We start from the raw sequence: 72089 nt of genomic DNA on the forward strand, positions 1-72089 counted from the left end.
GGCTGGGCCGCGCGCACGTCGGCCGCTGCCCAGAAGGGAAATTGAAATACGCGATTCTACAAATATCGAAACATTTATTGTTTACCACTTCGCTGTGAGGCAATAACGAGTCTGAACAACGCGATGTTAACATCATAGCGTCCAGTCGCATCAATGACAGCTCATAAAGTCCGTGTGCTTCAATTTTGCTCCCTTTCAACACTAATAAAGATTATATTTCATACGAACACATTATAATCCGTATACTGAGCAAGCAGTAAAGGAAACAAAAGAAAAATTCGGAGTAGGTATTAAAATCCATGGGGAAGAAATAAAAACTTTGAGGTTCGCCGATGACATCGTAATTCTGTCAGAGACAGCAAAGGACTTGGAAGAGCAGTTGAACGGAATTGGCAGTGTCTTGAAAGGAGGGTATAAGATGAACATCAACAAAAGCAAAACGAGGATAATGGAATGTAGTCGAATTAAGTCGGGTGATGCTGAGGGAATTAGATTAGGAAATGAGACACTTAAAGTAGTAAAGGAGTTTTGCTACTTGGGTAGCAAAATAACTGATGATGGTCGAAGTAGAGAGGATATAAAATGTAGACTGGCAATGGCTAGGAAAGCGTTTCTGAAGAAGAAAAATTTGTTAACATCGAGTATAGATTTAAGTGTCAGGAAGTCGTTTCTGAAAGTATTAGTGTCGAGTGTAGCGTTGTATGGAAGTGAAACATGGACAATAAATAATATGGACAAGAAGAGAATAGAAGCTTTCGAAATGTGGTGCTACAGAAGAATGTTGAAGATTAGGTGGGTAGATCACGTAACTAATGAGGAGGTATTGAATAGGATTGGAGAGAAGTTTGTGACACAACTTGACTAGAAGAAGGGATCGGCTGGTAGGACATGTCTTGAGGCATCAAGGGATCACAAATTTAGCATTGGAGGGAAGCTTGGAGGGTAAAAATCGTAAAGGGAGACCAAGAGATGAATACACTACGCAGATTCAGAGGAATGTAGGTTGCAGTAGGTACTGGGAGATGAAGGAGCTTGCACAGGATAGATTAGCATGGAGAGCTGCATCAAAGCAGTCTTAGGACTGAAGACCACGGGAATCGAACCCGGGAACCCGGGCGCGGGAAGCGAGAACGCTACCGCACGACCACGAGCTGTGAACTACACTCCTGGAAATGGAAAAAAGAACACATTGACACCGGTGTGTCACACCCAGCATACTTGCTCCGGACACTGCGAGAGGGCTGTACAAGCAATGATCACACGTACGGCACAGCGGACACACCAGGAACCGCGGTGTTGGCCGTCGAATGGCGCTAGCTGCGCAGCATTTGTGCACCGCCGCCGTCAGTGTCAGCCAGTTTGCCGTGGCATACGGAGCTCCATCGCAGTCTTTAACACTGGTAGCATGCCGCGACAGCGTGGACGTGAACCGTATGTGCAGTTGACGGACTTTGAGCGAGAGCGTATAGTGGGCATGCGGGAGGCCGGGTGGACGTACCGCCGAATTGCTCAACACGTGGGGCGTGAGGTCTCCACAGTACATCGATGTTGTCGCCAGTGGTCGGCGGAAGGTGCACGTGCCCGTCGACCTGGGACAGGACCGCAGAGACGCACGGATGCACGCCAAGACCGTAGGATCCTACGCAGTGCCGTAGGGGACCGCACCGCCACTTCCCAGCAAATTAGGGACACTGTTGCTCCTGGGGTATAGGCGAGGACCATTCGCAACCGTCTCCATGAAGCTGGGCTACGGTCCCGCACACCGTTAGGCCGTCTTCCACTCACGCCCCAACATCGTGCAGCCCGCCTCCAGTGGTGTCGCGACAGGCGTGAATGGAGGGACGAATGGAGACGTGTCGTCTTCAGCGATGAGAGTCGCTTCTGCCTTGGTGCCAATGATGGTCGTATGCGTGTTTGGCGCCGTGCAGGTGAGCGCCACAATCAGGACTGCATACGAGCGAGGCACACAGGGCCAACACCCGGCATCATGGTGTGGGGAGCGATCTCCTACACTGGCCGTACACCTCTGGTGATCGTCGAGGGGACACTGAATAGTGCACGGTACATCCGAACCGTCGTCGAACCCATCGTTCTACCATTCCTAGACCGGCAAGGGAACTTGCTGTTCCAACAGGACAATGCACGTCCGCATGTATCCCGTGCCACCCAACGTGCTCTAGAAGGTGTAAGTCAACTACCCTGGCCAGCAAGATCTCCGGATCTGTCCCCCATTGAGCATGTTTGGGACTGGATGAAGCGTCGTCTCACGCGGTGTGCACGTCCAGCATGAACGCTGGTCCAACTGAGGCGCCAGGTGAAAATGGCATGGCAAGCCGTTCCACAGGACTACATCCAGCATCTCTACGATCGTCTGCATGGGAGAATAGCAGCCTGCATTGCTGCGAAAGGTGGATATACACTGTACTAGTGCCGACATTGTGCATGCTGTGTTGCCTGTGTCTATGTGACTGTGGTTCTGTCAGTGTGATCATGTGATGTATCTGACCCCAGGAATGTGTCAATAAAGTTTCCCCTTCCTGGGACAATGAATTCACGGTGTTCTTATTTCAATTTGCAGGAGTGTATATGTCTTCATATGACGTTTTTCTTGTGATTGGCGTCTGAAGCACACGCGCTTTTTGTCGGGATTCTCTAGTTAGAGGGAATTCTCGCGATCAGGAAGCAGTGCTTCTTAACTTTGTAATTGGCGACTAGCGCTGTTGTGACGGGAAGGAACTGTTAGGGGCGTAAGAGAGTGTCATTATACAAGGCCTTAGGCATTTGGTTGCGGAAGAATTCGCATCGTGGTGAGGGATCTGGAGGATGTACTGGCCAGGGCAGCAGTCGAACATTTTCTGTATCCAGAAAGGCCCGTACAGGACCTGCAACAGGCGGTCGTGCATTATCCTGCTGAAATGTAGGCTTTCGCAGGGATCGAATGAAGGGTAGAGCCACGGGTCGTAACACATCTGAAATGTAACGTGCACTGTTCAAAGTGCCGTCAATGCGAACAAGAGGTGACCGAGACGTGTAACCAATGGCTCCCCATACCATCACGCCGGGTGATACGCCAGTATGGCGATGACGAATACACGCTTCCAATGCACGTTCGTCGCGATGTCGCCAAACACGTATATGACCATCATGATGCTGTAAACAGAATCTGGATTCATCCGAAAAAATGACGTTTTGCCATTCGTACACCCAGCTTCGTTGTCGAGTACACCATCGCAGGCGCTCCTGTCTGTGATGCAGCGTCAAGGGTAACCGCAGCCATGGTCTCCGAGCTGATAGTCCATGCTGCTGCAAACGTCGTCGAACTGTTCGTGCAGATGGTTGTTGTCTTGCAAACGTCCCCATCTGTTGACTCAGGGATCGACACGTGGCTGCACGATCCGTTACAGCCATGCGGATAAGATGCCTGTCATCTCGACTGCTAGTGATACGAGGCCGTTGGGATCCAGCACGGCGTTCCGTATTACCCTCCTGAACCTATCGATTCCATATTCTGCTAACAGTCATTGGATCTAGGCCAACGCGAGCAGCAGTGTCGCGATACGATAAACCGCAATTGCGATAGGCTACAATCCGACCTTTATCGAAGTCGGAAACGTGGTGGTACGCATTTCTCCTCCTTACACGAGGCATCACAAGAACGTTTCACCAGGCAACGCCGGTCATGTGCTGTTTGTGTATGAGAAATCGGTTGGAGAATTTCCTTATGCCATCACGTTGTTGGTTTCACCACCGGCGCCAACCTCGTGTGAATGCTCTGAAAAGCTAATCATTTGGATATCACAGCATCTTCTTCCTGTCGATTAAATTTCGCGTCTGTAGCACGTCATCTATGTAGTGTAGAGATTTTAATGGCCAGTAGTGTATTCCAATTACCTTTCTAATATGAGAAGAATATGGTGTGGACCCATAAACTGATATTGGACCACTAGTGAAACTCTGTGATTATTTCAGTAGCCAAAATTCAATTCAATTAAATTTAATTCTTATCTTTAGTTAGAATACTTTGTGTTTTTACGCATTTCAAGGCAAATTATTCAGCACTGAGCTCAATAAACTTCAAAAATGCATTCATGATAGTAATCAAAGCGAAACTAAGTTTCAAACGAATGTAACTTATTTGCCTCCTTTCATCATCTGTGAAGCAGGCATTTTATACAGTAACATTTACACAGTCTAGCACTGAATTTTTGCAAAACGATATTTTGCAATAATTTGAGAGCATTTTAGTGAAATGCTAACTAGCTTTACTTTTAATAATCCTTGCACATCTGACAAACATAAAGAAACAATAATAGTGCATTTGAAGCGTGACTGCTACGGTCGCAGGTTCTAATCCTGCGTCGGGCATGGATGTGTGTGATGTCTTTAGGTTAGTTAGGTTTAAGTAGTTATAAGTTCTAGGGGACTGATGACCTGAGATATTAAGTCCCTTAGTGCTCAGAGCCATTTTTTTTTTGCATTTGAAACACGATACTCAGTTTTATCAACACTTAGGATGGGATCCTGCATAGGTTCATTATTAGGATAAAAGTTATGGTTCTAAACACAGGTTTATAGCACTTGGATCATTCTTAAAATCGCTCACACAGATTAACTGGCGCATGCTGTGATACATATCTGTATGCAAGAAGTTGGTGGAGGAGTGGCGACGTGTCGGATAAGTGTACTCACGGCTCTTCATGTCTGAGTGCTCTGTACAGTTCCTTCTGGGCGACGGATTTTTAACGCGTTAGAGCCATTCCTCACTGCCGAGAGTACCACGCAACAGCCAAATCCACATCCGAGGCACAATTCCACGCAAAACGCCCTCCAAATGCCTCCCTCGGCACCGCCGATGTGCTCCGTGCAACGACTAACCACTGACTGCCTACCGTCCCCATCAAGGAGCCGCCAGAACCACCTTTTACATCGCACTGAGCCACTTCCGTTGCGGAGGGACTTCCCTACATCTTTTACATTTTACAGTACAAGTGGCCTAAGCATGAGCCAGCTTCCAATATACAAAGTTTACACATATTATACACATATTATGAAATGTCATTATTTTAAACATCGTTTAGCTTTTTCCATATATATATCACAATACTTAACATTTCTTGTCAGAAATCAACGACCTAAACTAACAAAGAACACACACACACACAGCATAATCGTAGATACACAGTTACGTAATATAAATCTGCCATTAAGCGATATAAGTATTACATGCCGAATTATCGTTGTACTTTATTTGAGTGTAAATTCTCAAACTGGGCAAGTAGTAAATTCATAGATGGATGAGCAATACCGTTATCCACTTAAACTTACACCTGGATATGGAAACCGAATTGTCCCGACTTTCGTAGTTGAATTTATATGTTCTGAATAAATTTGAGTACTTCACTAATCAGTGTTTCTGTTTAGTACCTTCACTATATCAAGATAGATGCAAGTGAGCAGTGTTCAGGGAGATACTCTCAATCAGAGTAAATCATATGCAAATAAATTATTCCAATCAGACAACGTGAATCACATTCAGATTTATGTAGCTTCCCCATTTTAAGGTCTATGTCGAGGGCCGTAATTTTGCGTTATTCACTGAACTTTGTGCACTATTTAAATTTAGAGGGTAGGTCTTAAGGAAGTGTCCTGGTAGCAGTTACTTTTGAGGGGTTGGGAATATAACCACCATCGTGGTTGATAGGTTGTATAGGTTTTATTTTCCAAGCAATGTTGGCTGGAATGTTGGCTGTACGTTAACAAGCATACACGGTAGTGTGGATGGCGCTGGTTGATATGCGGGTCGTTTATGGGTACACAGAGTGCAAAGAAGAAGCAGCGCAACGACTTTATGCTATGCTGTCCCCACAGAGAGAGAAACCGCATCACAGTACTTCTGTATTTGTGCATAAGCGTCTAAGAGGAAACTGATACATCTGTCACTGATGGTTACAATGTCTGTGTTTATACTGTATTTGTACCTCCACATTAAATGCATTTCAAACAGGCGTGAGAATCAGCTTCGTGATACATCTGGCATATGTTGATTCAATATTACATAGTTTTTTTCGGTATTGTGAAGGCATTTTCACAGAAACAATGCCAACGTTTATATAGTGTTTTACCACCAAAGAAGGGTCTTACTCATTGATCTGAAGATGACGACAGTTGTGGTCGAAACCAGTCACCAGAATAAATAATTTGTGATCAAGATTGTTTTTGATAGTAAATATTTGTAATAACATTGATCACAGCATACTCTCATAATCAAAATTAATTAAATCATAATTACATTACACTATGTGATCAAATGTATTCGTACATCTATTGGGGGGCATTACTATGGGTTGTGTCCAATCTTATGACGGGTTGAATTTGCTCGTGACACTCAGTAAGATGTCTGAATGCCCGTCGGTGAATGACAGCGCATTCTGTCTAAAGAGCTGAAACCAGAAGAGACAGTGGAGTTGGATGTTGGGGTGTGAAGCGAAGTCTACTTTGTAACTGATCCGAAATGTCTTCCATAGTTTTCGGGTCGGGACTCTGGGCATGCCTGTCCATTTGAGGAATGTTATTGTCCAAAAACCATTGCCTCACAGATGCTGCTTTATGACTGGGCGCGATGTCATGGTGATACAATCAATCGTCATCTCCGAAATGTTCCTCTACTGTACGAGGTACACAATGCTGTGAAACGTGCGACGCGGGGTAGCCTTGCGGTCCAAGGCGCCTTGACACGGTTCGCGCAGCTCCCCCCCCCCCCCCCCCCCCTCCTCCCGCCGGAGGTTCCAGTCCTCTCTCGGACATGTCTGTGTTGTCCTTTGCGTAAGTTAGTTTAAGTTAGATGAAGTAGTGTGTAAGCCTAGGGACTGATGACGTCAGCGGTTTGGTCCCGTAGGAACTTACCACAAATTTCCAACATTTCCTCTAAAACGTGTTCATATCCTTCCGCATCTAGCGCAGTAAGGGGACCGCACCCTAATCACAAAGAACGCTCTCACACCGGAACACCACCACCTCCGTACTACATTGTCGGCACTGCGCATGACGGCAGGTAACATTCTCCAGGCATTCGTCAGACCCAAACACATCCATCAGGTTGCCCCAAAGCATAGGGTGATTTACCACTTAAAATCATCCACTATGCAATGGCGTATCTCTTTACACGACCTCAAGTGTCTGTCAACACTGAGTACAGAAATGTGTGCCTTGTGACAATTAACACTGAGTACAGATATGCATGTATTATTGGCAGCTGCTCGACCAGGGGGTACAATTCTTCTTAACTCCCTCCGCACAGTTTTTGTGTTAGCTGGGCTGCTCGTAGCACTTTGGAATTCAGGAGCGATTACTCCTGCTCATATTTTTTACAGCTACCCTCTGCAATGCTCGACATCCTCCCGTCAGTTCTGTCTAGTCTTGATTTAGCTGCGATTGTTCATTCACGTCTCTACTTCACAAGCACATCACTGACCATCGTCTGGGCCGATTTAGAAGGCGATTTATCTGGTAATAAATATCTAACCAGTCGCTTTTTTAAATTGTTTGACGCTATTTATTCAACCATAAACATGTTTTCCAGGCACTGCAGGCACATCATCTGATGAAGGCGCTACAACAACATAATGCTGTGGACGTCCGCCCCCGGTAGCTGAGTGGCATCCACCGATCAATGGGGCACCTATTTCTCCATTATTGTACCACATCGCCAATTGCTTCCTAGAACTCAGCTACGTTCGAGCCAACCTTCCAGTCACCCGTCCTCCCCGTACAAAAGACAACTGTCGTTTCTTTATGCTGTCCAACCCTTGCGACCCCATGGTGCTACAGTACCCTGACATTAACTGGCGAACGGTTTGGGGGTGTGTGCATGTACCCCTTTTACCGTCGTCTGTGTCTGCACTCTGTTACGTTTTAGTCTATCGCAAATTCCCGACTAATAGTCGACTTTATCGTATAGGACTGGCCACCTCCCCACTGTGCCCTGACTGTCAGCTCGAAGACACCGGCGAGCACCGTCTTACGTGCCCCCTGAAACAAAACGTATGGCTCCTCATCCAACGAATCGTGGGCTTTTACCTCCGTGCCCCGCCAACGACGGTAACCCCAGATTTCTTGCTGTTGCTGTCCCAGACATTTCACTACCCTCTTGCTAAGCACCATACCCTCATCTGGTTTCGAGGACAGCCTTTACAATACCTCTTTCAGAGTGGTCCGCATACAGTCCTTGACTTCTGGTACAAAGTTGTGACCGCGCATAGCACCCTCACCCGGAAACCATCTTACCGACAAACTTTTGCCGGTTACCTCCGCAGCGTCTTCGTGGATCCCCCTCAAAGCTGGAGTGTGCCATGCCTACCCGTCACATGGCGCAATAACCTTACCCACTTTCTCATGCATCGACCAAAAAACAGATAAGAAAAAGGAAGAAGACAGAATATGTTATATTTTGTTGTATTTAATGTTTTTCTAATGTGTCTGTTAAACTAACAATCATTTGTATTTGTTCAAATTGTATGGCTCAAAAGGCTCTGAGCACTATGGGACTTAACATCTATGGTCATCAGTCCCCTAGAACTTAGAACTAATTAAACCTAACTCACCTAAGGACAGCGCACAACACCCAGTCATCACGAGGCAGGGAAAATCCCTGACCCCACAGGGAATCGAACCCGGGTACCCGGGTGCGGGAAGCGAGAACGCTACCGCACGACCACGAGCTGCGGACTCAAATTGTATCTTGAATAATTGTTGCATTGTATATACTGTTAGTTTTTTCAATACAGATTATTGCATCTTAAAAAAAAGTGATTAACGTTCAAGCCCCATAATCGCTGGACCCCTGGATCGAGTCCTGTTCGTCAGTTTCTTTTTTTTTTTTACCCATTCATATTCTTTACTATTTACACTACTGACCATTAAAATTGCCACATCACGGAGAAATGCAGATAATAAACGGGTGTTCATTGGACAAACATATTATACTAGAACTGACATGCGATTACATTTTCATGCAATATGGGTGCATAGGTCCAGAGTAATCAGTACCCAGAACAACCACCTCAGGCCGTAATAACGGCCTTGATACGCCTGGGCATTGAGTCAGAGCTTGGATGGCGTGTACAGGTACAGGTGCCCATGCAGCTTCAACACAATACCACAGTTCATCAAGACGTGCAACCAATGGCACCCCATACCATCACCCCAGGCGATACGACAGTATGGCGATGACGAATACACGCTTCCAATGCACGTTCACCGCGATGTCGCCAAACACGAAAGTGACCATCATGATGCTGTAAATAGAACCTGGATTCAACCGAAAAAATGACGTTCTGCCATTCGTGCACCCAGGTTCGTCGTCGAGTACATCATCGCAGGCGCTCCTGTGTGTGATGCAGCGTCAAGGGTAACCGCAGCTATGGTCTCCGAACTGATAGTCCATGCTGCTGCAAACGTCGTCGAACTGTTCGTGCAGATGGTTGTTGTCTTGCAAACGTCCCCATCTGATGACTCATGGATCAGGACGTGGCTGCACGATCCGTTACAGCCATGCGGATAAGATCACTGTTAGTGATTCGAGGCCGTTGGGATGCAGCTCGGCGTTCTGTATTACTGCTGAACCGACCGATTCCATATTCTGCTACTTGTCATTGGATCTCGACCAACGCGATCAGCAATGTCGCGAAACGATAAACCGCAATCGCGTTAGGCTACAATCCGACCTTTATAAAAGTCTGAAACGTGACGGTACGCATTTCTCCTCCTTACACGAGGCATCACATCAACGTTTCACCAGGCAACGCCGGCAACTGCTGTTTGTGTGTGAGAAATCGGCTGGAAATGTTCCTCATCGCAGCACGTTGTTGGTGTCGCCTCCGTCGCCAACCTTGTATGAATGTTCTGAAAAGCTAATCATTTGCATATCACATCATCTTCTTCCTGTCGATTAAATTTCGCGTCTGTAGCACGTCATCTTCATGGTGTAGCAATTTTAATCGCCAGTAGTGTATATTAGAATTGATATAACGGGGAAAAAAGTGGTCAGCGCGACGGAATGTCAGTCCTAAGGGCCCGGGGTCGATTCTCGGCTGGGTCGGATATTTTCTCCGCCCAGGGAGTGGGTCTCGTGTTCTCCTAATCATCATCATTTCATCCGCATCGATGCAGAAGTCGCCGAAGTGGCGTCAAATCGAAAGACTTGCACCAGGCGAACGGTCTACCCGACGAGTGGCCCCAGTCCCACGACATTTATTTTGTGCTGTGGACCAGGTGTAGCAGCTTGATGCAGTGCCGATGCTGGTGGCAGAAACGTCGGAGATTTTGTAATCGGTGACGAAACGCTTACGAAAGAAACGTTGCTTATGTTTCAGGTACTTACAGCGCACTGCCTTTTACGTTTCGTCACCGGTTGCTAAATTTCCGTCATTTCTGCCAGCAGCATCAGCAATGCATCTACCTACTACACCTGGTCCACAGCATAATATTCTTGTAACACCTCCATCTGATGATGAACCTGCAGTGTCTCGAAAACATGTTTATCGTTGACTAAGTAGTATCAAACAACTAAAAAAAGCGACTGGTTGAATATTTACTACCAGATAAATCGCAAATTTAAATCACAGTCGCAGATCGTCGTCCACAATAGATAAACTGACTTAGAAGTGTTGAAATACATCGTAATCTATTTCTTGCTCAGGTGACATCCAATCATTATTCCACGTTCCCAATCTGCTGTTGCTGCTTTTCTGCAGACAGCATAATACTCCCTCCCTCCTTTTTTATTGGCGGATCTGCCGCTCGTATCGTCTAGTGGCCAGTTCCGCATTACGAAGGGGCGGATGGACACTTCTCGACGGATAGTGTCTCTTTAACGAGTCACCAGAGAGCATTGCTGTCTCGTGCAAAAATATTCAGATTTATTTTATTATTTACTTAGCGTCTGGCAAAAGTTATGTGCTTCTCTTATAGCCAGGAGATCTAGAAAGATTGTCTGGCTGCCAATTTTCTTGCCTTCATAGCACCACCCAGGGGTCACGTGTGGGGCAAATTTCAGGTTTACACCCACGGACGTGAAGCAACATCGACCCCCAAATATTCAGAAAATATCTCTTATAGAACTCCGATATTGTGTCAGTTGCCTTTGGGTTGAACCTGCATACTCTCCAAGCTACTGTACAGCGTGCGGCGGAGGGTATTTTGTAGTGATATCGATTTGCCTTTCTATCCGATTCACTTCCTGAGAGAGGGAAAAATTAAGTGAGTTATATGGTGATGGCAGGGGAATAGTCGCACAGTGTTTTTTGTATTACCACTAAATACTGAAATGGCAGCCGCTTTGTAGCGAGCTCCTTACAAAAATCTCCGACTCTGCTAGAGACGAAAAACGTCAAGCCGTTTTCGACTTGACGTTTCTTATTATTCTGATATGCAAATATAATCAACTAACGACTAAAGTCACATAAGTCGTTCAAATTGATTTTTAATTCGAGTTGTAATTTAGTAACAGTCGTCGTAGAGGTCAAATAATGTTTTTCTTGTTTATATTTTAATTGGGTCTCTGTGCATGAGAGCCAACTTTTGACAGACCAGGGGCGTCTAAATAGGCAGCTTACAGCTAGGCCCTTGTGGAGAGATGTTGTCTCCTGGAAGCATTGCATCTTACCCAGGAATTTCTAAAAATTAAGGTGGAAAGGAGTCCTCGTTTGAATAGATCATCATATCCCTGCCTCTCACGAAAACAGCAAAACATTTTAAGAATATTTTTTTCGCCCCTTAGTGCAAGCGTGCAAAAAGTTTGATAAGATTGGAGATTTGTTCCTTTTTGCCATCAATAAGAGAGAAACGCCTCGGATGTTCCTTAAAGAGACAGTACATTGGTGGAACTCAAGAAACGAATTGGTGACGTATGCTCTCAAATGGTGCACAATTGTCAGAGTAGAGAGTCAGGAGACCACGAAACTGGATATTAAGTTCTTCACAACTTTTGGGAGGAGAAAAACAACAGCCAAACTATTACGCCATTGCCTAGGGACGAACAAACTTTGTTTTGATAGGTGAGCGATCTTAGACGCGAAACAGAAGGCAGAAGAGACACAGCGTTCTGCTTGGGCAGTCTTTCGCTTCACTCCAACTTTCTGACACGGGGGCGGAGTGCAGATTTCTTGCTTTCCGCCTTCGGCAGCAGTAGGCAGTCTTTACTTTGGGACTACTTGCTGCTTGAGAGGCCATATGAACTCACAGAGCTGGCCGATGTGACCGAGCGGTTCTAGGCACTTCAGTTCGGAACCGCGCTGCTGCTACGGTTGCAGGTTCGAATCCTGCCTCGGGCATGGATGTGTGTGTTGTTCTTAGGTTAATTAGGTATAAGTAGTGCTAAGTCTAGGGGACTGAAGACCTCAGATGTTAAGTCCCGTAGTGCTTAGAGCCATTTGAACCATTTTTGAATGTCATTTTCAGTTTAGCATCGTAATTTTGCCTTGCTGCGACGCAGCTTGCTTTGCTACACGTTCGAGAGAACCTTTACGGTTTCGAAGTAAGTGCAAGAATAGTACAGGGCCATAGTCATACAGTTACACTATACATACAGTACAACGTCATTACAGAGTTAATCACTGAGTAGATCAGGTAGCTTACATTCAGTTTGGAAACTATATTCGTGTTATACAAAGAGCATTTCAGACAACAGTGTGATACATCCGTGTGTGAAACATTTTTATCGTTGTGAGATTTATTTCGCTTGTTAGCTACGTAACTCAGCGCTAGACGTTTATTACAGTTATTTGTATAATTTATTCGGACAACATTCAGTCGTTCACTTGATACCTAATTTTTATTGGTTTCATTATGGCGTCAGGCAACACACCACTGTTTGCTCGACTGAACGGTACAAGGGCTTAAGTAATCGCATTTTTCAGTAATTAGATTCTTGTACTTACACTCTACGCTACACATACAGAGCTACAAAGAAGAATAGTTACAACATCACCATTGTCAACACGATGTTCAGTGTGGTATTCGTTGTGAAAAGAAGTACCTAATAGTAACCTCAATTAGACTAAACTTTTTTGGATTAAGTTTAACTGAAAAAAGCATTTGTAGAGTTAGTAGAAGAGTTAATGAAAAACAATGAATATTTTTTCAAAATTTTAGGATATTAAGTATTCAATTAGATCATAATAGATATTAAGGCGAAAAAAAAAGATGCAGCACGAAGGAATTTTCCGAATAGGACGGAAGTCGGTAGATGTAGAGCACGTGCACAGGCAAACAAATGGCTGCCGTTCAATTTCAGAAAAGTCGGGTGATTTATTCGCGGAAAAGAGCTTCGCAGATTTACCAGTCAGTAACACGAGGTTCCACTCTGACACTTAAGCAAGCAGTTATTGGGGTTTACATTGACTGACAGACTTTTTGGATATCCTCCTGAGAAATATCGTGCCAGATTCTGTGCAGTTGGTGCGTTAGATCGTAAAAATACCGAGCTTGTTTTGGAGGGCCCTACCCGCAATGCTCCAGAAATTCTCAACTGGGGACAGATCAAGCGACACTGTCCTCCGAGGTAGGGTTTGCCAAGCACAAAGGTAAGCAGTAGAAACAACCGCCGTGTAACGAAGATTTTTGTAAGGTAAGTGATTCATGAAAGGTGTAGGTTATTGTTAGTCAGGGCCATTCTTTTGTAGGGATTTTTGAAAGTCAGATTGCGTTGCGCTACAAATATTGTGTGTCAGTTTAGTGTTGATCAGAATAAGTAAAGAGAGTAATGTCTGAGTACGTTCAGTTCTGCTCAGCTCTTTGAAAATCAAATAACGTAGAGGTTTATCAGCACAGTCATTAATAAATTTTTCTAAGGGGACGTTTCAATGTCTCCTGGGGACAACAAATGTTTGTCACTTATGCTTATTATCAGCCATAAGTTCGTACTTCACTAGCGAATATCGTTGATATTTAAACGTTCTTGTTCACTGGCGCTTGCATATCCTTTTATAAATGTTATTTGCGGGAGGTGGCGCCGACTTCAAAGTGCCTGTTACGGTAAACACACTGTAAATCGAAAACTGTGCGTGTCAGATTCTAAAACGATTTTCTACACTCGTCGCGGTAGTTAGAGGGTCAGTAACGACAACCTCGCGCAACCTCTGTATTACGTGGTACCTGGGACGAATTGGAATACTCTCAAAAGCATTATTACAGAAGACGAAAATCGTCATTCCCCTCAGGTAGCCACGTGTCTGGTAACTGAAGCATTGCTCACGTGTAATGTTTTGTAATAACTGCAGTGCTCGTGTCTCACATGAGCCCTTCGTCCCCCCTCTCTCTCTCTTTCCTTGTGGTTTTACCACATACTATTTCGGCCACATAGTGACGATGTATCAATTACTTCTCGACTGTTCCTTTCTTTATCTGCAATATTCTTTCACATTTTCTTCATATCTCATATTTTCTTTAGACCATACTTTCGATTCTCTTACGACCTATCCTCTGAAATCCTCTTAGATTTGATATTTTTCTTCTGAAAATGTGTCACTCAGCTGCATCTTCAGCATTTCTATTGCGTATTTCCAACTCCTTTCTAGCTTCTCAAATGCAGTTAAGTTGTTTCCCAGAAATATTTGAAGATATGTTTTGTTTGTCGGCCTGTTGCCTGTCATCCTGTTTAAATAACTAAAAAAGTCAGTCTTGTTTTTCTTACTGTTTCTTCTTTCGAGTGAAGTGGTGCAGTGGTTACCACACTGGAATCACATTCGGAATGACGACGGTTCAACTCCGCGACCGGCTACGACCGGCTATCCTGATTTATCTTTACCGTGTTTTCCCCATATCGATTCAGGCAAATGCCGGAATGGTTCCTTCGAAAGGGCACGGCCGCTTTTTTTCCCCATCCTTCCCTAATGCGAGCCTGTGCTCCGTCTCTAATGGCCTTGTTGTCGACTGGACGTTAAACACTAATCTTCTCCTCTTCCTCCTTATTTTTTGCACATTTTGATACTTTTTCTTATTGTTTCTTAATTTCCAGGATTTTGTGTTCCTAATTGGAACTAATCTTTTCCTCCTCTTTAACGTTTCTAGACCATATAATTTAGAACGTAGAGGCGTTCTCGGTTCACTAACGTGTTGCAATGCATCATATTTGTATTTATTTATATGCAATTTTGTTTTAAAAATTTCTGCTACCCCATATACCTCCTGTCGTTTTTATAATTTGGCAAAAATATTTTATATCAACCTCGGGATATGATGCCCTTCACCTGGCTGGATATTCAAGCGCTATAAAGCCCCCACTACCAGACCACTGGGAGGAACAGCGGACGCGGATTAACGACGGGGCCGGTGAGACCGCCAGCCTGGATGTGCGTTTCAGGCGGTTTCCCCACATCCACCTACGAAACTATCTGACTGGTACCCACGCCCTGTCTCAGATACAAGCTAAGCAAACATGCGGAAAATGTCACCACACTTCGACATGAGATTTATCCTAGACACAGACAGATGGGGTACTCGAAATCCACTGTGGGGGAGAGAGGGTGGGTGTTGTCGTAAGCAAGGGTATCCGATCACCAACTACCACAATCTATATGACAATGGTGGTGACTCCGTAGAGAAACAAAAACAGGCAAAGAAAAGGAGGAGCAGATGAGGAGCACAGGGTGCCCTTCCTGTCGCCCTGGTCGTCACTTGTCCTAGGGGTGGGAGTTGTGTACATCGTCTATCTGTGAAATCTAAACAGGCTTTAAAAATGCTTAAAAGCAGAGGCTGGGCGGTGTGCTAGAGTAAGGGTCTTCAATCTGTAGTGTGCAGTGTGTTACGCCATAAAACTAGGAAAGTGGAAAGATATTTATAGCACAGAACATGTGCATAGCAGTAGTGGGGCAAAGTATGTACAGCCCCACTCTTCATTGTTGCCAAATTTATTCTAGATGACGGCGATAGGGTCAGCCAAGATGGCGGCCATGACGTCAGCTGATGACGCAAGTACCGTTTCTTTACCGATACTTTCTTAGGTTAGTAGAGGTTGCATTTTCCTGATGGATTTTGAACTTCCTGCCAGGGGGGGCGGGGCGTCGCAGGGGGTGTGTAGAGAGGGGTGTGGCACTTTCGCATCATCTTGGATAATGGTACTTGCATCATCAGCTGACGTCATGGCCGCCATCTTGGTTGACATCATGTACAGCTGCCAAGTCTATGCACCACCATCTTGGATGACGTGATTGCCGCCATATTCAATAAATTTGGCAACAATGGAGAGTGGGGCCATACATACTTTGTTCCACTACTCATAGCAACACACAAATACATTCTTCGAAAAAAATGAAATTTCAGATAAATTGGATGATTTATTCAGGAGACAGAGCTTCTCAAACTGAGCAACTGAATAACGTTTTGATCCACCTCCAGCTCTTATCCGAGCAGTTATCCAGCTCGGCATTAATTGATTCAGTTGTTGGATATCGTGCGAGATTCTCACCAACTGGCGCAATAGATCGTCGAAATCCCGAGATGGTGTAATGCTCCAGACGTTCCCGATTTGGGAGAGATCCGGCAACCTTGCTGGTGAAGGTGGTTCTCAACAAGCACTCTCGTCGCGTGTGAGTCAGCATTATCTTGCTGAAATGTAAGCTCAGGATGGCTTGCCACGTAGGGCAACAAAATATAGCGTAGAATATCGTTGACACGCCGTTGTCCTATAATGCTGGTCAACAAGGCACATTTCAAGCGGGGCTGATCGCTGACAAACATTCTACTGCAGTCAATGACATTCCACGCCGAAGACATGTCTGGAGACGTCCCGGACAGTGCTGGGTCCAGCCAGACATCGCTCACCATACGACCTGACAAAAAGGCATGTGGTCTGGGGTGTCATTTAATTTCCTAGCAGGACCACTTCGGTTGTCATCCACAGCACCCTCTCAGCACTGCCCCGTTTTCTTGCCCTGCATGACAAGCAATCCTGAGTTTATATTTCAGCAGGATATTGCCCACTCGCATATATATATATATATATATATATATATATATATATATATATATATATATATATATATACTCCTGGAAATTGAAATAAGAACACCATGAATTCATTGTCCCAGGAAGGGGAAACTGTATTGACACATTCCTGGGGTCAGATACATCACATGATCACACTGACAGAACCACAGGCACATAGACACAGGCAACAGAGCATGCACAATGTCGGCACTAGTACAGTGTATATCCACCTTTCGCAGCAATGCAGGCTGCTATCCTCCCATGGAGACGATCGTAGAGATGCTGGATGTAGTCCTGTGGAACGGCCTGCCATGCCATTTCCACCTGGCGCCTCAGTTGGACCAGCGTTCGTGCTGGACGTGCAGACCGCGTGAGACGACGCTTCATCCAGTCCCAAACATGCTCAATGGGGGACAGATCCGGAGATCTTGCTGGCCAGGGTAGTTGACTTACACCTTCTAGAGCACGTTGGGTGGCACGGCATACATGCGGACGTGCATTGTCCTGTTGGAACAGCAAGTTCATTTGCCGGTCTAGGAATGGTAGAACGATGGGTTCGATGACGTTTGGATGTACCGTGCACTATTCAGTGTCCCCTCGACGATCACCAGAGGTGTACGGCCAGTGTAGGAGATCGCTCCCCACACCATGATGCCGGGTGTTGGCCCTGTGTGCCTCGGTCGTATGCAGTCCTGATTGTGGCGCTCACCTGCACGGCGCCAAACACGCATACGACCATCATTGGCACCAAGGCAGAAGCGATTCTCATCGCTCAAGACGACACGTCTCCATTCGTCCCTCCATTCACGCCTGTCTCGACACCACTGGAGGCGGGCTGCACGATGTTGGGGCGTGAGCGGAAGACGGCCTAACGGTGTGCGGGACCGTAGCCCAGCTTCATGGAGACGGTTGCGAATGGTCCTCGCCGATACCCCAGGAGCAACAGTGTCCCTAATTTGCTGGGAAGTAGCGGTGCGGTCCCCTACGGCACTGCGTAGGATCCTACGGTCTTGGCGTGCATCCGTGCGTCGCTGCGGTCCGCTCCCAGGTCGACGGGCACGTGCACCTTCCGCCGACCACTGGCGGCAACATCGATGTACTGTGGAGACCCCACGCCCCACGTGTTGAGCAATTCGGTGGTACGTCCACCCGGCCTCCCGCATGCCCACTATACGCCCTCGCTCAAAGTCCGTCAACTGCACATACGGTTCACGTCCACGCTGTCGCGGCATGCTACCAGTGTTAAAGACTGCGATGGAGCTCCGTATGCCACGGCAAACTGGCTGACACTGACGGCGGCGGTGCACAAATGCTGCGCAGCTAGCGCCATTCGACGGCCAACACCGCGGTTCCTGGTGTGTCCGCTGTGCCGTGCGTGTGATCATTGCTTGTACAGCCCTCTCGCAGTGTCCGGAGCAACTATGGTGGGTCTGACACACCGGTGTCAATGTGTTCTTTTTTCCATTTCCAGGAGTATATATATATATATATATATATATATATATATATATGTTGTTGTGGTCTTCAATCCTGAGACTGGTTCGATGCAGCTCTCCATGCTACTGTATCCTGTGCAAGCTTCTTCATCTCCCAGTACCTACTGCCACCTACATCCTTCATAATCTGCTTAGTGTAGTCATCTCTTGGTCTCCCTCTACGATTTTTACCCTCCACGCTGCCCTCCAATACTAAATTGGTGATCCCTTTATGCCTCAGAACATGTCCTACCAACCGATCCCTTCTTCTGGTAAAGTTGTGCCACAAAATTCTCTTCTTCCCAATCCTATTCAATACTTCCTCATTACTTATGTGATCTACCCATCTAATCTTCAGCATTCTTCTGTAGCACCACATTTCGAAAGCTTCTATTCGCTTCTTGTCCAAACAATTTATCGTCCATGTTTCACTTCCATAAATGTGTACACTCCATACAAATACTTTCAGAAACGACTTCCTGACACTTAAATCAATGCTCGATGTTAACAAATTTCTCTTCTTCAGAAACGCTTTCCTTGTCATTGCCAGTCTACACTTTATATCCTCTCTACTTCGACCATCATCAGTTATTTTGCTCCCCAAATAGCAAAACTCCTTTACTACTTTAAGTGTCTCATTTCCTAATCTAATTCCCTAAGGATCACCCGAGTTAATTCGACCACATTCCATTATGCTCCTTTTGCTCTTGTTGATGTTCATCTTATATCCTCCTTTCAAGTCACTATCCATTCCATTCAACTGCTCTTCCAAGTTCTTTGCTGTCTCAGACAGAATTACAATGTCATCGGCGAACCTCAAAGTTTTTATTTCTTCTCCATGGATTTTAATACCTACTCCGAATTTTTCTTTTGTTTCCTTCACTGCTTGCTCAATATACAGATTGAATAATATCGGGGACAGGCTACAACCCTGTCTCATTCCCTTCCCAATCAGTGCTTCCCTTTCATGTCCCTCGACTATTATAACTGCCATCTAGTTTCTGTACAAATTTAAATAGCCTTTCGCTCCCTGTATTTTACCCCTGCCACAGTATTCCCGTCAACATTGTCAAAAGCTTTCTCCAACTCTATAAATGCGTGAAACGTAGGTTGGCCCTTCCTTAATCTAGCTTCTAAGATAAGTCGTAGGGTCAGTATTGCCTCACGTGTTGCAATATTTCTACGGAATGCAAACTGACCTTCTCCGAGGTCGCCTTCTACTAGTTTTTCCATTCGTCTGTGTTAGTATTTTGCAGCTGTGATTTATTAAACTGATAGTTCGGTAATTTTCACATCTGTGAACACCTGCTTTCTTTGGGATTGGAATTATTATATTCTTCTTGAAGTCTGAGGGTATTTCGCCTGTCTCATACATCTTGTTCACCAGATGGTAGAGTTTTGTCAGGACTGGCTCTCACAAGGCTGTCAGTAGTTCTAATGGAATATTGTCTACTCCGGGGGCCTTCGACTCAGGTCTTTCAGTGCTCTGTCAAACTCTTCACGCAGTATCGTATCTCGCATTTCATCTTCATCTAAATCTTCTTCTTTGTATAGACCGTCTATATACTCCTTCCACTTTTCTGCTTTCCCTTCTTTGCTTAGAACTGGGTTTCCATCTGAGCTCTTGATGTTCATGGAAGTGGTTCTCTTATCTCTAAAGGTCTCTTTAATTTTCCTGTAGGCAGTATCTATCTTACCCCTAGTGAGATAAGCCTCTACATCCTTACATTTGTCCTCTAGCCATCCCTGCTTAGCCATTTTGCACTTCCTGTCGATCTCGTTTTTGAGATGTCTGTATTCCTTTTTGTCTGCTTCATTTACTGCATTTTTATATTTTCTCCTTTCATCAGTTAAATTCAATATTTCTTCTGTTACCCAAGGATTTCTACTAGCCCTCGTCTTTTTACCTATTTGATCCTCTGCTGCCTTCACTACTGCATCCCTAGAAGCTACCCATTCTTCTTATACAGTATTTCTTTCCCCCATTCCTGTCAATTGTTCCCTTATGCTCTCCCTGAAACTATGTACAACCTCTGGTTCTTTTAGTTTATCCAGTTCCCATCTCCTTAAATTCCCACCTTTTTGCAGTTTCTTCAGTTTTAATCTACAGGTCATACCTAATAGATTGTGGTCAGAGTCCACATCTGCCCCTGGAAATGTATATATATCAGTTCATGATATCCAGTATTACAAATTTACTCTTTCTGGCGTACACGTCCAGATCGTCCGCTCTTAAAATTCCGCCATCTCTCTCCCCACATCCACCACTGCTGGCGGTTCACCTCCAACTGTGCAACGCTACGCGCTGTTCACATCCAACTGCCCAACACTACAATAGCGAATATTCCAACAATGCAAACCAGCCACAGACTTCACACAGCGCAGTCAGTGATTTTCATATAGAGGGCTACGTGGTGTTACTAACGTAAAAACCTAAACAGCCTACTTACAACATAAAGCCAGAACCGTGTTACACTGCCTCTAGCGTTGTTTGTTGCCTGAAACCGGTGGGGGTAACAGTCCACAAGGCTCTGCATGAAATGCCACATCCACCTGGAACCAAAGACTGATGATTACATCCTGCAGAGCTACCGAACTGCAAAGAAGTGGAGGTGCGATAGGATGCCTGAATATTCGTCAGACCAGGAAAATGTGCTTGGATCTTTATGAACACGGCTGTGATAATCTTGGAAGATGGGAGAGTGCACAGAATTCTCAGCAAGAAGATGTAGAATGAAGGTCAATACTTGGTTACCAATAACGTATAAAGAAATTCCTTGCTTCTTGTTCGCAGTAACCTAAATTAATGGACCCAAGTCTTAGCAAGAAAAATTCTGCCGAAACATCGTAGAACCGTCTAGCCTGAACTACATCGTCCACCCACAGCAGATAAAAGCCTATTGGACCCTTTGTGCACTCGAAGCATTGGATCATTTGAAAAGTGGCAAGAATTACTAATTGTCTGACTACATTATACGTCCAGAATGAGATTTTTACTCTGCAGCGGAGTGTGCGCTGATATAAAACTTCCTGGCAGATTAAAACTGCGTGCCATACCGAGACTAAAATTCGGGACCTTTGCCTTTCGCGGGCAAGTGCTCTACCATCTGAGCTACCCAAGCATGGCTCACGCCCCGTCCTCATAGCTATACTTCCGCCATTACCTCATTTCCTACCTTCCAAAATTTACAGAAGTTCTTCAAGGTTAGCAGGAGAGCTTCTGTAAGGTTTGGAAGGTTGGAGACGAGCTACTAGCGGAAGTAAAGCTGCAAGGGGGGACCGTGAGTCGTGCTTGGGTAGCTCAGTTGGTAGAGCACTTGCCCGCGAAAGGCAAAGGTCCCGAATTTTAGTCTCGGTATGGCACGCAGTTTTAATCTTCCAGGAAGGTACATTATACGTGTCCGATCAGCTGCCTCCAACTTCTGTGTTGTTTGGTCCACTGATGATGTGCAGCTTCATGTCGCACTTTGAGCCTTTTGGATGGTACCCTTAGGAATGAAGTTCTCTTTCCAACGCCCGCTTGGGAACTGCTCGAGATGAACCTAAATTCACTGACAAGAGCCATCCCTGTTGGGTTTGAAACTGATTGCCATTGAAAGTCTCCCAGTCCTGTCAGTTAAGGATATTTTTGCGTCCCCTGGCCTCATGCTGTATTATAAGGAGCAGTCAAATGAAAACCACAACAGTACCATAGACTGGTACCATTCGAAATCAATCAGCGCACGCATGTTAAGACATTTATCCCTTTGGGAGATGAGACGATCAAGTCCTGTCGTAGAACGAGGTCGGCCGCTGACGGCTACGCAACCCCTTTTATTTCCTCGTCCGACCGAAACCGACGTCCACGCATGTCTTTATTCAAGTCGCCAAAGATGTGAAAATCACATCCCAGACTTTTTGTCACTGCGTACCACTGACATTTTTTGAAACTTGGGAGGACCACTATAGGTTGCTCACCTTTTAACGAATCCTGAGGGGGTAGTGGAGAGGTGTCGGAAGCTTGAGCCACGACTGCCGCAGAGGTGACGAACGCTGAGGAAGAAACAGTTTTCTTTACTGTTACGGTTTTTGTGTCATGCTCATTACCTACTACGTCTAGTAGAAATGTGGTACACACAAGTAATAACGTTTCTTTGAAGCGCTTTCTTACAGAGCTGTTCACGGCCAGATATTAGTAATGTAAACAACAAAAATGTATCTTAACGTGAACAAACCGTCTGATGATGAGCCTTTAGGTTCGGAAACGGCGCATTTGTGTGAATAGACATAATTATAAAAAAGTGACTCGTTGCTGTTTTCTTCCCTACAGAATCTCAAAATATCAGTTTTCGACAACATACATAATATTATTTGCTTCCACTTTGGATTTCTCTAATGAAGTGCTTGACTTAACCTTCAGATAACAAGAAAGGAAGGGAAGACGGAAGATCGAGGTTTAACGTCCCCTCGACAGTGACGTCTTCAGAGATGGATCAGACAACGAGGCGTGACTTGAAAGTCGTGTGTGTTCCTGTTTCGTGGAAGCTGTGCAAATATATTTTGACTGCAGTAAACAGCGTTGTCATCAGGCTTCACCACGCAATCCGCTGTCCTACTCATAGTAGGTTGTGATTTGGTGGAAAAGAACTGATTAGTACAAAGGGGCGAGGTTTTACAGTCTGCACTGCACACTTGTATAAGTAATGAAAAAGTCTCTGTTGTAGCGGACCAGTATGGTGATCGGGTTTTGTCCGCCAATGTTTCTCTGGTCTATGTGAGAATCCAAGGTTTCACTAGTGTTGTCATAGGGTTCGGTCCCTCGCATTTATTTTTCGCCACATAACTGGTTTGTTGCGGCCCGCCGTGGCTTCTCTCCTGAGCCAACTTCATCTTAGCGTAACTTTTGCACCCAGCATAACAAATTCTAATCTGTCTTCTACAGTTTCTATCATCTGTGGCTTCTCACAGTACCACACTTCTCTGGCGCCTTAACACGTGTCCTATCATCCTGTCGCTTTTCCTAGTCAGTGTATTTATCATACTCCTTTCCCCGCCGATTCTATCGAGAACCTCCACATTTCTTATCACTTCACTTAATTTTCGACGTACTCCTACAGCACCACATCTCAGAAGCTTTGATTCTTTTCATTTCCGATTCCCATAAAGCCAAAGCTTCACTACCGTACAATGTTGCGCTCCAGAACTACATTTTCAGCAATTTATCTTCACATTAAAGCCTTTTTTTAACATTATTAGATATCTTTTTTTGCCAGGAAGGCCTTTTTACCGTGCTTATTTCGTCCGTCGTGTTACTTTGCTTCCAAGGTGGCAGAATTCTTTTACTTCAAGTACGTGGTCTTCAATTTTGATGCAAAGTTTATCACTAATCTCATTTCTCTTGCTCAATACTTCCGTTTTTGTTCGCCTTACTCTCAGTCCACGTTTTGTGCTCTTCAGACTGCCCATGCGGTTTAACAGGTCCAATTTTTCCAGAATTTCACTGAGGGTAGTAGTGTCATCAATGAATCTTGTAACTAAAACCGATTACACTGAATATTAATCCCGCTGCTGAACCTTTAGTTTATGATTTACCTTTTACACACAGTGCATTTAGATTGCTGACATGTCTACCACACGTTCTTCCCATAAATGTTTTTATTCCGCGTGACAATGATGAGAGAACAATTAGTGCCTTCGGTCTTGGTAGTTAATGGGAATGGAAAATTAAGACGGGTGCGAAACAATTGCACATTGTTTGCTCCCCACAGGTTTTCCTTGAAAACCGGAGCCATTAGGATACCGGCTGCTGGGGAATTCTGTGCAGGTCTTCACGCGAGATGAGGGGGTCGAGCTTGCGTAATGACGATTACAGCCAGCCAGGCACCGCCTAGCACCGACCGCGCTCTCAAGACTGCCCGCAGGCGAAGGATGAGGCGGCAGTTCTTGCAGCCCTGACGTCGTCTTCTCTGCGGCCGCTAGTCAGCTGAAACGTCCGCACGCAAAAGCTACCTGAACATGGACGCAACTTGGTGGAGAGTTAAAAAGAGGTGTATATCATACACTAGCTGTGTAATATTTCTGGCTTTACAGCCACCATATTCACGTACAAGAAGTTGAGCAGTGGAGAAGGCACCAGTGGGAAGATGACGTAATGCGTCTGAGGTACCGGTGACAAGTGATTTATTTGGTATGTTTACCGTGAGAAAGACAGACTAAATATTGTGGCCCTTCGCTGCGATCGGCTACTGTCTTCGGAAGTAGCGCGCCAGAATCATAAACTTCTATAATTAATATTAAAAATGGCTCTAAGCACTATGTGACTTAATATCTAATGGCATAAGTCCCATAGAAGTACTTAAACCTAACTAACCTAAGGACATCACACACATCCATGCCCGAGGCAGGATTCGAACCTGCGACCGTAGCAGCAGCGCGGTTCCGGGCTGAAGAGCCTAGAACCGCTCGGTCATAGCGGCCGGCACCCCATAGTATTAAAATACTAAATAGTGAATTTGCTTGCATTTCATATTTCTTTCAGCAGCAGGCTATCATTTCATTGTATCAAAAGTTTTAGTTATCAGCAGATTAATAAATACGAGGGACGTTTGAAAAGTCCATGCAAAAATAAGAACAACTTACGTGTTTGGGGCAAACCTTTCTCAGTTTTCGACATAGGCTGCTTTTAGACTTACACACTTCGTCCAACGCTGTTCTAATTTGTTGGGGACTGATGACCTCTGATGTTATGTCCCATAGTGCTCAGAGCCATTTGTTCTAATTTGTTGATCCCTTGCGAATAATAGGAATTGTCCAATTCTGCAAAATAGCTATTAGTTCCTACAATCACCTCGTCATTTCAATAAAATCTTTGTCCGCCAGCCATTTCTTCAAATTGGGGAACAAATTGGAGAATAGGGGGATATGAAACGAGATGGAATCCTATTTCCATTAATTTTGCGACCACAACTGCTGAGGTGTGTGTTGGGGGACTGTCGTGATGAAGAAGAAGACATTCGCCATAACGTTTCCTGCCGAAGGACTGGTCTTCGTCTTTTTTGGTGCAGATTCTCCCTTGGTAACCTATTGTTCAGAATGTTGTTTGGTCTCAGGAGTATAGTAATGTATCCATGTTTCATGCACAGTGATTAAACGACGCTTAAAGTCCTACAGATTCTTCCTGAACAGTTGCAAACCATCCTTGCAACACTTCACACGATCCCGTTTTTGGTCAAGCGAGAGCAATCGCGTAACCCATCTTGCGGATAGCTTTCTCATGTCCAAATGTTTATGCAAAATATTATATACCTGTTCATTTGAGATGCCCACAGCACTAGCAATCTCACGCATCTTGTTTCTTCTGTCATCCATCACCATGTCATGGATTTTATCGATGATTTCTGGAGTCGTAACCTCCATAAGGCGTCCAGAACGTTCAGCATCACTTGTGCCTATGCGGCCATAGCGAAAATTTTGAAACCACTTATAAACTCTTTTAATCAAAGGTGCAGAGTCATCGTAATGTTTATAAAGCTTCTCTTTAGTCTACTAAGGCGTTTTGCCTTTCATAAAGTATTCTTCGTCCATTTCTTGACAATCACTCGACTTCCTTGATTCACACGAACGCCAAACATAAAGAAATAGACCATTATGGCTGAAACTTGGTGTGCGTTCTTTCCAAAGATGTTACTAACTAAACATGACCTCGATACGCGCCGGTGGTGCCATCTCTCGAACTTCGCACGGACTTTTCAAACGCCCTTCGTAGTTGCTAAACGAAAAGGCAGACGAAGTACTTCGGAGATCTTCAGGTAGCGGCTAACTTGGATGTCAGGTGAGGTGGTTCGGCTGTAAGATCCGAGCTGGTTCCTCAGCCTCGGAGGTCACACATATTGTCTGTAGTGATCAAAATCGGTTAAGAACTTAATTAGAAATCTCTGGTTAGTTTAACATGTATAACTGTGAACTAGTTTGGTAGTAATTACGTAGATAAGCATTTCATAATCTTATTTTCTGTGAAAATGTGAAGAATGGAAATTTGTGATTCATAATGTGGACTATAATTGTGCAGTTCCTCGTATCCACTAATAAAAGGCGAGTGGCATCCTGTTTAAAAGGAAAATAATTCAAACATTTTATTATTAAAGAATACTAGTTCCTCGCTAACAAGTTTATTACAGCTTCAGGATAACAGATTCACTAGCGAGTTGCTGTTTTTTGAGCAGGGGCAACTATAGAAATTGGTGAACGTTATTCAGAAGTTATACATTCGACCCAGGGTGGTGGAAGCAACGTCACCTTGCGTGTACTGCAGTCTTAGTACAAATCAGATCAGTGACACATTCTCTGTGGTAACACGGATGAAGTATGAAAGAGGGAAATTTTCAAGGGAAGGGATTTAGCACACATTCGTAGATCTCTCTCTCTCTCTCTCTCTCTCTCTCTCTCTCTCTCTCTCCACCCTCTCTTTCACTTGCCGTAGCTGCAGTGTCCCGCGTTACAAAGGATGTTTACTTCTGTATGATGCTCTATGAGAATGCAATCCGCACGGGAAACTGCAGTAGCTGTAAATGTAACTTCTGTTGTTTCAAGTAGGGCTGTGTCAGAGCACATATCGAACTGTTCGAACAATTTACGTCAGAGTTCGGAAAATCTCGAGTTCTGTTCGATCTTTTGTTCGTCTTTTCGGTACTATATCCACGACCTGCTTCAGCATTTGTTCTGTGGATTTTAATAATAAAAATAACTGTGGAACACGGACTAAAATATCTTCTAGGGTATGTATGTAACAACGGCAACTAATAAATAAATAAATAAATAAGAGTTCGCAATCATGTTTTCATTCTGGAATATTCGCTCGTCCCGCGATCTAGTGACGTCTGATGGTACTATCTCCAAGACGGGTGCACTGTAGCCTGTTCTCTCGACAGGCATTGGTCAGTTTACCACAAGATATTTAATTCGTTAGGCATTTAATTATTCTCTCACTTTCTTTATTGTTTCATGTCGATGTACAAATTTTAAACTGGCCAAGAACTTTGAAGTAAATCGGTCAAGTACTATTCGAGATGTTTCCTAACGTTTTTCTCGTTAACAGACCTAATGGATGTACACTACTTGCCATTAAAATTGCTGCACCAAGAAGAAATGCAGATGATAAGCGGGTATTCATTGGACAAATATATTATACAAGAACAGACATGTGGTTACATTTTCACGTAATTCCTGTGCATAGATCCTGAGAAATAAGTACCCAGAAAAAACACCTCTGGCCGTAATAACGGACTTGATACGCCTGGGCATTGAGTCCAACAGAGCTTGGATACAGATTCAACACGATACCACAGTTCATCAAGAGTAGTGACTGGCGTATTCTGACGAGCCAGTTGCTCGGCTACCATTGACCAGACGACGTTTTGAATGGGTGAGAGATCTGCAGAAAGTGCTGGCCAGGGCAGCAGTCGAACATTTTCTGTATCCAGAAAGGCCCATACAGGTCGTGCATTATCCAGCTGAAATGTAGGGTTTCGCAGGGATCGAATGAAGGGTAGAGCCACGGGTCGTAAAATATCTGAAATGTAACGTCCGCTGTTGAAAGTGCGAACAAGAGGTGACCGAGACGTGTAACCAATGGCACCCCATACCATCATGCCGGGTGATACGCCTGTATAGCGATGACGAATACACGCTTCCAATGCGCGTTCACCTCGTTGTCGCCAAGCTCGGATGTGACCATCGTGATGCTGTAAACACAACCTGGATTCGTTCCGAAAAATCACGTTTTGCCATTCGTGCACCCAGGTTCGTCGTTGAGTACACCATCGCACGCGCTCCTGTCTGTGATGCAGCGTCAAGGGTAACCGCAGCCTCGGTCTCCGAGCTGATAGTCCATGCTGCTGCAAACGTCGTCGAACTGTTCGTGCAGATGTTTGTTGTCTTGCAAACGTCCCCATCTGTTGACTCAGGGATCGAGACGTGGCTGCACGATCCGTTACAGTCATGCGGATAAGATGCCTGCTAGTGATACGAGGCCGTTGAGATCCAGCACATTGTTCCATATTACCCTCCTGAACCCACCGATTCCATATTCTGCTAACAGTCATTGGATCTCGACAAACGCGAGCAGCAATGTCGCGATACGATAAACCGCAATCGCGATAGGCTACAATCCGACCATTATCAAAGTCGGAAACGTGATGGTATGCATTTCTCCTCCTTACACGAGGCATCACAACAACGTTTTACCAGGCAATGCCGGTCAACTGCTGTTTGTGTATGAGAAAACGGCTGGAAACTTTCCACATGTCAGCACGTTGTAGTTGTCGCCACCGTCGCCAACCTTGTGTGAATGCTCTGAAAAGCTAATCATTTTGATATCACTGCATCTTCTTCCTGTCGATTAAATTTCGCGTCTGTAGCACGTCATTTCGTGGTGTAGCAGTTTTAATGGCCAGTAGTGTATTTATATACTGCCCGTAATAGAAATATGTAGTCCATACCCGCCCGAATGTTCGATAGAGAATCGTGTAGAGAGTTGAAGTTAATTGTCCAAGAACTTACAGAGATTTTTGGTAACAACCTTTCCCCTTTATATATTAGATATATACATGTTTAAAGCCAAAGTACGATATCTTATTTTGACAGTGATCTTTCTCTCGTCTTGAAGGTAAAGTGTACAAAATTTCATAAATATTTGAATAAAAATGTAGATTTGTACGAATTACGAACGGACACTCTTCTTTGTATATGTAGATTTAGTAATAATTGTCTGGAATATAAAGTACCTAATTTATTAACATATTGCGTTGTTTATGTGCATTCAGACACAGCATTTACGTGTTACTGTATCGCTGCCATTTCGTTACATTTGTTAATTGCTTCATTGTAATAATGGCGCCACAAGATATACTGCGATCGACAATGTCACAAAGCGCGAGATGTTTCAAATTCTCGGAGAAATAAATATAAGCTATAGGAAAGAACAAGAATAATGAAAGACATAGAACGAAATGCTCAGATGTAGAAGGGTGTAAGACAGTTATGCCGTCTCCATCCCCCACGGTACAATCTGCATACTGAAAAAGCAATGACGGACATAAAAGGTAGTTCCAGGAGAGGGATTAACATTCAAGGCGAAAAATAGAATATGAATTGAGCGTAAATCGAAGACAGACGGAAGTAATGAGAAGTAGCAGAAATATTACTGAAAAAATTTGGGAACCACGAACAAAACAAAGAGAAGAAATTCTGACACTTTTGAAGCAAAGTAGCAGATAACGGTCGATGCCAATAGGACATGAAAAGTAGAGTAGTACGGGGAAAGAGAGCAGTTTGGCAAAAATGAGTTTACTAGTAAAGAACAAGGGCCTTAATTTGAGGAAGAAATTTCTGGGAAGTCAGGTCTGAAGCACAACGCTGTATGAATTGAATCATGCTCTTTGGGAAAACTGGAAAAGTAGAAAATCGAAGCGTTTGAGATGCTCTGATATAGAAAGTTCTTCTTGAAAAGTAGATGGACTGATAAGAAATCAGGTTCTTCACAGAATCGGCGGGGAAAGATGTGAGGAACACTATTAAGGAGAAGGGCCAGGATGATAGATGTGTTAAGACATCAGGGAATAACTTTCGTGGTATTAGAGCGAACTGTAGAGGATAAAAGCTGTAGCGAAAGACAGAGACGGGAATATATGCAACAAACAACCGAGGACGTCGTGTGCAGGAGCTAGTCTCAGCTGAAGACTTAGAAGAGGATTTCATGGCGGGCCAGAAATCAGTTAGGAAACCCAAAAACTAATAGTTGTGCAAACCGGAACTTTTAGAAACAATGGACCTAATGTATACCAACTCTGACAACATGTAAAACGGGCTACCAGCATATTTAATATTGCAGAGGTATTGTATGAGGTTCACGTAAACCAACAATACCCTCCCATGTGCAGATGAAATGTCAGATTTACGTCAAGAGGTGTCAAACGAAGTGGAAGCTTACGGAAGAAAAACACCTCTTTCGTTGCTACAATTTCCGGAAAGTGCTTTCAAGCATTCAAGTGCAAAGTGATTATCATGATCATCTGTGTTCCACCCTAGGGCAGTTCTTCACATGTATCTCTCCATGCAGCCTAGTAATTTGCTGCCCTCTTCGTTTTCTCATAATTGTTTTCTGTCCTTACACTATCCACCATCTGGTATCTTAAGAGTCCTCTTCTGTTTCTTTCATTCAGCGTTCATCTCATGGCATCCATCACTAAACAATCTCATCTTATCCAGTGTCAAAGCCAATTGCGATTCCTCTTCCTTATTATCTTTAAAATTTCTCTCTCTTCTCCCACTCTCCTCGCACCTTTTCATTTCTCACTTTGTCTACCCACTTCATCTCTTCCTCGAAATCTACAACTCAGAGACTTCTATTCGTCTCCGTATAACGTCACGCTCCATATAAAGCACTTCATCCGTCTCTTTCTCAGTCCTTGTCGATACACCCACATAGGAACAGCCACCTCTTATGAAATGCCTCCTTGGCAATTTTTATATGCGTTTTTACCTCGTTATTGTACCTGATGTCTAACGAAATTATGTGTTCCCAGATATCTGAAAGCACTAGCTTGGTATATATCTTCCTGTCCTACCTGTATAGTCTTCATCACTTTTCGTGCACTTATCACCATACATTTCGTCTTATTTAATTAATTCTCATCTAGAAATACTCACAAGTGTTATTAAATTATTTTAAAATGCCCATCATAGCTCTTTCGATCCCTGCCAATAACACCATATCATCTGTAAATCGGATACATTCTATCCTCGTACCACCAACTTGGACTCTTTTTTTTTTTCAAGCATTTCTGAAGAATGTGCTCTAAATATATGTTAAACAGTGTTATCTCACTCCGATTCCAATCGTACTTTCCTCTGCCATCTAATTCCCAATCTGTACTCGTATTTTGTTGTAGGTACATGTTATTGTTCGAATATTCGTGAAATCTTATCGGACTTAACTGCTAAGGTCATCAGTCCCTAAGCTTACATACTACTTAACCTAAATTATCCTAAGGACCAACACACATACCCATGCCCGAGGGAGGACACGAGCCTCCGCCGGGACCAGCCGCACAGTCCATGACTGCAGCGCCGAAGACCGCTCGGCTAATCCCGCGCGGCACATATTATTAATCAGCCTCCTATCCCTCCTGTCGACTCCAGTGTTCCTCAGAATGTCCAGTAATGTACAAAGTTAAGCCATCATAGGTACAAATCTACAAAAGGCACAAAAAAGTTGTAGAAGTTTTCAGTGCTAGCCCGAAATCGTCTGATAATAAACTCGAATTAATACGGGGAGATAGTACTGTGAAAAAAAAAAAACTATGCTTAAGATTTAACCTCCTTTTCGTAGGTATTGATCCACCATTCAGCTTCTTAGATTTAGGAAATCGGAGGTAACGAAATTTTGTTGGACGAGTCGGAACTGGATTCTCCTGCTTCCGAATACGAATCCTATCCCGTAAACAATGCATCGCTTCATTCGACGTGTTTTCTCGAAGTTCTTACAAACTTTACACTGATAAAGACGCATCTTCTAGTATAGTATTCTATAACAAAGCATCTTACTTTCGTCCGTTAAACTTGCTTATGGCTAAGAAAAGTTGAAGAAAATGAGTTCTAAAATGAGAATAAAGCTTTTTCGGACATATTTCCAAATAAACGTCTTTTCTTTATCTAAGTGTGTGGGATGTCTCTTGTGAGTCTTTCCTACTTCTTTGTTACACGTTATATGTCAATATTACCCAAGATAAACTCAGTGCAGGTTGTTTGAAAAACATCCATCCCATTTCGAAAGGCTATGTGAGATATATGAGGCAAGAATTTGAAAGCTGTCTATTCTGTTGCCAACTCGAATGAATTAAGTTACACGCGTCTTTTACTAGCGAATAGTTTTCTACTGCAGTACGTGTGTCCATTAATCGATTGTCTGGATAGTCACAACTGTTTTGTTACACTGTTTCATCTGAACTACGGTGTTTGAGGCATGCAGACCTCACAGCCAATGGAACTGCAAGACTGATTAAGAGACAGCACGGTCTGGAAGTTTGATGACGCAGTGCGTTCTTCGTTCGATCTGGATGGTTCTGTTCTGTGGTATAAGAACGCAGGTTGCCATGACACATATTGAAAAGGAAATGGCGGCAGGGTTTGCGCCAGCGATAACAGGAGAGTTGTGGATCACCTGTTTTCTACAGGCGAGAGTTGTAAGCCAGGTTATACTGTAGCAGTGTGGGGGCTTAGGGAGCCATATTTGAAACGTACTGTTCTTGTTTGAATTGATCCACGATGATTTATATCGTGGGACTTGTAATTTTCGATTTACATGGGCAAGTCTGGCATTTTCTATATATGGCATAATGATTCATAGCCAAAATAATGAGAGAGGTTCTCATTCTTCCAAAATTTTCCTAATTTTTGATGGTTTCAACAATAATTTGTGAATGAGATTTATTCTGATGGTGGTACATATAATACTAATCTGATGTACTATGAAAACCAACAGTATTCTTTGGAATTGAATAATCAGGGGACAATATCAATTCTTCAGCCTTTATTTACACTTCATACTATAATCAAATGACAATAAATTGTACATGAATTCATGCTTCGTGTAACAATGATCAAGGAGCCCAACCTAGTCCATTCAACGCAATACTTACTTCGATGACAGCCATTTCTTGTGTTGACAAACAGTTACGAAAGAACGAAATCATTTGCATTATTTAAATAAAATGTTTTCAGATTGCAGAGGGTAACTTTCCCTCGAGAACTTAAAAAATCCGGTTCAAATGGCTCTAAGCACTATGGGACTTAACTCTGTAGTAATCAGTCCCCTAGACTTAGAACTACTTAAACTTAACTAACCTAAGGACATCACATACATCCATGCCTGAGGCAGGACTCGAACCTGCGGCCGTAGCAGCAGCGCGGTTCCGGAGTGAAGCGCCTAGAACCGATCGGTTAAAACGGCCGGCTTCGAGAACTTCGGACCAACAGTTGTTATGCAATGTAGTCATACAATTTCCTATGAAAATGCTGTATGATCGAGTCTTTATAGCTAGGTTATTATGGTCGATAGCCTGGTCATAGGTTCTGGCAGTTTGACGTAATCTAGAAAATGTCCATGGAATCAAATGCTAGATACAGTGACGAGAAGTTGGCCACTATACAGTAGTAACTTATTTCAGATGCCAAAGTACACCCGTTGCGTTTATAGCATGTGTGCCTGTATCAACCTCTTCCTGAAGTGCAGTCGGAACACGTCATTATATTGTATTAATTTTTGGGGTCACTATTAAGTAAATTGGGCACTGAACGGGACAAACTGACGCGGAACTTTTATGTCCACTAGTTTAACTTTTGTTTTTACATACAAACACTATACAAAGTTTAACTATATACAGAAGTGCAAAGTGTTTATTTTAAAATGAATCATCCGATATTACGAACAAACATGTTGTATATGCTTGCACATATAATGCTTGAAGCAGTCCGCATCCAGGTGAATTTACAGAACTCTACACGCCGTTGATCATCTCCAGGACTATGGGCTTGTAGCAACAAAATCCTGTATGTGTTGTATACGAACGACGCCAGACACAACACAGGCCGCTAACTCTCGGCTGGTGATACGAGTAGACTTCTGTGAACTACTTAAATAACTCAGCTGAATACGCTTTATGTCCTGAACGAGCACATGAGTGCGAGGTGTGGTTTTACCTTCAAATAAACAATCAGTGTCTGGAAACTGCCGGTCCCATCGTAGGATGCCTGGAGCTGTAAGAGGTTCGGGAGACTTACAGTCGACGTAAATCTCTCCGCACATTTGTTACTGACCTACAGCTGTTGAAGTATGAGACTCACCACCTCCAATCGATACACATTGGGTAATGAACGAGCAAGCGAGATAGTTGTAGTAGGGAGAGACCCCAAAAGGCTACCACATAACCAGAAAATTGCAACTGGCACCAAAGTAAACGTGTAAATTACTCCACGTTTCTGTCTTCATTCATATAGAAGAAACAGTCTTTTGGAGTGGAATCAGACGCTCTATATTATCAAAAGTGAAAGTGTAATGAAGGTTGGGCTCATTGGAGCAGACATATTTAACAGTTATGAGAGAATAGATAAAAAGGAATTTAATGGAGGAACATAGGACAAACTGTGTGCACTACAATATTTAGTGGAAAGAGCTGTAAAGGACTGGAAAATGGCTCACAAGACTTTCGCATACTTCACTCAAGTGATATTATGCGGTGCAGGTGTCTATTAAATTCTATGTTCGCGAGATGTTAGTGACAGGACGCTATAGGTTTATTTCCTAAAATAATAAACAAATGATCCAGTCACACACTAGGCATTGTTCTGAACGCTGCGTTACGAGGAACAGTACGAAGAGAAATAATATGCTGCTACAGTGAGGAGTTTGTATGGGAGCATAGGAATGTGTTCAAGGCTATGGAAGCAGCGTTAGCTCGCTATGAGTGGTGCGTGGAGGAAATAATTGTAATGACAACAGGGAAAACTGAACCAGGACCCCATATTATAAACCAGACTCCTGTCGCGCAACCTCTTTTTCAGAGTAAGGCAGATATTGGAGGTGAACTGAGTTTCTTTGTGGTTTAGAACCACAAGGAGCCAGGCCATTTCTGCTTATCGTAGTGAGTCACTCTGTTTCCATTTTTCATAGCAATCAAAAACATTGCAATCCCTTTCGTAATGAAAGCACTGCTTCATTTCACAACGTAAACAAAAACATGTTTTGCTGCAAGTACGATAAGCGTCTCATAAAAAAAAGTGCAAACTCGTGTTCGCATGATCACAAAGAACGCACAACATTAACATTTCAAAATGTCGGGTACGAAATCGGTACGTGCGTTACAGAGTTTAAAAGCCACTGAAATTTCGCCTTCCTTTCACAGATATTTGTCGTTTGTCATAAGCAAGCAGTACCTGCATCTATTCTCCGCATGCCATTTAATGGTGTGTGTCGGAAGGTACTTCTGCTAGTAACTGACATTCCAGCATGTGGTGGACGTAATTTCGAGTACCGTTATCATTAACCTGCCACTTTTTTTCAGGTGGAGACCGGTTAGTCTGGTGGGATGAACACCAGTGCGAGCCGCTGTCGCCGTCGGCACATTCCGCCCAACTGCGCTGCGTTCGGCGTTTGGAGACCGGGCATTTCAAAAGAGGTAAAAGGCGCGCTCTTCTCCACTAGTATGGAACGCTCAGAAGGCAAACACAGTTGAACAAAATTATTCCTTGGGGGTAGCGCAAACCTGCAAACCTATACAGGAGCCGCCACTGCGTCTAACCAAGAGGTAGGCGGTGGAAAGTGACCGAAAAGAACGCGTACAACATTATGACCTATACCACATAATTCAATTTCAGCTTGGTACGCCACATAAAGGACATCCCTGTACAGCCACTCCATCTTCTTTATAAGACAAGTTAAGACAAGGGGAAAATCTCGGGAATGCTCGGGATATTTTTACGTGACTGGTGAAATATGTCCTTGCCATGTCGAAAACTGGCACTGCAGACTCATTAAAAGCCGAGCACCCTCAATGACGGTGCAACACATATGATGCACAAGCGACCAAATAAATTAAGTGAAACTAACCACAGGACTCGTTTCACTGCTTCTGACTAGGCTTTTTGATTACTATGTGGTTGAATAATACGAAACTACACTCCTGGAAATTGAAATAAGAATTCATTGTCCCAGGAAGGGGAAACTTTATTGACACATTCCTGGGGACAGATACATCACATGATCACACTGACAGAACCACAGGCACATAGACACAGGCAACAGAGCATGCACAATGTCGGCACTAGTACAGTGTATATCCACCTTTCGCAGCAATGCAGGCTGCTATTCTCCCATGGAGACGATCGTACAGAATCTGGATGTAATCCTGTGGAACGGCTTGCCATGCCATTTCCACCTGGCGCCTCAGTTGGACCACCGTTCGTGCTGGACGTGCAGACCGCGTGAAACGACGCTTCATCCAGTCCCAAACATGCTCAATGGGGGACAGATCCGGAGATCTTGCTGGCCAGGGTAGTTGACTTACACCTTCTACAGCACGCTGGGTGGCACGGGGTACATGCGGACGTGCATTGTCCTGTTGGAACACCAAGTTCCCTTGCCGGTCTAGGAATGGTAGAACGATGGGTTCGATGACGGTTTGGATGTAGCGTGCACTACTCAGTGTCCCCTCGACGATCACCAGAGGTGTACGGCCAGTGTAGGAGATCGCTCCCCACACCATGATGCCGGGTGTTGGCCCTGTGTGCATCGGTCGTATGCAGTCCTGATTGTGGCGCTCACCTGCACGGCGCCAAACACGCATACGACCATCATTGTCACCAAGGCAGAAGCGACTCTCATCGCTGAAGACGACACGTCTCCATTCGTCCCTCCATTCACGCCTGTCTCGACACCACTGGAGGCGGGCTGCACGATGTTGGGGCGTGAGCGGAAGACGGCCTAACGGTGTGTGGGACCGTAGCCCAGCTTCATGGAGACGGTTGCGAAAGGTCCTCGCCGATACCCCAGGAGCAACAGTATCCCTAATTTGCTGCAAAGTGGCGGTGCGGTTCCCTACGGCACTGCGTAGGATCCTACGGTCTTGGCGTGCATCCGTGCGTCGCTGCGGTCCGGTCCCAGGTCGACGGGCACGTGCACCTTCCGCCGACCACTGGCGACAACATCGATGTACTGTGGAGACCTCACGCCCCACGTGTTGAGCAATTCGGCGGTACGTCCACCCGGCCTCCCGCATGCCCACTATACGTCCTCGCTCAAATTCCGTCAACTGCACATACGGTTCACGTCCACGCTGTCGCGGCATGCTACCAGACTGCGATGGAGCTCCGTATGCCACGGCAAACTGGCTGACAGTGACGGCGGCGGTGCACAAATGCTGCGCAGCTAGCGCCATTCGACGGCCAACACCGCGGTTCCTGGTGTGTCCGCTGTGCCGTGCGTGTGATCATTGCTTGTACAGCCCTCTCGCAGTGTCCGGAGCAAGTATGGTGGGTCTGGCACACCGGTGTCAATGTGTTCTTTTTTCCATTTCCAGGAGTGTAATAAAACCAACATAATTAAGATTTTGTGTCTTCCACCATAAAGATTGTACATGCTGAACGAGAGATTAAGGCAAGGCAAACCTACGTTTCTAGCATTTGTAGACTTACAGAAAGCTTTTCACACCGTTGACTGGAATACCTTCTCTCAAATTCTAAAGGTGGCAGGGGTAAAATACAGGGAGCGAAAGGCTATTTACAATTTGTACAGAAACCAGATGGCAGTTATAAGAGTCGAGGGACATGAAAGGGAAGGGAATGAGACAGGGTTGTAGCCTCTCCCCGACGATATTCAATATGTATATTGAGCAAGCAATAAAGGAAACAAAATAAAAATTTGGAATATGTATTAAAATTCATGGAGAAGAAATAAAAACTTTGAGGTTCGCTGATGACACCGTAATTCTGTCAGAGACAGCAAAGGACCTGGAAGAGCAGTTGAACGGAATAGAAAATATCTTGAAAGGAGGATATAAGATGAACATCAAGGAAAGCAAAACGAGGATAATGAAATGTAGGCGAATTAAATCGGGTGATGCTGAGGGAATTACTTTAGGAAATGAGACACTTAAGGTAGTAAATGAGTCTTGCTATTTGGGGAGCAAAATAACTGATGATGATCAAAGTAGAGAGGATATAAAATGTAGACTGGCAATGGCAAGGAAAGCGTTTCTGAAGAAGAGAAATTTGTTAACATCGAGTATAGATGTAAGTATCAGGAAGTCGTTCGTGAAAGTATTTGTATGGAGCGTAGCCATGTGTGGAAGTGAATCATGGACGATAACTAGTTTGGACAAGAAGAGAATAGAAGCTTTCGAAATGTGGTCATCATATAACTAATGAGGAGGTATTGAATAGAATTGGAGAGAAGAGGAGTTTGTGGCACAACTTCACAAGAAGAAGGGACCGGTTGGTAGGGCATGTTCTGAGGCATCAAGGGATCACCAATTTAGTATTGGAGGGAACCGTGGAGGGTAAAAATTGTAGAGGGAGACCAAGGGATGAGTACACTAAGCAGATTCAGAAGGATGTAGGTTGCAGTAGGTACTGGGAGATGAAGAAGCTTGCACAGAATAGGGTAGCATGGAGAGCTGCATCAAACCAGTCTCTGGACTGAAGACCACCACCACAACAACAACTACGTCAAATATAGTATTTTAACATGTTAAGGAATAACACCACTGTAGAAGACCTGAAACGACACTATTTGTGCCGCTCCATAGCAATAATAATATAAGATAAAACTGAAGTCGCTACGACGCGAACGCAGTAACTCGGGCGGCTGCTCCGCCACCCTTCATATGACGCGTCCCTGCCGTGGGTGCGGCGCAACACCATGTCGGTGGAAGACAGTAGTCAGAAACATTGCAGATAGGTTGCTTAGATTTAGTTATTATTATTAGGTTAGTATTGAATCGCTATGTGTATGTATACATCTCATGTCTTTCCCTTCCTATCCCTGAGCGCAGACAACGTTAGTTGGGAAGCAGACGGCTTTTGGTAGAAGAGACTCTACAGAGTAATACCAACTTATTTTCTTCCACTCTGGGCTCAGTGCAGAGAGGACACAAACAGGCAGTGACCAGAGATAGTCGGTCGAGTGAAAAAAGCTTGGAGGTGGAGGGGTTGGTCACGGCGGTTTTCTGGCGCGTTTATCCCCTCCACCAGTAAAAACGTTAAGTGCCCACCAGTTCGGCAGATGAGAGGCAGAGTGTAAGGAGCAGACGTATCCTTCATTACGTCTGTCTCCAAATTAAGGACGCAGGTATTTGAATATTTGGTAAATTTACTAATATGTTCTGTTTCTAGCACATCGCTGAATGATGAAAGACTTCATGTCTGCTTTCTGAGAAATTTATTAAGGTTTGCCTTACAGTGTGTATGAAAGGACTCTGTCTCTTGTTCCTTGCCACGTGGTAGCCAGCGCTGAAGCTTAAAACTTTTATATTGCCCTATTACATTAACTAGAGCCCTTATAGCGAGGGATCTCCGTTCTGGCCAGTAAATGTCGTGCCGGTTTGTTCTTTGTAACCCGTGGGGCCTCCATTGTTGCCCACCGCCGATAAAATCAGTTGCCGAACGGAATCGATTCAGTAATCTTTGCTGCTTCACAGACCTTTTCACTCACGCTTTAGGTCGATTTTGCAAACAGGATACCGCTTGATGTGTTTGACCAGGGCCACGTGGTAATCGGCACAATAGGCGAGCACGGTAAGCTAGGCGCGCACAGGCGGAAGAAACTGGGAAATTTGAAACGTTTCCTCGCACGCAGAAGGTAACCTCGTGTCTGTTAAAGATCTGAATGCGAGTAGTGAATCTCTGCTCTCTCCCCAGCACTCTCTATGTTGTTACATTCCTGTCTTATTGTATTTGATTTCTCATTTCGTGTAGTTGAATGCATGCACACTAGACTAACGAATTACGGGTTGTGGTATGATGACGAAGCCGACCGTTGTGGCCGTGCGGTTCTAGGCGCTTCAGTCTGGAACCGTTGAAACGTCCCCTTAGAAAAATTGTACAAGACTCTGCTTAAACTGACACACAATATTTTTAGCGCAACGCAATCTGACTTTCAATAATCCCTACAAAACAATGGGCCTGACTAACATTAAACTACACCTTTCACAAATCACTTACTTCACAAAAATCTTCGTTACTCAAGCCAATGCAATATAGCGAGCGCCACTACTGCCAGCTAAATAAAAGATTCAAACTACTGAAGGCACTAACTACTGATAAGCATAGTTAGCAAATGAAAGATTTTGACAGAGAAAAAACAATGTATTTACCTTAATATTGTTCTACATATGTATATATCAGTTCATGACATCCAGTCTTACAAAGTTACTGTCTCTGTCCAGATCATCCTCTCTCATAACTCCGTCATCTCTCTCCCCACATCCACCTCTGCTAGCGGCTCACCTCCAACTGCGCAACGCTACGCGCCGCTAACAGCCAGCTGCCCAACACTACAATGGCAGACAACAATGCAAACTAGCCACAGACTGCACACAACACAGCCAGTGATTTTCATACAGAGCCCTACGTGGTGTTACCATTAAAAAAACCTAAACAGCCTACTTACACAGCGTGACCGCTACGGTTGCAGGTTCGAATCCTGCCTCGGGCATGGATGTGTGTGATGTCCTTAGATTAGTTACGTTTAATTAGTTCTAAGTTCTAGGGGACTCATGACCACAGATGTTAAGTCCCATAGTGCTCAGAGCCATTTGAACAATTTTTTTAAGTTGACGAAACGGAATCCCAACCACTCCATCACGTGTACGCTCATAGTTATAGTAAGTCTCTATCTTAATATGTATTGTGTGTCAATGAAAGTTTTGTCTAAATCGTAGTGAAAGTTTTGTCTAAATCATAGTGACGTTAATACTTGTCTTAACCGTGGTGAATGTCGATGACAATGTTATGTTATTTAGTTAATAAGCCGCTCGGGATTAGCCGAGCCTGTTAGGGCGCTGCAGTCATGGACTGTGCGGCTGGTCCTGGCGGAGGTTCGAGTCCTCCCTCGGGCATGGGTGTGTGTGTTTGTTTGTCCTTATGATAATTTAGGTTAAGTAGTGTGTAAGCTTAGGGACTGATGACCTTAGCAGTTAAGTCCCATAAGGTTTCACACAATTTTTTCAGTTAATAACTAATTATATTTTGAATAGAAGAATCTTTAACATGCAGACAAATATTCCCTGTAAATCAGGAGAATAAGTTGGATGCCGTCAGCACAAGTCGACTAGAGAAACATAGAATGACCACATATTAGCATGTGCAGCCCCAGTCCCATCCGTAACCAGTAAATACGAAAGAGTAAAGACACGTTCTGCTCTTCTGTTCGGACCTCCCTCATTCACTCCCCAGATATCCGTTGCGCACTTACAGTATCAGGCAATATTAATTGAAGTAACTATTGCCGTAAACTGCCGGTTTTCTCTTGTTATCGGCTTTTCCTCCCGGTTGTGGACCGGAAGTAAAGCAATTCCTCGCATTTCTGAGGGCTGTTCCAACATAAAAGGGGAGCGTCCCAAAGAACATTTTGAATAATTATAAAGCAGGATCAAATACGAGTGATCATACAGACCAGGTGTAGGAAAGCAAGTAGCCATCAGGTTTCATTTGGTCTGTCCCCCTCCGAGAACTATCAATCCTCTTCTGTTTCTCACCTCCTCACGGCCGTCTACTTTCAAACCATTTTTTGACTGGCTTAAAAGATGCTTTGAACATTCTAAAATATAAGACAAGTAGTTTAACCTTTAAAAAAGTTCTATGGAATTACGAGCTTTTCTAATGCCGAGGATGACCCGAAACGGCTTACCTGCGGCAACGCGGTACACCTTGAGCTGTCTGAGTACAGTTAGAAGCATTTCAAAACAATACCACCTTAGCTTGGCGTCAGCAAGCGCCAGTACATGTACGAAAAAGACAATTCTTTCGCATCGATTCTTGAATTTTGTGTGCAGTGATAGTTCGTGGTCTTATAGCACACAGTTCTGTCTTTCAAGTGAGAATGAGTGGTAAGAAAGTGTTCCCGGACACAAAAAGTATGAAAACATCGTATCCAACGCAGCATCCAAGCAATATGTCAAGAAAGCCTCAGAAAGAACATATGACGCTGGGAGCAGTTCTGAAGGCGTCAGTGCCTCTGCTAAGAAACTGAAGGACAGTGGCCAGTATTTTGATGTGACTTACGGATTGAGCTAGAGGATGAAAATTTTCTCATCTTCTCTATTAATTCTCAACACGTGAAATGTAAAACGTGCCATGCACACATCACACAGGCTTCATGTGTTCACGGAACTGCAGCGGCAAATATCTCAATTGTTCTGTGATAAACTAGTGGATATGCTTTAGATTGCAACGGCAACTGTGCGACAAGCTAGTGCTGGAACAACCGCTTAATGGTAGATGTTTTAAAAGGTAATTTTTTTAATTTGTCCATGTCTACTATAAGTTTCAAAATTTTAAACGCGTTTTCCTAGGAACATGATTTTTCAAAACGCCACACAGCATAATAGCAACAATTTCCAGTCTTTTTATTGAAAACTGAACCATATTTGTGAAATAAAATAGCAAAGGGGAGCACTTAGGTGGTTTCCGATTAATTACTTTAAACAATGTTTATTAACACATGACTGTTCTTTTTTTGGTGAATATTGAACGACTTCATTCAAATATTCGCCCACTACATAAAAATCAGTAGTTCAAGAGACCCGCATCTGGTTCACTAGCGAGTCTCATGTACATTACATAAATTTTTTTCTTCTTTCCAGCTTCGAATTGGCACCGGTTATCGTGGGTGTCGCAGATCGCTTCAAATTCAACATGCCTAGAGAGAATTACTATAGTGTCGCCATTCTGTAATATTTTCCGACAAAACTATTCTATGATATACTTGAATTCATGCTACGTACCTATCCCTAGTATTATTTCTCTATCACCATTTGCCGTGTAGTGTGCATTCACCGGACTCCAAACAGTCACCATTTGTGATTTAAGTGATGTCAAGCGAGAACTCGTTGGAGGGCAGGGTGGAGACCTGTTGTGTTCCCTGATGAGAGCTGGTTCTGTCTCTATAACAGTGGTGACCGTGTGTTGGTTAGGAGAGGTCAGTCGAGAGCCTGCAAACAACCTGTCTGCATGCTAGACACACTGGGCTTGACACATGGCGTTATAGTCTAACGTACGATTTCGTACGACAGGAGAAGCGCTCTCGTAGTTACCCCACGCAACCTGACTGCAAAATTGTACGCCAATCTGATGATTCGACCTGTTGTGGTGCCATTCATGAACAGCATTCCAGGAGGTGTTTTCCAACAGGATAACGCACTCAGATCTACTGCTGTTGCGGCGCAACATACTGTACTGTGTGTCGACATGTTGCCTTGGCATGGTGTCTCCAATTGAGCGTATATGGGACACCATAGGACGACAACTGCAGCGCCATCCACAACCAGCAATAACTGTCCCTGTATTGACCGACAACGTGCAACGGGCATGGAACTTCATGCCACAAAGTGGCATCCGGAACCTGTAAACAAGTAATGGACACTGCATGCTTGAATTCAACATTCTGGCGGTTACATGGGTTACTAATGTACCGGAATTTCACAATTGCAATGGCTCATCTCGCGCTTACATTAACCTGTGATCTTGCAATATTGAAACGTCCCCTTTGAACAATTATACAAGACTGTTCTTAAACTGACACACAATATTTTTTGCGCAACGCAATCTGACTTTCAAAAATCCCTACAAAAGAATGGCCCTGACTAACATTAACCTATACCTTTCACAAATCACTTACCTTAGAAAAATCTTGGTTACTCGAACTACTGCAATACAGCGAGCGCCACTACTGCCAACTAAATAAAAGATTCAAACTACGGAAGGCATTAACTACTGATAGGCACAGTTAGCAAATGAAAGATTTTAATAGAGAACAAACAATGTATTTACCTTAATAGTCATAATATATGTAGCAGTTCATGACATATATTCTTATAAATGTAGTGTTTCTGATGGACACTAGATTATACATTCTCAAAAATCCGCCATCTCACTTCCCCACACCCACCACTGCTGGCGGCTCACCTCCAACTCCGCAACGCTAGGCGCTGTTAACAGCGAACTGCCCAACACTACAATGGCCAACAACAATGCAAACCAGCCACAGACTGCACACAGCACAGCCCGTGATTTTCATACAGAGCGCCACGTGGCGTTACCAATATAAAAACCCAAACAGCCTACTGCAATATCAATCACTTACATGTGTTACCTGGACAAATGTGTTCCCGAAATTTCATTACTCTGCATGTAGCTTTATGGTGTAATTTAAGAAATAAGATATCCAAACAGACGAAGCAAGTTCCCTACCTGTTGTCTAAAATATTGGTAAATTGATTCTGATTTTATAGTAACGTATTTTTCACATAAAACTAAAAAAATCACTTTTATATGTACTTTACAGCAACAACTAAAACTGTAACTATCGCTGCAGACAAAAAGTAATTATCTAGTAATAAGACAGGTAAAAAACTTTTCTTCCCTTGAGATTGCTTTTCTTAAAACAGTGCCCTTTTTCATCATTCAATCCCCGGAGATCCCCACGAGTTCATCAAAAGAAATTAGTGACACAACCAAGTGTTACAAATTGGTTACTTCAAGGACAGCTCCGAACCATGTGAAAAAATTAACACTCATTGCACGGAATGTGAAATAACCCGCTTACGTCATCTTCAGCTGTGAAGGGAATGCCCGGAACGTCTTTTTCTGCATTCACTTTTTTCATTTCGAAGTAGCGCACAAAGCTTCTAACTCTTGTACTGAGCGCAGACTGAAGGGATTCATCTGGCGTCTCTGCTGGTGTCTTGTACTGCTACATCTGAGCTCTGTCAGTGAAGTTGTCAACGGATCTGCCGTTGCATCCTAGTGCGGTAGAGCGCTTGACGATAGGGGGTCGTGCTACCCTGCAAGGAACAGCGGGAACAGTCTTCCCTGTCACCACCGGTAAAGTTGGTGATAGGAACCTTTTTTCGCCGGAGGGGGACTGTTGTGTTGTATTTGAGACTGAAAAACCAAAAAACCATGGACAGAGACTCTCCGAGCCCTGTTCGGTTACAGATCGCAGAAGGCCCTGTAAGCTTGGTCATATCCGAATGCACTTCTGACCAAAAATCTATTCTGGTACCTGGAGTCCAAACTTTTTGTTAATCATGCCTTTCACGTTATTGTGGAGATAGTTCCATAGCAACTTTCATCCCCTAACAAATATATCTAACCAAGAAGCGAAATACCAGTTTTCATAAATTTAGTTTTAATGCCTAATTAATGTAATTTTCTTAAATAATTTCTTCCCTTATTGCACTCCCTCAGGGGTTGAATTTGTAGAAACATCTTTTTAATTTCTAACTAAGAAGTCAAATACCAATTATCATAGAGGTAGCCTTTAAATCCTATAATAGTTCTTTAGTAATTATTTATTTTCAAATAAACTATCACCCAGTATTTTACCTCTTAAGTAGTTGAATTTCAAAAAATGCTGAAACGCATATTTTGTTATTTTCTGGCTGAGAAACTAAATACTAGTTTTCGTAGTTCTAGCTTCAAAATTCCCTTAATAGAGATAACTTTCACAAAGTATTTCATCTCCTATTTCATCCCTCCAACCCTCCCCTCCTCTCTATGAGTGGAATTTCAGATAAGCGCTTGTTAAACAATGTCTACAATGTAAGATCCACATCCTCTCCAAAGTTAAAGGTTCTACCTCAACGGTTTGGGCTGGGCAATAATGAGTCAGTGAATCAACCTGACTATATTTCACCCCGTTAGGGATTGAATTTGCAAAAAAAAAGTGAAACATTTTTCCGTCTCTAAATGCGAAGTCGAATACGAATTTTCAAAGATTTACCTTTGAAAATGCTTTCACAATGAAATATTTTCATAAAACCTTTCCGCGTTCTATTTCACCTCATTAAGGGTTGAATATCCAAAATCGGTGACATGCATATACTTCATTTCCAACAGAAAAGCCAAATACAAATTTTCATAGATTTAGCTTCAAAAATGCTTGCACAGTGAAATATTTTCATTAAAACTGTCATCCCTGTTTCACCACCGTAGAGGCTGAATTTCCAAAAACAGTGACAAACACATTTTTTACTTCTACCTGAGAAGTCAAACTTAAATGTTCATAGATTTAGCTTTAAAAATACTTTCATAATAGAATATTTTGACAAAAAATCTCATCCTTCATTTCATCCCCATAGAGGTTGAGTTTCCAAGAACACTGAAACACGTATCTTTTTATTTGTGACCAGAGGTGACATACCAATGTTGGTAGTGTAGCTTTAAAAATACTTTAGTAGTTCTTTAATAATGATATATTTTCAGAAAAAAGCCTTAAGCCTCTATTTCATCCCCATATCTATTACGAAGAGAGCAATGAAGCAATTTCTGGACTACAGCAGGTACTTTCTACAACTTGGAGAAGACTTCTTGTTGAGACATTTAGCATTTGTTGCGTATGTGTGTAACTTTCATCATCAGCGATGTACGGAACAAAGCACTACATAAGTGTGTAGAGGGTGGATTTTGTGAGCAACCTGTAACCTCCACCGCATTTATGCTACTAATTGAGAAAAAGTAATTATTGATAACTTATATCATCAATATTCGTCGTGAAAAATTGTTATCATGGTAATGATCTTTTGAAAAAAAAACGTAGTTCCGAGACTGAAACAGAATCAAATCGTTTACTTCTTACTTCTCAGAAAATTTCATTTTATCCCTCAGGGGGTAATTACCGCCAGGCTCGGAACCATTGATATAAATTCTCTAAATATCACTCTTTAGGGACTAGAGGAATTATAGTTTGTGTTGTATTTTTCTTTCCATGTAATTTTCTTGTCTTACAGCAACACGGCTGCGTGATAAGTAATCAGAATTGTAGGTTTATTTCTTGTGTTGTGGAACAATACTAGTTCACATTTATTTTGTTTTAGACGAAAATATACTTTGACTTTTTTTTAAATTGCTGCCTATTACTTGTCTGTAGCTTTCGGCCTGTCCCTTAATTTTTATATAATTAACTCTGCCAATCGCATGTCTTTCAGGAAGAAAACAGATTTGATGTATCCGCGGTCAGCGGACAGGAGAATGAGAGGTGACAAATTGTTTCATTCATTTCCTCTTTAACTTCTGCAATTGTTCAGCATCCACAACACCTCTCAAAACCTTTGATGATGCTTTGGAGAGAAAAGTATCTTGGTCATGTATGGGGTGTGCCATACCTTATGTGTGGATATAATTCAGATTTTGAAATAATTTTTAAAATCGCTTCTTGAAAATAGTAATGTAAGTCACTTTATCGATATGTGACTACAATGGAGCCGCTATACGTGCTCAGAGAATTGTAATTACTATTATGTCTGTATCGTAGTATATAAGAACAGATTTCGTTGTCTTCTCTTGTAGTCTTCTTCTTCTTTGTCTTCCGTGCGTGGTTGGTTCTGAAGTCGCATTTAGATTACGGTCTGAAAATAATTGTTTCCGCTATATGTAGTGTATTTACAATTTCTTGCAGTCGGCAAGTCTCACCGGAGGAGAAACACCCCTCTGAAGATGTCCAGCGCAGCTCTGGACGAAACGTTACGAGCTGAAGAGTTCCATGGACCACGACCTTACATACCGGAAGGTTTACCAGAAGAATTAAAATGTTACGCTGGCCATTTGTAATTGCAATGTTGAAGCGACGCCATTGCTGTTAAAATTAATAAATATTTCTTCATAGCTATTTAATTCTGAAAGTAGTGAAAGTATTTAATCCCACTAAATGTAAAACGGCGTCTCATAATAATTTACATTTCACTTTAGTCCAGAGGTACAGTTTTATTGAAAGTAATTATTTTAACTGTATACGCTGCCATTGCACGTAGGCAGTTATACGGGAGCATCAAGCCTCACAGAGAAAAATAGTTGTTTGAATATTATATTAAACTTGTTTATCGCGTAACATTAAAGGAAGATAATTTTTTTATCCATCGTGAGTAAGACGGATGTCTTCACGTTGGAATACGCATGATATTTCTGGCCATAGCACCCTGAGAAAATTTAGCCGTGGGTTTTAATCCAAAAGAGATTTTCTTTAATCAAACATTCTCATTCGAAATTGACGGAATATTTTTTTCTCACTTTCAAAAAAGAAAGTTACAGGATAGCTTTGAGCGTTTCAGTTTGCAGAATTTATCGGCAATCATGATCTGCTATCGTCAGCTGCCACGTCGCGTTTATTGTTACTAGTAGATTGGATTTTTAGTAATCATCAGGCACATGAGGTTTAAAACAGTTACTGTATCGGCTTGGATACAGACTCGTATGGAAACTGAAAGTGTTACACCATGAACACCTTGACCAAACACTACCAAACTGACCCTCCAGTATACCCGTGTATGTCGGGCAAGATGATTTATATTTCAATATTACACGAGCTTATTTTCCGTACAGACGGCGATTCAGTTCAAATTTACGACGTATATTGAGCGGTTCAGTACCTTCCAAGAAATAAATCTTGAATGTAGGTGTCGGTTTCAGATAACCATGTCAGTCTTGGAGTTTCGTTCACTGAGATGTAGGTGTCTTGAATGTAGGTGTCGGTTTCAGATAATCATGTCAGTCTTGGAGTTTCGTTCACTGAGATGTCCACTCGCTTTGCACGGCAGAACTGTACTACATAGGTCACTCTCATGCAGAGAGAGTGCCATGGCGGACGTTCTTATGACTTGAAGTTAGGCTCTCCAGCTACTGCCAATGGGTCTCAGAATGATGCTTCTTCGGGCTGACAACTTAGGTTCGGCGTTGAAACAGTGTTTCTGCTTTATTAAAACCCTGTCTTAAGTGACGCCAAGGTATTTAAATTTAGTGTTCGAACAGAATGTTTGGTAAAAGTTGCGCTGTACCCTTTCGTCTCAGCCTAAACACCTCCACGGAAATTGGTACTTACTGCAAATCTCCCAAAAAAATTTTGAAACCATTTTAAATGGGACTGCTGCCAGAGATCATCAGTTTCTTTGGCGGTTCGTGTGGAAACACGATTTTCTTGTAGAAACACACGCGCGCTCGTATTGCCAACATTGCGATGCCCACGACTGAGTGCCACGAAAGCAGACAACGTCCGTTAGAGCGGGGTGCTGATCCCACGCCCCTCCATATCCGCATCCAATGGCGACAGTCGTCCAAGGATGACATGGCGGTCGGTTGATGCCGTTGAGATTTCCGGGGCCTTTGGGCTTTCTCAGGCCTGTTTGGACGGAGACAGTTTCAGAAAAATCGCGTACTTACACAAGACTCGGCCGATTTACTTCCCATTCTTTCTTAATCCGAGCTTGTCCTCGATCTCAATTCACTTCGAGCCATTAAATCTGATTCTTCCTTCCACTCTATTGTGTTCATCGTTAAGTTACGCGGCACCTACGTTATTGAGGGACCACTGTAAATGCCCACTTTTTCTCCTGTAGCCGCAGGTCTTTCAGAGGAAAAAGAAAAGTTTCGTGCATGTTTCCAACAGGTTAGGCCTATAATTTGCACAGATATGACTTAATGTCAATGATGAAACTCTAGTTTTAGCTTCTCTATAACTGTCAGTCATCATTCTTACTTTGTGATTACTACGCAGAACCAGCAACACGGTATCTTGCGGGATTTTCAGACGAAGCATCTGATGCTATGTTGTAGAAATCGTCTTTGGCGGCCTGCTTACCACAACAAAGCAGTGTTATGCTTTCAGCATCTCATCGTGTTTAGCAGCACCTGGATAAGCGTGTGTCAGCGCTACATACCGCAGTAGTGACGGAGCAGGCGAAATCGTAAACAACTTAACGCCACAACAACGGATGCAGTCAAAGCAAGAACAGTCAGGTTCGAACACACACACACACACACACACACACACACACACACACACACACACTCAAGTTAAACAGCATCTAATTTCTCTCCACGTCTCCATCACCTCCACATCTTTCCCCCAGTTCTTTCTTTCTCACGCCTCTCCATATAACAATCCCCATAATCATATTTACGTTTAGCGTTCCTCAGTCTCTGAACATCGTTTATTTGTGTATTCTTTAAGTGACGCATTTCAAACCACATACTCTGTTCAACACTACAAACCCATTTTTATCATTTGTGTAAATATTTCATGTCGATTATTTATTATTTCATATTCATCTAGCACGAAATGTTAAAGAAATGTTATCTCGAAGGGGTGGCGGACTGTTTAGAAATTTCTGTTCCAAGTTTTCCATTAAAGTAAGAACAGTACGCGTTCTAGTATACTAACATACTCTGGCAAAATTACACAGGTTGCAATGTGAAACTTTGACTATTTGAATACAAGGAAACCCCCTGGTTTGTCACAGAGTAACAGTATTTGTTGTTGATTTCTTACCTCCTGTTATGGCCATATTATATTACACAGAAAAATATGTACATAACAGTGCAAATGTCGAAGGCGTGCACTGTGTGATTGTGAACGAACTTGGGCCATTCGCTCACAGTACTTTCCACTGAAAGGGCGTTCACGTACGGAATCGCTTGGTTGTCATTAACAGAGTCGCGTTTTTTGTTGTTGTCGCTTGTTCAAAGTGCGCAACGTCGTGATTATCAACGGCCTTACAACTGCTGCATGAGGTGAATGAAAACATATAAAATGCAGCAAAGCTAAGAAGTTACGTAGTTTGATTGCCGTAACATCCAAGCACAAAAAATTAACGTAAAATACGTTTTTAAAAATAAGATAAGAATACGCTTGACACCTTCCTAAGAGACTGTCTCCATTACTTCAGATTTGAGTACGTAAGCGTAGACGAGATCTGGTTTAAATTCAAATAAATAAAATCGTCGGCAATTGAGAGATATTTACAACATAAATGAATAAGAGATGTACTGATCCCCCATGGTACACAAAAAAAGTCAGACCGCTATTGCAAAAGCAACGAAAAAAGCACGTAAAATTTACAAGAACGCAGAATCCGATGATTGGCGAATTTTTACAGAAGCTCAACATCTATTGCGAACATCAATCCGAGATGCTAGTAATACTTTCCACAACGAAACTCTGTCTCGAAATCTGGCAGAAAACGCAAAGACATTCTGGTCGTATGTGAAGTACACCAGTGGCAAGACGCAACCAATACCTTCACAGCGCGATAACAATAGTGGTTTTATTGATGACAGCGCCACTAAAACAAAGTTACTAAACGAGATTTTTCGAAATCTCTTCACAAGAGAAGGTGAAATAAATATTCCAGAACTCGAATCAAGAACACCTGTCATCATGAGTGACTTATACTATGTGATCAGAAGTATCCGGCCCCCTGCTGAAAATGAGTTACAAGTTCGTGGCACCCTCCAGCGGTATCGCTAGAATTCAATATGGTGTTGGCCCACCCTTAGCCTTGCTGACAGCTTCCACTCTCGCAGGCATACTTTTAATCAGATGCTGGAAGGTTTCTTGGGGAATGGCAGCCCATTCGTCACGGAGTGCTGCACTGAGGAGAGGTATCGATGTCGGTCAGTGAGGCCTGGTGCGAAGTCGGCGTTCCAAAACATCCCAAAGATGGCTCTGAGCACTATGCGACTTAACTTCGGAGGTCATCAGTCGCCTAGAACTTAGAACTAATGATACCTAACTAACCTAAGGAAATCACACACATCCATGGCGGAGGCAGGATTCGAAACTGCGACCGTAGCGGTACGTCGGCTCCAGACTGTTGGGCCTAGAACCGCACAGTCACTCCGGCCGGCATCCCAAAGATGTTTTATAGGATTCAGCTCAGGACTATGTGCAGGTAAATCCATTACAGGGGTGTTATTGTCGTGTAACCCCTCCGTGCTTCACGAACAGGTGATCGAAATATGCTATCGTCTTCCCCGAATTGCTCTTCAACAGCGGGAAGCAAGAACGTGTTTAAAATGTAGGTCCGTGCTGTGACAGTGCCACGTAAAACAACAAGAGGTGCAAGCCCCCTGCATGGAAAAAACGATCACATCATAACACCACCGCCTCCGAATTTTACTGTGTACTACATACGGTGGCAGATGTTCGCCGGGCTTTCGCCATACCCACACCCTGCCATCGGATCGCTACATTGTATACCGCGATTCGTGACTCCACACAGTGTTTTTCCACTGTTCAATCGTCCAATGTTTATGCTCCTTGCATCAAGCGGGCGTCGTTTGGCATTTACTGACGTGATGTGTGGCCTATGAGCAGCCGCTTGACCATAAAGTCCCAGTTTCCTCACCTCATAGTACTTGCAGTGGACCCCGATACAGTTTGGAATTCCTGTGTGATGGTCAGGATAGATGTCTGTCTATTACACTTTACTTTACTCTTCAACTATCTGCGGTCTCTGTCAGTCAACAGACGAGGTCGGCCTGTACGCTTTTGTGCTGTACGTGTCCCTTCACGTTTCCACTTCACTATCACATTGAAAACAATGGAACTAGGGATGTTTAGGAGTATGGAAATCTCGCGTACAAGTGACACCAAATCACGTGACCACGTCTGAAGTCCGTGAGTTCCGCGAAGCGCCCCATTCTGCTCTCACGATGTGTAATGACTACTGAGGTCGCTGATATGGAGTAGCTGGCAGCAAAACGCAGCTAATGTGAAAAACGTATGTTTCTGGCGGTGTTCGGATACTTTTGATCACATAGTGTACAAGTAGATATCATCGGCGTAACGAAGCAGCTTAAAACACTTAAGAAAGGCAAGCTCTAGATTGTATACCAGTCAGGTTACTTTCAGAGTATGCTGATTCAAAAGCTCCATGCTTGGCAGCCACATATAACCACTCGCTCGTAGAAAGATCTATACCCAAAGACTGGAAAGTTACACAAGTCACACTAATACCCAAGAAAGGAAATAGGAGTAATCCGCTGAATGACAGACCGATATCAGTAACGTCGATTTGAAATAGGATTTTGGAACGTATACTGCATTACGAGCCGGCCTTCGTGGCCGAGCAGTTCTAGGCGCTACAGTTTGGAACCGCGAGACCGCTACGGTCGCAGGTTCGAATCCTGCCTCGGGCATGGATGTGTGTGATGTCCTTAGGTTAGTTAGGTTTAATTAGTTCTAAGTTCTAGGCGACTGATGACCTCAGAAGTTAAGTCGCATAGTGCTCAGAGCCATTTGAACCACTTGATCTACATTAACGATTTAGGAGACAAGTTGAACATCCATCGTAGATTGTTTTCAGGTGATGCTGTCGTTCACAGTTTGGAAGATTCATCAGATGATCAAAACGCATTGCAAAATGATTTAGTCAAGATGTCTGTATGATGCAAGACGTGGCAACTGACTCTAAATAATGAGAAGTGTGAAGTCATCCACACGAGCACTTACAGGAACCCGCGAAATTTCAGTTACGCGACAAATCACAAATCTAAAGTCTCTAAACTCAATTAAATACTTGGGAATTACAATTACGAATAACGTACATTGGAATGATCACATAGATATAGTTGTGGGGAAAGCAAATCAAGGACTGCGTTTTATTGACAGAATGCACAAAAGGGCTTCCGTTTACACTAAGCTTGTCCTTCCTGTTTTTGGGTATTGCTGTACGATGTGTGATCCGCATTAGGTACAATTGACGGAGGACATCGAAATATTAGTGCGAAATAAGGAAGAGAGTGCCAAGGATACGATAAACGAATTCGGATGGCATGAGCTTCTCATGAAATTTCAATCACCGACTTCCTCCTCGGAGAGCGAAAATATTTTTTTGGCATCCATCTACATAGCGAGAAATGATAGTCATAATAAAAGAAGAGAAATCAGAGCTCGCATGGAAAGATTTAAGTGTTCCTTGTTGCCATGCGCTCTTAGAGAGTGGAACGGTAGAGAAGTAGCTTAAAGATGGTTCCATGAGCCCTCTGCTAGGCACTTAAATGTGAATTACAGGGTAATCATGTAGATGTAGAACATCACACTCTCTCTCGCGCGCGCTCTCTTTCTCACATTAGGACGTACAGTCACTCTTAACGGTATGAAAGTGAAAACAGGTTCAAGACGGGCTATTAAAATATTGTGACCACTTCAGAAAAACCACGGAGAAGAATATCATGCGTTATCTGATCACTAACATAGTAACTGCATGAGCCAATCATTCTCAGAATCGCTAAAGTATTTTGCCTAAAGGCTAAGGTAGGTCAGACAAATCACAAAATCGTAGAACACGTGCCACATTCATCTCAATATCACTTAAAATTGAGGGGAGGTCTTCTAATTAACCGGCTTCTGACCTCTCGTTATTACATAAACTAAACTTAGTTAAAATGTGGCGAATTATGATTAACACACCTCAAGAGGCTGTGTCATATTCGAAGCAGTGCTAAGCACACTTCGTCACTGGCAACTGGGTGGAAAGAACTGCACCACGGCCTTATAGAGCCTTATAATCAACTTGTCCATCACGCCAACTAGTCTTGCTCCTAAAGAAGTAATACGGACCGTCTTAGCAACGACATCAACGGCACACAGACGGGTAGGACAGTGGATTACGGCAGGAAGCGTACACGCTTCCTTAGCTGCGGTATCGGCTAATTTCCGCGGACGCTCTCGTGTCGTGGTACTTAGCAGAATGATATCTCCTTTCCTGTTTCTGCAACTGCAAAAGGGCGCTCCGTATATTCTGGATGATTTCATGTTCTTGTTACATATGTTGAACTGTCTGCAGAGTATACTGAATGCATCTGAGCAAATCTGGAATTCTGAAACGTGATCACATTTCATCTGATTTACAACTTTAAAAATGCCGGAGAATTCAGCGTCAAATACAGTTAACTCACTGGGCAGACGGATTCCGTAGCACGCCATAATGTATACAGTTCGGATCAGGGGCGGTCTCGCGAGCTGCAGGTAGCCATGTGTCCAGTTCCTACAATGGGGAGGCGTCTTGTAGACCTCTTCATTGATGAAATAGAAATGAATTCAGAACAGGCCTGCCAACCTGGAACTGGCGTCGTGGACGATGATACATAGCAGAAATACCACTCCATGATCTGTGTTACCCCCACGGGCTGACTTCATGACTCCATTCTCTCGTATGACAGCTATTGGACACGATATCCTTTCCGAGGAATCTTCCTTATTGATTAACATACTATAGTGGTACAGTGGCAGAAGTTGGCTGGTTAAAACTTGTGCCACGATCGCTTCTTGTTCTTCTTCACTGTCAGTCGGGACTTTGGTCTCGCTGGCCAAAAAGCTCGAAGGTTCTCTGCAGATGGACTGCACTTGAATCTCCCTAGCGCTACCCGTCAGCCCCTTATTGCACGACACTGATCGTTGTACCAAGGAACAGGTTGACTACTATGAGGATTTTGGTATACCCTCATCAGTTGCAGAATGGATGATATTGGTGACGTGATGCACCCGATTTCGGACACTGTCAAACAAGGCCAACTGACCACTGTCGAGACTGGCTTGCAGGACATCCATTTTCGTGGTTTTCTCTCTGGCTTTGTTCTTCGTGTTGTGGCGAATAGAAATGGGGAAATGGTGGCTAGAGTTGAGCTCATCTGCTACTTCCCACAGTCGGAATCAGAGGGAGAGGAAACTGTCAGATCAATGGTGCAGGGTGAACCTGTTGCTCTACAAATATATGTTGTTGTCCCTGTTGTTCAGGAGGCATATGGTTTCAGATCTTGATATATTTTCCACTATTCGACCCCTCGGATACGTGGAGTTGCCGCCCCATGGACAATACGTACATTGAATTATCCTAAAAAGAGGAACGGTGGGGTGTCGCGTCCCAAGCGTGGGTTTTGCGAGGGATTGAGTGACACGGTTCGTAAACGGGAATTAGCCGGTTGACCTAATTGAGAGGGAGACTTTTGATCTGGCTAAGATGTTAAATTCCCTGGTGTGAAGGTACAAGGCTAGGATGTTGGTAGAAGTAAACTCGTATGGACGTTATAAAAGTTCTAATTTATTCATAAAGAATACAGATCACCCTAACTGCGTAGTGATTGTACCTACAGAATAGCCAAGCCCATTACAGAGACGGTGACTGACTTCCACCGTTCTGGCTGCCTGATAGAACTTTCCAGCACTTTGCTGCCCACACTAGCACCCTACGTCAGAGTCCCGCGGTCGCTGCCTAAACGCTCATCGGCGACTATCTCCAACTGTCTGCCTGCAGCCCGCCCTCAGCCCAAGTCGGCTGCTACTCACGCTGACTACCGTCGCTGCCTAAACCCGAGAGAGAGAGATCCCCGGAGCGGCGTGCCTCCGAGTTTTGTTAGCTCTTCCCCTTCGACCCCGCCAGCGCTTGGCATGACGTAGCGTCGAGTGCAACTTTTCCTTATTAGGGATTGTTTTAGTATTAACTTCAGTACTTTTCTTCAGAAGCTGGGTGGAGGGGTAGAGGGGCCTCTCCCTATATGGTCACGCACTGCGTCCTGAGCCCTTCATTGGCTCCTCATGACGTAGTGCGGTCCCCACCTAGGGCCCTCTTTCTTTCTCTCTCCGCTCCCAGACTTCTCCCTCTAGCCAAGAGTGTTGATACTGCAAGTTATTGCTTATTAAGGGACCTGCCCAGAGCGCCCTTTTTATCTTAATAGCTGAGTCTGCTTCCTTGCTTATCACGCGCAGCTGCCTGGCCGCTTGGACCGCCGCCTCGGCTATCTGGCTGCGTCGTTATCTTTTGTGACCCCTCTGACACGCCTGGCGTCCCCTGTTAACTCTATCTCCCCGTATGATTTCTGGTGTATCGTCTGAGAACAACTGCATTTAGACTTGGCTTTTCTGCGGTTACAACACCTCCCCCGCCAGGGAAATTGGCGTTACTCCTCAGAGTAGCGTCAATTGTGACTCTTTTATTTTTTTTCCATTACATGCTTTACAGATTTGTTTATTACATTAGCATCTGATATGTTATATTTTTCATTTTCATTTAGTAAAGTCAAATTCATTAAACACACAATAATACAATTACATTATACATGCCTAACATTCAGTTATGTCAAAAGCATTTGCATTAAAATCAAAAGACACTTTCATTGATACATACATTCACATTTCAATTAGAATTACATTTCAAATACAGTTACATTTCAATTACACATTTCAAATACAGTTACATTTCAATTACACATTTCAAATACAGTTATTTAACGTCTGTTTCTGAAAGCGACCGTATCACCTTGGTCTTTTCCACATCTTTCATAAATTACTATCTCTTCAGTTTCTTTATTACTGTGTCTTCTAGCTGAACTAGTCTCTGGGTATTGGTTCACTATGGTATTTCTTATACATACTTTTCCACAACAATCACTGTCTTCAAAATATTTCCATATACTTTTAAAACAGTCTTTACAACATTTACAGTTTTTACAACAGCATGTTATTATGATTAGAATAACTATTGATATGGCTACATACGTAGTTATGGAGTAATGTGTGAAGTACATGGAGTACTTCATTTCCTCCTCTTGTCTCTCTACCATCTTCTGGACATCATCCAGTCTTTTTCCTGCGACTTTCAAGTCGTCTAACTGTGTTATTACCTGGTCTAATGGCAAATCTAATGCTAACGTTGAGACATTCCTTTTTTCCTTGTTTACCACGCAACAATCGAATTCTAGATTGATCTGCGGAACTATGTCTTTCTTCGTCACATTACTCTGAATCACTCTATCTGTTTGTATGAACACTCTAGCGCCATACCCCTCACATTTACTGTAAAAACTAATTTTTCCTACCCCTTTTATTACTAGGTCCTTTGGTGGTTCCCTTCCACACAATACTGTTAAGCCTTCTTCCTTCGGTGCTACATATAGCCATTCGTTACTGTTTAGATGAGTCCAAAGGCTCTGATTCAGTGCGACTATTTTTCGCACACAATCTTCCGGAATTTCTCTTACCGGTTGCAACAATTTGGCTTCGCACTCTTCGTGGTCGAATGTTGACAGCAAGGCGAATGCTTGTTTGCACAGTCTCCTATTTTTACTTAGCTCCTTGCATTTTAGTTCCTCCGCAGAAAGTTTCGCGTACTGCCTTTTGGATTCATCTATTAGTAAGAATTCTTTCTCTGGCTGTATGTACACATATTTACCTTTCATGTTTGGAATTTCTTTTGGTAGTGGGAGTACTCTATACAAATTGAAATTGTTATTATTTATTAATGGAATATTAATTACATAGCCTAGTATGCTACCCGAGATGAAAACATCTAAATCAATTATTCTTAACAATAGATAACCTGAGGACTCCGTAAGAGGAACAGGAAACTTTACATCTTTTAGTTCTTCCCGTATTAAACTTAGGTATTTTACAATTTGGACTGGATTAATTATATGAGGCTGTAGTATTCCCTTCTGAGCATTTACAATGGCATTTATCATTTGTTCGTATTCCTCTTCGATCTGACCAAACACTGCCGATAGTTGTAATACTTGCTATGTTACTGTGTCGAAGGACGCTACACGTTTAAACCCTACATCGGTTTCCTTCACGTATTCCTTCATGAATCGTTCTAGTCTTTGCATACCTGTCTTCAGAACGTGCTCATTTGACTCTAGTGTATATACCGTCCTGTTTACTCCCGCCAATGTGGCTCTTACCACTGCCACCTGTTCCTTTGTTAGCATCAACAACCCTTCTGAGTTTTTCTCCATAGCGTCTATTCTTTCCTTATAGTATGCTGCATCTGCTTCGTCCAACGTCCCGAACAGTATTTTACTTACCTGCCCGACGAAGTTGAATACTCCTCTCTTCCTTCTGGTCTCGTGTTTCGTTAGCTGCTGTACTAAAAGTTGCAATCCTGTGATTTTTTCCACATGATGGGTTACTTGTTGGTCTAGTACCCTGCATTCTATTAATCCTACATTTAATTGTGTTAGTGTTTCTCGGCACCTTTGTGCCGCTGCCCTACCATACCTCTCTGCATTCTGAAACCTTTCTGTTATTATATCTAGATTTACGTATGTGACTATTCTCCATGTGGTACTGTATATTTCTACCTGTCCTCTATTATCGTAATATAGTCCTGATGAACTCGGAAATGGCGTCACTTGGTACTCATTTGTTGCATGCTCTGATGCAGTGATGTAGTATGCTGTTATCACTATGACGAATTTCACGACCTGCCACTTGAGTGCCATACCTGAAATTTAAAAGAATTGTTTCAGCCTGTTGGCATCTACTTTTGTTTCCTTATTTCTTTTAACTTTTATTACTACGTTAGGACCTTCCACTTTTACTACTTCAAATGGACCTCTCCATTGTGAATCTAATTTCCGAGATCTACCCCGTCTCACCGACTCATCGTGCAGTAATACTTTATCTCCTACCTTGAAGTTTTTTGGATTTTGTTTCATGTCATACTGTTCCTTACTGATTTTCTTACTTCTTATAATCGAGTCTCTGGCCACTCTGTGGGCTTCCTGCATTCTCGCTCTTAGTTTATTTACATACATTTCATAATTGTAACTTACCTGCTGTGTTTCTTGCTGCAGTACTCCTGGTATGTTAACCTTTCTTCCGTATAGTAATTCAAATGGTGTGTATCCTGTGCTGCTGTGTGGTGTAGTGTTGAACACAAAAATTGCATACGGTACCCATTTGTCCCAAGAACTTTGATCTCCTGTTACAAAGTGTCTGAGATACTCTACAATAGTTCTATGACTTCTTTCTAGTGCACCATTTGATTCAGGGTGGTACGTTGTAGTATTTATACGCTTTACCTTCAACAATTTACATACACTTTTAAATACATCACTCAGAAAGTTAGACCCTTGATCTGTTAATAATACTGATGGAATTCCATACCTTAATACTACGTTTTCCACAAATGCCTCAGCTACTGTTTCGGCATCTTGCTTGTCAATTGGGATTGCTAAGGTAAATTTACTCAGATCGTCTTGGAATGTTAACATGTACCTTTTTCCTGTATTAGATACATCTAGTGGACCCACTATATCCATCGCACACTTTCCGAATACTGTTTCTGCTGTGTTTGTAATTTCTAAGGGCATCCTAGTTTTCATTTGCGTGTTTTTATTCTTTTGACACGATGGGCATTTCCTAATGTAATTTTCAATGTCACGCTTCATTCCGCGCCACTGCTTGTATGCTTTAATTCTTTCGAGTGTCCTGTGCATTCCTTGGTGACCTCCCAAGGGATTGTCATGCATTTCCTTTAGTATATTTTCTTTTTCTTCGGGACTAATTTTCTCACCACTATCCGTTTCCTGTTCTATTTCACTCGACACTTGTGCTTGCCGCACGTTTACGGAACTTTCTTCCCCATTTGCTTTTGCTGCCGAGATCTCTGTCTCCACCTTCTGCTTCGCATCTATCTCTTCCTTCCCTTCATGCCTTATTCTACTCAGCGCATCCGCATTACTATTTAACTTTCCTGGCTTGTATATTACTTCATAATCATACTCCTCGAGTTTCAGTCTCCACTTCAGGAGTCTCGAACTCGGATCTTTGACACTAAGTATCCACGTTAGTGGCTTATGGTCTGTCACTACAGTGAACTTTCTGCCATATACATATGGTCTGAACTGTTTTACTGCGTAAACTATAGCCAACAACTCTTTTTCCGTTGTGCTATAATTTAGTTCGGCTTTGTTCAATGCTCTGGATGCATATGCGATGGGCAAGTCTTCGCCAATCTTCTTACCTTGCGATAACACTGCACCCAAGGCTGCGTTACTCGCATCCGTTGTAATGATGAACGGTTTCGTAAAGTCAGGGTACTGAAGTAACGGAGGGTTTATTAATTTCTCTTTTAGTTCTTCGAACGCATTGTTCTGACGTTCGCTCCATCGGTACTCCACTCCCTTTTTTAAGAGCTCATGGAGAGGTTTCGCAATCTTGCTGAAGTTAGCAATGAAACGGCGGTAGTAACCTATCAATCCGAGAAACCCTTTTAGTTCCTTAGTTGTCTTTGGCTGTGGGAAGAACTTCACCTTCTCCACCTTCGCCATATCTGGTGATATTCCTTTGTCAGTGATGCAATGACCTAGGAAGATTACTTCCTTCCTCAGGAATTCACAGTTGTCTGGTTGCAGCTTCAAATTGTGCTCTCGCAACCTGTCAAATATTTCTCGGAGCTTTTCGTTATGCTCCTGCAGGTTTTTCCCATAGCATACTATGTCGTCTAGATATACAAAGCATTTCACTCCTTGTAAACCTGCCAAGACTGTATTCATCAGTCTCTGAAAACATCCTGGGGCTCCCTTCAGTCCCATCGGCATTCGTTTGTATTCGTAATGCTGATAGTTTGAGCTAAATGCCGTTTTCTCTCTGTCCTTCTCGTCCGTCAATATTTGATGGTACCCGCTTGCGAGGTCAAGCGTCGAAAAGTACTTAGCTTGCCCTAACTGATCCAGTATCTCGGAGATATTCGGTAGTGGAAATGCATCGCCTACAGTGATATCATTTAAACGTCTGTAGTCCACTACGATTCTCCATTTCTGTTTGCCACTAGCGTCTAGCTTCTTTGGAACTAACAGTAACGGTGCGTTCCAAGCGCTCTTACTCTCGACAATTATGTCATCTCTTAGCATCTGCTCTATTTGCTCCCTTAGCAATTCCTTTTGCGCTTCCGGGATCCTGTACGGTCTAGCGTTTACTAGCTTTCCCGCGTGTTCCGGTGCAGTCGGTATTCTGTGCTTCACTGCGGAAGTATAGGACAGGTTGTCCCCTGGTAGATGAAATACATCTCCGTATTCCGCGCAAACCTCTGCTAGAGCGCTTTTCTCTTCAGCGTTCAAATGATCCATTCTTAATTGCCTTCGCAACACACTAGTACGACTTTCTGTCTTTCCTATGACATTAGTACAACATTTTACTTCGCGTATTTTCCCTACTTTTTCTAATTCTTCCGTCATTAACCTGACGTTTCCTAACTGCACTCTGTCTTCTGACAAGTTTAATGCACTTACTATGCATTTCCCATTTCGCACTTTTACTAACGCTTCAGGTACATGTACCCCTTGTGCAATCTCCTGCCTAGGAATAATCATTTCCTTTTCGATTCCCCTTTTTACATTTCCTTCCACCTTTAATAACATTATTTTTTCCTCTCGGGGCCCTATTTCCCCGCCTACTTCTGAATCTTGTTCGTTCTCATGTCCCTTTGGCTCTTCCTCTACTACTAAGGGTATATCTCGCCCTTTTAGTCTCACTATTTTACCTGCATAGTCTAACTTAAATCTATGCTCTGTCAAGAAATTTCTGCCTATCAGTCCGTCGTACGGAATATCTAATCCTCTCCCGTACACGTGAAATTTTTGGCCTACTTGCTCAGAACCGTCCACACTTAAGTGTACCTGTACCGTACCTATTGTGCTGACGGCCTCACTGGTTACACCTTTTAGCCGAAGCCTTTCCGCTTCATTAATTGCAAGTGTACTATTTATCGGAATACTCGTTCTCTTGAGCAGACACAACTGTGCTCCAGTGTCTATTAGCAACTTCAAATATCTTTTTAATTCTATGCAGTATAAAACCAAAACGTCATTTTCTGTTGCACAGTCGATTACCCTAACTGAGGGTTTACCTATCGCAACGAGGCCCGACTGTGCGGCCTTGCCGCCTCTTAGTTTCCCTGCACCACTTTACCGGTTTTGCTCGATACTGGCACCCTGCCTTTTCTCCATGCGTGCCAGGGCCCTGCGTGACAATCTTTCGCGTAATGTCCCGGCCGCTTACACTTGAAACAAGCAACGTCTTTTACCCTCGTACACGGAACTCCACAGTTCCCTGGTAGATTACACTGTGGGCACCTCCACTCTCGTAACCCTCCATCAGCTTCCCTATGATTTCCTCTAAAGTCTCTTGTATCTATCGGCTGAATTTTTCTTAATCTTACCCGGCATTCCGCGTCTGTATGTCCTGGCTTGTCGCACCCGTAACAAAAATTCGTAAACTCTTTGCCCGTCATTATCCGTACTCTTCCCTCTGGCCTATTCTTTCTACACTTGCTTACCATGTGCCCTCTCAATCCACAATTGAAACATTTCAAATCTCTAATATCTCTGGTATTCTTCACCGTTTCCTTTCCCCGGTTGAAAGTTACTCTTGGGGCTAGTCCCCGCTCTTTCATTGACAGTATTGCACTTTCTTCTTGCAATGCTAGTTCCACGGCCGCTGCTAGCGTGATTTCATCGCCTCTACTTCTTACTATCGTCTGTATTCTATCATTGCTTAACCCTTGTATAAAGCATGCTCTTCCTAGTGAATCAACCAGTTCTATTGCGCCCTTTAAGTTCTCCCTAGCCGTAACTCTGCTTACTGCTTCCCTGAAATCCCTTTGAATTTCATCTATTCGGCTTGCCCATGTCGCAATTGGCTCTCCTTGTCCCTGTCTCGATTGAAATATCTTGCACGCGTAGTTGTCAATGGTACGCTTACTCGCATAATTTTCCTCTAGAACATGTTTTACTTCCTGCCATGTCCCCGTGCGTTCCCTTACTTGCAGCCTCGATCTGGCCTGTCCGGTTATTTTGGCTTTAACAAACTTCAGTAACGTTTCGTGTTCCTCCGGTTTCACAAGTTCAAATGCAGCGTCTACATTTTCAATAAACTCCCTAAGATCTCTCTTATTTCCTTCGAACACTTTTGGAACTATACACAAGGCTTCTTTCACTGATATCTTACCGCTACTGGAGGATGACGGAACCTCGTTAGTTTGGGCCATCTTACCAACTTAACTATGTTAGCACTTTACAATACAAGATGCAAAATTCTTAATATAATTTTATATGTACCGCTTCTCTTGTGGTGCGCCGTCTGTTCCGCTGATCCGCGTTGTCCCGCGTTGTGCCGCGCTGCTCCGCGCTGTCTCTGTGCTCTCTATGCCCGCGCTGTTCCGCGCTGCCGCGATGCGTCGGCCGCCGCTCTGCTGGGCTGTGCCGACCCCGTCGCTCGCCTCGGCTACCGCTGCTACGGCTGCTGCCGCTGCTCGGCCCGGACCCCCGGTCTCGAACGCTGGCTGCTTAGGCACCTCTGTGCCTCGTCGCTCCGCGTCGTGCTGCCGCTATCCTGCGTTGCCCTGCACCCGCGAGGACTACTTCTCTGGACTCTGTCGTAGTGGGGCTACTAATGCCGAAAGTTGCGAGTCGCCACAACTTCCTGCTAATTGCCACAGTCGCTGTAGCAAAATCTACTGGCTCCTATCTCCTTTTGCCTATATGCCTTTGTGGTACCCCACACCTGGCACCAAAAACTTTTATTTATGTCGCGTCCCAAGCGTGGGTTTTGCGAGGGATTGAGCGACACGGTTCGTAAACGGGAATTAGCCGGTTGACCTAATTGAGAGGGAGACTTTTGATCTGGCTAAGATGTTAAATTCCCTGGTGTGAAGGTACAAGGCTAGGATGTTGGTAGAAGTAAACTCGTATGGACGTTATAAAAGTTCTAATTTATTCATAAAGAATACAGATCACCCTAACTGCGTAGTGATTGTACCTACAGAATAGCCAAGCCCATTACAGAGACGGTGACTGACTTCCACCGTTCTGGCTGCCTGATAGAACTTTCCAGCACTTTGCTGCCCACACTAGCACCCTACGTCAGAGTCCCGCGGTCGCTGCCTAAACGCTCATCGGCGACTATCTCCAACTGTCTGCCTGCAGCCCGCCCTCAGCCCAAGTCGGCTGCTACTCACGCTGACTACCGTCGCTGCCTAAACCCGAGAGAGAGAGATCCCCGGAGCGGCGTGCCTCCGAGTTTTGTTAGCTCTTCCCCTTCGACCCCGCCAGCGCTTGGCATGACGTAGCGTCGAGTGCAACTTTTCCTTATTAGGGATTGTTTTAGTATTAACTTCAGTACTTTTCTTCAGAAGCTGGGTGGAGGGGTAGAGGGGCCTCTCCCTATATGGTCACGCACTGCGTCCTGAGCCCTTCATTGGCTCCTCATGACGTAGTGCGGTCCCCACCTAGGGCCCTCTTTCTTTCTCTCTCCGCTCCCACACTTCTCCCTCTAGCCAAGAGTGTTGATACTGCAAGTTATTGCTTATTAAGGGACCTGCCCAGAGCGCCCTTTTTATCTTAATAGCTGAGTCTGCTTCCTTGCTTATCACGCGCAGCTGCCTGGCCGCTTGGACCGCCGCCTCGGCTATCTGGCTGCGTCGTTATCTTTTGTGACCCCTCTGACACGCCTGGCGTCCCCTGTTAACTCTATCTCCCCGTATGATATCTGGTGTATCGTCTGAGAACAACTGCATTTAGACTTGGCTTTTCTGCGGTTACAACAGGGGGAAGCCAGTTGATCAGCGGGAAGAGCCCCTCGGCATCCAGTGTGGTAAGAAGGAACACAGCGTTACCAGAAATGACGCAAAACGTACAGTGGTAGCAACTGTTTGTCGTCTTGTAGTTAGAGTTATGAGAATGAACACTCACACTTGCCCCTTACCACCTTTCATTACTTGATCACCTTTTCTATGTAGCTGATAGCCTCGTAGCACAGGGGTATCAGAATCCTTGAAATGCGTTTCCTGAAGGCACATAAACGTAAGTGTAACCTGTACTAGGAGCTTCAGTTCTTCCACATGACATCTGAAGCCATTTAAGCTCCACTGTTCTATGTCCATTATCTGGTAGCCAGGTCTGCCTTCCCTTTCTCTTCGTACCATGGTTGGGAGTTTAAGGTTGTCGGAGGTGGATTAGAGGGACCTGTTGGGTCCTTCAAAGTAATCAATTCTGTTTCCAAATCTTCAGCATCAGAGGTGGCTCCTGACATCGCTGCTGCTTTAGCTTCCATTCTATTGGACTTTCACTCGTTCCTCATGGTGACTTTTTTTTTTGGGTAGAAACACGAGGAGGTCCGTGAGTGAACCAAGCACTGCTGGTGAGAAGTTTTCATTTGGGGGTGATTGGAGTACATTATCAGTAGCGTAGCGGATTGTCTGTCAGATTCAAATTTGGCGTGTGAAGCAACATGAGCAGGTGCTGATAGCGACATTTCCTGCTTGTGTCTCTGTTGACACCGTGCCTTTAATTGTGCTCTGTTTCAAGACTGATACAAATGAGGTATCAAAATATGGAGGCTCTAAGCAATTTCTTTGCTTCAGCAAAAGGCATATGCCATGTAAATTCAATTTGTTTTTTTTTCCGTTAATGAAGAGTCTATGCTTCAAACTGAATGTGTGTTGAAGGAGTTAAAATACGCTGGTGTAGGCGAGCATCCTACGTCCGGTTCACGAGTTGCTTGGCCACAGTTACCATAAGTAGCATGGCCATTACATGGAACGTTACTGTGACAATTTCAAACGTCGTAAGGGATTTGGAAAATATGGGCGCAGATTTTAGGGTAAGAAACCAGTTTAATTTTAATGATTAAGACTGGCCAACTGGCAGTTAAAATGAATGTAGGCGTTCTTTCAAGATTTCCATTCACTCCCTTCATCACTTTCAGCACATTTGCGACGTAATCTTCTGCACATTCCCTTTGCAAAACAACGAAGTCTTCGTCTATTATGTCTTCAGACAACTCCAATACACGGCTGGAATTTAGAATTTTATGCAGTTCAGCTACAATGGGACTCTCGCCCAGTTTTTTAAATTTAAAATAGCTTTGCGCTTGTCCAGAAGTGACAGTTTCGATCTATAATGTACCGTTCTCGAGTCTCTTTATTGACTCGCAATACCATCTAGATCTTTCTGTATGTAGAATGAGGACCCTGTTGCAAAGGCGCCCTTCCCCCCCCCCCCCCCCCCCCCCCCTCCCTTTAACAATCACAAACACATTTTGAAACTTCTGTCGTGTTACTACAACTATTCCTAACCAACCATCAAGGATTCCATTGCTGAACTGGGTAAGAGTCGTTCTCTGGAAGCGGATTTGAAAAATTAAGGGGCTCCATAGGCGTCCCACGATCAGCTAGGCTAACAGATGTCCTCCCAGGCAGAGGAGCCCAACTTTCCTCGGTAAGCTTTGTACAGCTGAGGTGGGTCTAGTTCCCCAGAGGTTGCCCACTGACGGTTGTTTCACCCCGACGGGTTTCATCACATTTGCGCGCAACACATCACGACTTGAGGGTTTTTTTGTTTTACAGAGGTTCGTACCATTCTCGTGATCCTGTCGGTTAAGCCAAGATTCTCGTTCCACCGTCTCGCCGCGAGTTGGCCACAGGAATGTCCAAAGCTTATAGTGAAAGAGGACTGACGGCGCTCGCAAGTCCCCATATCAGGAAACGAGGTTCATCAAGGCTGTGTCCAGGCAACAAAGAATGAGCTCGCTAGAAGACACGCGTGGTTCATGGAATGCTATGGACGCACCGAGTACTATCGCATGCCTCAATAGTTTTGCATCATATTGACGTAAGGTATAGAAAGAGCGTCATATTCGAGTAGGAAATGGTTCATGACTTGCACCAGTTTCACATACGTGCCACGTCCTGACATCTGTAAAAGATCTTAGGTCGTGGCCGAAAAGGCGCGAAATAACGGAAATGGTCGACGCGTTGTTGAGATTAGATTAGATGTAATCAAAATATCCACGGGTGTACTGCCGGTCTACAGTGTCCAACGGGCACAATATTTCGTCGATCATACATGTCGTCGAAATATAGTGTGCGTTGGACACTGTAGACCGGCAGTACACCCGTAGATATTTTGATCATCAAATACACCGGGAGAAACTCAAGAATCAAGATTAGATGTACTTTTCGTTCCAATAGATCCATAGTGAGGAGAGTCTCCTGGATGCAGAGCATATTAGAAAAACAATTATACACAATACAGGATGTCTCAAACCTTTTGCGTCAAATTGAAAAAGGTGATAGTGGGTGCACAATTGATTACATTGAGATCAGGAACCAATGGTCGGAAACGCATATTTATTGTGTTACGGACATACACAGCGTAGTCCCGCCAGGGTAGCCGAGAGCGCTAGCGCGCTGCTTCCTGGACTCTGGTGGGCGCGCCGGCCCCGGATCGAATCCGACCGGCGGATTAACGACGAGAGCCGGTGTGCCGGCCAGCCTGGACGTGGTTTTTAGGCGGTTTCCCACATCCCGCCAGTTGAGAACCGGGCTGGTCCCCGAGCTCCGCCTCAGTTACACGACTCGCAGACACTTGAAAAGGTTCACACTATTTCATGACCTACACAGACAGCTGGGGTCCATTAATTGTGTCCCGGGGGATTCAGGGTGGCGGCGGGAAGGGTATCCGGTCACCCTTTGCAATTAATACTGCCAAATCCGTCATAACAAAGCCGACCCCGCGTTGGAGCGGGACAAAGGCCCGAGAAAAAAAAAATGGTTGAAATGGCTCTGAGCACTATGGCACTTAACTTCTGAGGTCATCAGTCCCCTAGAACTTAGAACTACTAAAAGCTAATTAACCTAAGGACATCACACACACCCATGCCCGAGGCAGGATTCAAACCTGCGACCGTAGCGCGTTGCGGTCGTGCGGTTGCAGACTGTAGCACTTAGAGCCGCTCGGCCACCCCGGCGGGCGGCCCGAGAAAGAAAGAAAGGACATACACATTGTACATCGCACAACATCGACGTACCTCATAGTAATTACTCAAAGTGACGACTGCCAATCTCAATACATGCGTGGCAATGGCGCATGAAGTTCTGCTGCACCCTCTCTAAGCTCCCTGGAGTCTGCTGTAACAGGAGGCAGGCAGCCTGGACCCCAGCAATCAGGTCTTCATCCATTTCTGCAGGGTTTCCTACACCAACGTCTTGAAGTAATCCCAGAGGAAAAAGTCCGGGGATGTGAGATCCGGCAATCACACTGGCCATGAGACAACACCTACCCCTCCAATCCCACGATGAAGGTATGTTTGTACAGATACTCGAGGACATCGAAGTGGGTTGATGTACCGTCGTGCTGAAACCACATCCTTTCGCGCAGGCAACAGGCAAGAACTGTGGCAGCACATCTCGCAGGAACATCAGGTAACTGGACCAGTCAAACCTGGAGTGAGCAAATAAGGTCTTATTAGGTGATCTTGGACAGTGCTCGCTCATACGTTGACAGAAAATCGTTGCTGGTGGCCAACGATGTGGGTGGCGTGGGGGTTGTTCTCACTGTTGAAAACACCATCTGGGGTGAACAAAGTCTCATCCGTGAACAATATTAACTGTACGAAGTTCGGCACTACAGCGCTGTTGTGGATAATCCGTTGACAGAAGTGAATGCGAGGCTCAAACTCCGTTGGTACCAGTGTTTGCACACGTTATTTTTTATGATAGGGGGTGTAACACCTGTTCCACCAGTACTCTCCACACAGTGTCCTTCGACGTGTGCGTCTCGCGGACAAGTTGTCGGGTATTTTCTGCTGGCTTGTTGCTCACACGATGCAACACCATTTCCTGGTGTTCGGACATGTCTTTCGCGGCAGCCTTAGCTCGCTCTCTGTGGTGTCAACGACCCATATGTACACTCGATAGGCAGAGTAGAGGGAATTGGAGCGTGAACGACAAGCAGGTGAGACAAGAAGGCAATAGAAACATTGCAAAGGTGCTGTTGTAGAATAATGCTGAAGATTAGATGAGTAGATCGAGCAATTAATGAGGTACTGAGTCAAACCAGGGAGAAAAGAAATTTGTGGCACAACTTGATTAAACAAAAGGGAACGGTTGACATGACACAACTTGAGGCATCAAGGAACTGTTAGTTTGGTAATGGAAGGAAATGGGTAAATATGGTAGAGGGAGACCAAGGCTTGAATACAATACAAGACTATAAGACTTCCGCGGCCACTTGTTGAAAAACTACCAGTTGGCTTCTGTCTCGGGTTCTTCGGCCGACGTTTGTCTGATGACTTTTCTGAAGTTTCGCCAGCACCAGTGGCTGGCATTGTTAGATCTTCACCCTCCACTGCTGGTGGACCACCAGCAATGGAAAGTATAGCTTTGACAATGCCAGCCATTCGCTCTAGGGAAACGTCGAAAAAATCATGAAACGAACGTCGGCCGAAGGATCCGAGATAGAAGCCAGCAGGCAGTTTGTCTTGAATACAGTAACCGGGTTAAAGTGGATGTGGATTCCAGTTCTTATTCGGAGGTGAGGATGTTTGCACAGGATAGTTTAGTGCGGAGAGCTGCGTCGAACCAGTCCTCGGACTGAAGACCACAACGACAACAGAAACAATGGAAATGCGGACTTTGTAGACCTATAATTCCATTTGATAGACTGTTTAGCAACATACCAGAAATGGGTCGTTTGTCCCTCATGTCTAAAGTATTTTTGTTAATTTCTTTGTTTTTGCTACTGCTGTGTAATCTACAGTTGGTACAAATTCGTCTCTAATCACGCATCATTCATTTTTAACTTTGCTGGGAGCATACTGTTTCACTTCCTGATACTAGCTCTCCCCCCATAACTCCTACACTTGTCACAGAAAATTCTCTTTACATTTCATTCATAACTTCCCTCGTGACTTCCTTGCTGCTGCTGCTTTTCCAGAACCTTGAACGGAACGAGAAACGATAAATTCCTCATCCACACAGCCATTAGCTTATCACCTGTGTGGCAATAATAAGGAAGATACCTCGGTGGCGCGCAGGAAAGCACAGAGTTACCACAGAGAACGATATCGCTGCCTTCCTTATGACGCGTATGTAATACAGAAAGTGTGCTTGGAGGCAACTGTAATATAAGAAAAATATATAATAATAAAAATAAAGTGTGTGACTGTAGATATATTGAATTAATGGGATTATTTTTTCGGCACTCGAACAAGCACAATAAGCTGGACTATGTCCGTAAACGGCTGAAGAATCCTTTTATGTTACTTTCACATAAATGAAATAGTCTTTCTCTTGTGGTATATTTACGGTTACCGATTAATATTATGCCTGATCGCCGTATCCGCCTACAAAATCTTGACCGTGTCCATGTTGCGTTAATTGGATCTTCGTACACTTTCCGAAGTACACATGTGGGATTCACTTCTTCTGATTACACAACTACCTGAAAGAATAACTAATACATTCTGTCAATTAATAAAATAATACTATATTCTTCTCTTCTATGTACATAGAAATATATTCACTTACTCACATTGCCCAAAATGGCTACCACCATTCACTAGCAGAGAGCAAGTCCTTCCTCCTACTGAGTGACAGGAAGAGCATCTTATGTTTTTTAACATTTGAAAATCAAAAATACATGACTGTAGGCACAGCCTCTGCACTGGGCTACCGCTTCACCTCTCCTCTTTGCCTTTAAAGAAAAGGAAAACATAAAAGTGACAAATGCAAAAGGTTCCTCATACAATGTGCCTTTTTTTCCACTAGTTATGCACGGATTTCTCAGTTTACCTGAAGGTCTAAAGTTCTCAGTATTCCCGTATATTGTTCTGTAAATCAGCGGAAATAATTCTCTCAAATGCTATTACACGAGACACTTTCCATAAAATTTGTATAAATCTATCAATGACCCAAACTACACTACTGGCCATTAAAATTGTTACAGCAAGAAGAAATGCAGATGATAAACGGGAATTCTGGTCAAATATATTATACTAGAACTGACATGTGATTACATTTTCACGCAATTTGGGTGCATAACTCCTGAGAAATTAGTATCCAGAACAGCCACCTCAGGCCGTAATAACGGCCTTGATACGCCTGGGCATTGAGTCAAACAGAGCTTGGATGGTGTGTACGGGTCCAACTGCCCATGCAGCTTCAACACGATACCACAGTTCATCAAGAGTAGTGACTGGCGTATTATGACGAGCCAGTTGCTCGGCCACCATTGACCAGACGTTTTCAATTGGTGAGAGATCTGGAGAATGTGCTGGCCAGGGCAGCAGTCGAACATTTTCTGTATCCAGAAAGACCCGTACAGGACCTGCAACATGCCGTCGTGCATTATCCTGCTGAAATTTAGGGTTTCGCAGGGATCGAATTAAGGGTAGAACCACGGGTCGTAACACATCTGAAATGTAACGTCCACTGTTCAAAGTGCCGTCAGTGCTAACAAGAGGTGACCGAGACGTGTAACGTATGGCACCCC

This window comes from Schistocerca gregaria, chromosome 3, assembly GCF_023897955.1.
Source record: "Schistocerca gregaria isolate iqSchGreg1 chromosome 3, iqSchGreg1.2, whole genome shotgun sequence".
NCBI lineage: Eukaryota > Metazoa > Arthropoda > Insecta > Orthoptera > Acrididae > Schistocerca > Schistocerca gregaria.